The following is a 72089-nucleotide window of genomic DNA, read 5'->3' as shown; positions in this document are numbered from 1 at the left end:
AATTATATGAACAGCAATTTACTGTTTTGATTTTGAAGGCGAATTTTATTTCGAAAGAAAATGAACAAAAGCTGTTAATATCGTGAGCTAACACGGATAAGCTGTAGAAAAATGGCGTTATTCCCTTATAGGTTTTTTTCCCGGTTTATGGAGGATTTAATCGAACTGCATTCTCTGTATGTGAATGCCCCAAGTCTGTGGGTATGTCTCTGATAATTTTTTTTCGTAAATGGTTTTGTTTTATTAATCAGGTTGTCAATCTTCTTTTTGAAGTGCTTCATATTTTTGATGTGTGGGCAAAATAAAGCCCTATTGCCGATAATTTCTCACATCCATGTCATTTAAACATTGCTTGATAATTGTATCATTTGCAACCATACAACATCTTCTTAATACTATGTCTGTCCCAAGTTAAGAGCCTGTAAATCAGTGGTTGTCGTTTGTTGATGTGTTACATATTTGTTTTCCGTTCATTTCATGTACATAAATTAGGCCGTTATTTTTCTCATTTGAATTGTTTTGCATTGTCATTTCGGGCCTTTTATAGCTGACTATGCGGTGTGGGCTTTGGCAATTGTTGAGGGCCGTGCGTTGACCTTAGTTAAGACCTTAAATTTTTGTGTCAATTGGGGTCTTGTGAAGAATTGTCTCATTGGCAATCATACTACATCTTCATATATGTATATATATATAAGTTTTCCAGCGTCTGTGAAAGCATGGACTGAAAACCAACCGTCCATTTTTTCTTTCAGAATGATTAAAAACTCAATAATTTCTATTTGATTAAAAGTTTATGGTGAATTGAAACATTCATCTGGTTGTAAAAAAGTGTTGCATTTGGGGAGAAACCAGACCTGGAATGAGGAAAGATATCATTTTTACTGGAAGTAATCATAAAAATGTATAACAAAAAACCGGACGTAGATAAAAGTTGTTTTTACTTAAAGGTCTCATAACTTTTTATTCCTCATAGCCTGAGGTACTTTTTAAAATTTAATCATAATTTTATATTACAACATGTATGATATATACGTGGAAAAAAATCTATGTAGCATTCAATTAAAATACTGCAATCCTATCGTCACAATGCGTTCGATAAGATGTCAAGTTTCTGAAAATGAAATGAAGAAATTTTTTTTAAACATATTCAATAATTGAATATATTTTGGGTGTTCAAGTTAAAAATGACTCACGTTTCATACATTATTAGGTAAATAATTTTTTATCACTGTTAAAGTGTGTACATATCATAGAATAAAAATACAAAAGCTTAGTTATACATACATTTACATTTTCCCGTAGTCTGTTTGCAGCCTTTAGATTGACAGTCAGAAGAACATTTCAAATTGCATGTTGGACCGTAAAAACCAATTCCACATTCTCTGCACTCACCATTCTTATCACATAAAACGCAATGTATGCTGCAACTTACACCTCTCTCAATTCTGAATAAACTCAAACCATTTACACGATGTCTGTAGTCATCAGCGGGTCTTTTATTAGAAAAACCTGTATCAAGTATATCAAATTTGAAAATCAATCAAATTTATACTTTTCACCCCTGTTATCAACAATTGAAATTACTTTTGGAATACAACCACTAATGGATAACTCCATGTCATTATGTGTTTAATTATGCAACATTGTCCGTTCATAAATATCTGGCTTAAGTTTAAAAAAAAGTGACATGAAGTCATTTTATTGGAGAAATATACTTTATCATTTTTAGTGTATAAATTTTAGTTACATAGCAAGACATAATGGTACAGTACATTTTTTTGGTTTAACAACATCATAGTTTTGTTCATCAAAACAAGCTAATTTTTTTATACAAAGCAGGTGCTTTTGATATATAAAAGGTCAATTATGCTTTCTTTTCTATTTTTTTATCGTTATTCATAAAAAAAACTTTCAACGAGGTTTTCTTCATAATTCCAAAGTTCATGTTTGGTTTCACATCAAAATTACTCAAATGTTTGACTTATTAACTGAGATACAGCCGTGCATACGAACTATCTGATTTTACGTATGTAATGTATCTGATCTTGATAAAGGTAAATCCAGAAACGCGTGTTAGACGCACGAAATTTGTTTTCCATTTTGTATGTCAGTTTATATTGAGCCCGAATTAGAGATTCTTTAATTTGTAGCATTTCTTAATTATTCCACTGATTGTTATCAACATATTGACAGATGGCATGATTGCGGTATTGAAAAAACAAGTTAAACCCCTTATGTGTTCCCCTATCTCTCCCGTCAGTGATTAATATTGCTATATTGCTATAACCTAATATGCTTTGTGTCATTTTGAGCGTTTGGTTTTGAATAGGGGTCACTGATCTTTTCTATTGCAAATATATGTTAAATCGCAACGTTTTATTCTGAGATTGACGATGTACAAGGGTTAATGATCTTTAAAAATATTTCCTACTCTGTTAATCATTGCATTAATCGAGTAAACAAATGAGCCATCTACCTGAAAAGAACATTACAAAGTATTCAACCCGATTTTTTTCTCTCGGAAATATAGGTTGAAATTGATATTCACGCAGATTAACGATGCATCGTGCAACAAGACAAAGGCCGTTCAAAAAATTTGATAAATGTCCACATTTTTAAAACTATATCATTGTATATTGTACGATTTAAAAAAGGTAGTATTTTGATCTGAGATCACCCCTATTTTTTTTTTTGGGGGGGGGGGGGTCGTGTTGTTTATTGTTTATTCTTTAGTTTTCTATGTTGTGTCATGTGACTGTGCTGTTTTTTGTTTGTTTTTTTTTTCATTTTTAGCCATGGCGTTGTCAGTTTGTTTTACATTTACGAGTTTGACTGTCCCTTTGGTATCTTTCGTCTCTCTTTTAACATAATTGCTGCCAATTTGTCTTCAAATTTCTAAATATTATCATTACATATTTATGTTGAGAGGATTATTTAACTTATTGAAAATATCAACTATATAAGCAGATAAACTTTTGTATTGTTTTAATGTTCTCTTATAGTTCACAGGTAGAATAAATAACATATCTAAATGTACAATACATATTTTATATATATATATATATAAAGGCAACATTCATATGCACTATTACATAACAAGATATTGTTATAAATACCTTCGATCGATATAGAATTTACCAAAAAGCATACTAGGATGGTGAAAAGAGCAATCATTCTGTATAAAGAATATAACAGATATAATCCTTAATGTACAATTACTTGTCTTGACTATATACACTATGCAGTATGTGATAAACGAACTTAAGATAAATGAAATATGTACTCTATATCTTTTACATTCATTTATAAAGATTGATCCTTGAATGTTGTCGTCTAGATAAAAAGCTTTATAGTGTACATATAAGATACACGATGAAGATGTCTGATTGCCCATGTTACATTAATTGACTTTGGGATGTTTTGATGATGGGTGGCTGTTAAACATCCAGCCTCAAATTAATTGTATATTCAGGAATAGAACATAGTAATACGATTTGAATTGTTTTCATGCAAATTAAGCTTACTAATTGTGTCATATATGTGCATATGAATGTAATCAGAATCTTTCAGAGATTATATATCCAGTAGTTAAAATGGTAAAATATAATTTCTTTTTGGTGAATCCATGGCAACAATCTGCATTTATTTGTTATAAAATATTGCAAAATAAAGGCAACAGTAGTATTCCGCTTTCGAAACTCATAAACCGATAAAAAAAACAAATCCGGGTTACAAACTATAACTGAGGGAAACGCATCAAATAAAAGAGGAGGACAACGACCCAACAGAAACACAATATTAAAATATAACACACACAGAAACGAACTAAGCATTAGACAAAATCCGATGAGAGTAACAAATATAACATCAAAACTAAATACATGAAAAAAGGTAGGAAAACCAATGCCAAGATCCCCCAAAATTTGGCCATAAATAGAATTTCATTTGATTGGAGTAGTACCTTTCCTAAACTGTTTACATATTTCTATCAAGAAATCTAATAAAAATCATATGTCTTTCATCTCTTTTTTTGGTAAAATTGCGGGAACAACTTGTGTAGAAAAAAAGTGTTTGTAAACATTACATTAGGGTTTGGACCTATGGCCGGTCAAGCTACGACAATATGGAGAGTCAAACAAAATATAGACCATAAAACATGAAAAAAATAATCTTTATGTTCTTATAAACCATCTTTGAAGGCTACATGTAGTACTCAGCTGTTAAAAAATGAATTTAACTGCACAATAACTTTCATATTTGAAATATCCACCAAGGTCAAAATGCGAAACCAAACTCCTAACTGTGTATTGCTACCTTATAAAAAAAGGTCCCGATAAGGTGATAACGATTTGCAACTTAACACAAACCAAATCACCTTAACCGGATACATTTATACTAGAACAGAATTTTACAGTCCTATCCTGTGATACCTCAATACAGATCTACCTGAGAACAATTTCTAACATTTCAAATTAAAAACAGATTGTACCATAAAACACATTATGGCAGTCCTTCTGTGGTACACTGACAATTCCTCCCTAGGTAGCTTATATATGTTCCGGACAATATGATTATTAGGACCATACGCGTATGGTCATGACCATATGGGTATATACTGATCTATACTCATATGGTCCAACCATACACGTATGGTCCGACCGTACGTGTATGGTCGGGGTAATTAACACTCTGTTACAGTTTACTTTTAATACTTCTAAATTCTTCATATATGGTATGACCGTTCATCAAAAAGACGCTATCATGTCATGCATGTAGGTAATTTTATTATGATATAATAATAAAAAGATAAGCTGAATAAAAATTAGAAGTTTCACCTAGTAAATTTTACTGACTAACTATAATAAACACATTTTATACTTATGGTCATGACTGATGGTCGTTACCGATGGTCAATATCGATTTGTTATTACGAGTGAATGGCAATATTTCGACTTAAAAAAAAACAAACTTTTAAAAATGTCTTAATGAACTGAACAACATTTCACAACTAAGAAGTAACTGGAAAGTAACATAGTTTATTTAAGTGGTTTGTGAATATGATGTATTGCAGTCATGTTACGATATTTGAGATCTAGAGCTTCTTTTAAAAAAAACCGTAGACATATCGGAATGGCCTAAGACCTCGGTGTCACTGTACGCAGAGCTATAAAAAGGCTAGCTTTTCACTCGCAAACAAAAGGTGTAAATGAAAAGGATCGTGCACAACCAAGACTTGCAAATGCAAAAATCTATCATCGGATACCGTATGGAAGTAAATGTCACTCAGGCCTACATTTAAGAATTAATTCACGATGAAAACTAACTATGGCATCAATATTTAATTTTTACGTAGTATTATAAAAATAATACATTGTCATGTAACTATCATTTTTTTAAATAAAGTTTTTGAGTTATTGAAACTTTTATAATGTAATTTAAAAAAAATATACCTATATGGTCCAAATACTCATATGGTCCGGCCCGTTAATAACCAAACGAGTATTATACTCATATGGTCCGACCATACGCGTACGGTCGGACCATACGCGTATGGTCGGACCATATGAGTATACGCATATGGTCCAAATACTCACATGGTCCGGAACATACATATATATATGCAGTGCAGGCGATTTGGTGTCACGATATCGCAGTAGCATGGGTTCGAATCCCGACGAGGGAAGAACCAAAAGTTTGCGAAAGCAAATTTACAGATCTAACATTGTTGGGTTGATGTTTAGACGAGTTGTATATATAGATTACGATATTACTAAAAAAAAAAGCAGAGTATTCATCTTCTGGCAAAGCATTAGTTCTTTTTAAGAGTCAAACCTGCCCTAAAATGCTTATATTTCCAATATTTTGCAACTTTTTTTATAAGATTTGTTTATAGAATGAGACAAATTAACCGTAAAATGTTTTAATTCGAAAAGAGTAGGCAAATGGATTTTGATTAGCTTATAATGTACATGTTTTGTCATATTGACCGAGCTTATTGTTTAAAACACCATGCATTGCTGTCGACGAAGTAAATCTTTTGCACATCTAAACAAAATAGGTAATTGATCGAATAATTTATTATGGGCTTTCCTATCGTACATAAAAATAGTACCTTCTATACTTATTAATAATCTTATTTCTGGTAAAGGTAAAAAAAAAAACAAGTACAGATTGAATTTAAACTTTAAATGTTGCTGATAAATACTTAGTCAGAGAGAGATTTGTAAAATTCAGATAATGACTACATGTATATAGCATCAAAGTGGTTTCTGATGATCTCTAGTAAGAGTGGTAATATTTCATGAACTTAAAGAATCTTATGAATAATAAGTATATATCTCAAATTCCTTTCTCTTGTGAGGATAAAGAGGGTAGCTGTGACAGGTTTAAGTTGTAAAGGATGTTTAACCATATCCCTCAGTTACATTAACACACCTGTAACGGCACTGGTGCTAACCTGTATCAAAATTTACATAGAGTAATATTCTAAATTGGCTGAATATTAAAAAAAATATTGGCGAAAATGATTTTTTTTTTGCGTAAAAGAAATATAGAAAACGCAGGAAGCAAGTATCTATATATGCCTACCGTATATTGTTCTTCTGTACTATATCTACATATGATAACCCTAACGACGTCAAACGATAGCGAAACTCATATATAGTTATTTAATAAAATTGTCAATCTTTGTAAGAAAAGTCCCTAGTAATGTTTATATGAATTACTGTAAATCCATATCCAAATAATTTTACTTATGGATATTGATGTTCGTATCTATATAGACATTGTTTTAATAATACAGTACAATGCAATTAAAGTTCAGTATAAATGCATTAAGTAATGATTTTGAATTTGATTCACACACTGCTACAAAACATTTGAAAAGATCTAATGTGTATATCTTTGTATATGTCGTCTTTGTTTTAATTATCTACTTTAGCAAGTTAAACCGAATAATACTTTTAAAAAAGGATTATTATAATTCATCATAATTCAAGTGGAAAATAAATATCGACAGAAATAACCAGACTTTTATATGACGTAAACATAATATTGCATCATATTATCGATTGATTTTTTAAATGGTAAATTAGGTAGAACGACTAGGTAGAATGATTAGGTAGAATGATTAAATTTAAATATTCCAACCTTAAATTTGACCCGAATCACATTTCTTTTGTTCCGAGTGTTTAAATTTTACACTAAAATGGTGTGTACTAATAGTATGTAAGAATTTTAAATTGTCTACCTCGCTCTTTGATATATAAACATACACAGCCTCAAAGGTAAGAACACGATTTCGGGAATTTGTTCTTAGTTGGGTTTTTTTAAACTAATACTGATATACACTAAAAGGAAGGAATTAACAACAATAAACTTATCATTATAAGATAAGACCACACAAACTATCATATGCGCAAAACAAGTTATTTAATTCAGGTGTAATTTGAATAACTGTGTACTAGTATTTGTAATCTTTTCATTCTGTGGCATATTTTTTTTATTATAAGTATATCAATATTTTAATAAATAATTATATAGTAAGCGCTATTTGTACTGTATTGATCTATACGTTCATGGGAGTTTGTTTTATTTCAAATATTTATATTGTGATTCAAGGATGTGGCTGTTCAATTCCACGATCTTAAAACAAAAAAGTGTGTCTTTCATTTGAATAGTAAAACATCAGTTGGAATCCCCTTTATAAACCCCTCCAAAAAAAAAAAAAAAAAAAAAAAACAAACAAGCAAAGAAATTGAATAAAAAAAACAATCAAACAACAAAAAATGTATTCTACCTGCATCATATGTTCAATAAGCGTGCACAACTTAACTTTGGATATTAATAAAGTATAGGAACTAGTTAAAATCTGGAGCACTTGAATTCAACCGATATTTTAAAAACGTGATTTATATTGTGCAATATCGCATTCTTGGAGCAAAGATGCTATGATCGTTAGTGTAATAACGTGAAAGTCTATGTCAACGAAAAAATTGTTATTTCGATATAAAAATGGTGCCCTTTATTTGATCGAATTTAAATGTACGTACCTTCACTGTGTATCATCACCGCCGGATCAACCCACCATTTTTTCTTAAAATGTCCTTTACCAAGTCAGGAAAATGGCCATTCGTATGTTATAGTTCATTTCTATGTGTGTTGCAATTTAGTGTTGTGTCGTTGTTCTCCTCTTATATTAGATGAGTTTCCCTCTTTTTTAGTGTGTAACGCGGATTTTTTTTTTTTTTTTTTTGTCCAAATCAATTTATGAAATTCGAATAGCGGTATCCCACTGTTGCTATTATTTATAGGGACCATTGGTCTTGTTCACTTTTCATTGTCGACGAAAACAGCATTACCGTACAAATACCAGCGTATAGCTTGCTACCTGGATACATTTATGTTTGTATATGTGCCGTATTGTAGTTTTTCGCAGAGTATTAATAGAGAACCAGGTCAATGGTACCTATATCTGGTGATGAACACAATGAACTAATACTGACAAAAAATAAACACTGTTTCAGAGATTCAATGGAGACTGAATCGTCGGATAAATCAAACAAAATGGCGTTTGTAATAGGATATACAGGAGAGACGGGTAAATCCTTGATCCAAGAACTCAACAGGAGAAAACTGTTTAGAAAGATAGTTCTAATAGGAAGAAGGGAAGTTCAGATGGACAAGGATTTAGGTCCAGAATTCGTAAGTTCAGCTAGCTACAGATGATAATGAAAAGTACAACATTCAACATGCTAGATACAAAAGAACAGACAAAAATTGTATATGCGTACACTAAACTCATAAATCTGTCTTAAGTGCACCTCGTATAGAATAATTGAGACATAAACGAATGAAATTGCGTTTTGCTATATTAATTTAGATGCTGGAATATAAAATTCAAAAAAAGCATCAGTGAACATATTAAGTACAGCAAAATAAGCAAACGTTTATTGAATTCCAAAAATGTCAATGTATAAATACGACAAAAATGCAGTATGCTATCAGTTGGTTTAATTTTGAAAATTGTATAAAATATTGCTGATAGATAATTTACTTGCAAGACAATAATTCGACATCATAGGTTTGAAAAGAAAAATAGGAACTAATGAACCGATCCAGTTTACTAATTCGGCGTGCAAAACTTTTCTATACAGCGATGCTTTACTTGATTATTGTATTTTAAAATCAAAAGGAGCAAACACAGTAATCATTTTTCAATTGCATTTGCTAATTATATTTATTTGTCATAATATTTAGTCTATTCCGAGACCAATTGGAAATGTTTACTACTAACTTATCTATTCAACAGGAACAAAAAGTTGTTGATTTTGAAAGACTGACTGAACATAAAGATACTTTTCAAGATCTGGATATAGGGTTCTGTTGCCTAGGAACAACAAAAGGAAAGGCAGGAAAAGTATGTCTGCTTTCGATATGTAATTGATTAATTTAATATTATACCTACGGAATAGATTACCTGACCTGTTTGGAGTTGGCCTCGACCATTTTGACTTGAACGAATCAAAGGACCGTTAGTTATACATTAATGAAAGAGCAAAGCAACGACACACAACACCCCAAAAGGTTTACAATCTTTATAGGAGAGTTCCTAGTCTTTGGCATATTCTTAGAGTCTTATGAAAATGTATGACCTCGCCAATTGTTCAGTCTATATAGATAGTTTAACCAAAGTATTTTAAACAGTCAATTGGATTTTTGAACAGATATTAAATAGTACAATTTATTCTCTTTTTTAACAGGCTGGATTCATAAAAGTAGATCATGATTATGTAGTTAATTCTGCAGAGGTGGCAAAATCTGTAGGATGCAAACACTTTTTGTTAGTGTCTTCATATGGCGCAAAAAAGGACAGTTTTTTCCTATATCCTAAAACAAAGGTAATATTGAATTACATGCAAAATGTAATGATTTAGTTGTGTACACAGTGACTTAAAATCTTTAAGGATACAAGAATATATGTTTTCTTATTTGTAACAAAGTGATGTTAAGATTTAGTTTCGTATCTAAGAAACACGTTTAAACTGGAATAATATGACTAATTCGTTGCCTGATAAACCTATAAAGCATACATTTTCCTGATCCTGATCTTACCGTTATCTGTGTGTTTTTCCAATTAACCTATTACCGTACCCGCGTCGTGCATTGTCATATTGATATCAATAAGACCACTAAATCGAACGTGACAAAAAAATAATAAATGAAAATATAAGTAACAGTCAACAAAACTCTACTCATGACAAAACTATAGATTGATTAACACGAAGTTCATTAAAAATTTATGATTTTTTTTTTTTCAGAAGGGTACGAATTTTAAAGTTTCAACACCTATGTATCACATTGACATACGAAAAGCTTCTTCAATGATTATGTAGAATGGCCTTTCATTATTCCAAAATATGTCGATAATATCACTATACTGTAAATCAACTAATTTTCGCATATTATTCGTTTCATGTTTATCCCATTCTTGTCCACTTCGCGGCGATTTGATTTCGCCATTTTCCTATTTTCATCATTCAGTAAGAAAAATGAAAATCAAAGTTTTACATATTCGCGACGATTTATATCAGCGTTAATTTTGTATTCTCAAAAGTCGCGAAACAAACCGCTAGCTAACATTATTTTGTTAAGACGACACTCGCGTCTGATGCAAATATAAAATTTCAATCCAGGTATCTTTGATGAGTTTATTTACAGTATGCATTTGTGGAATATTGACAACTATATTGCCTACTACTGTTTAAATCCAACGCCACAATTAAGAAGATAAAACAAGGTTACAAACAAAACTATTAGAATTGCGCAATGAGCTCCAAAAGGAGCGAGATTAACAGGTCGTCTATAACGCAAGGATCACTTACATTAACCAAAACCAAACATACTTCTATGCTTGTGGAATTTGTTCCGCGTGGTATGAATTATTTTGAATAACACTATCAATATGAATTAAAAAAAAATATATAATGTTACTGTAGAAAAGAATGACAGCTTTCACAATATTTGAATTTAGACCTAAAAAAATGTCTTGATGTCCGGTCCGAATGTACTCAATATTCATTCATATAATAATTTTGTGTTTGATAAAATCTGTTCACAGGGTGAAGTCGAAGATGAACTAAAGGCAATAAATTTCGACAATTTATCAATATTCAGACCGGGGTATGCAGTTTATCAGTTTTTTTAAGTAACTGTATTTCTAACTTTCATAACGAAATTGTTTACCAAATCCAAGATGACCTTCCTGTAATCTGCAAAACACAACAAGTCGTACACGATTAAAATTTTACATCATTCAAACTTTAGGAAAAAGTAAAATCACAAAAATACTGAACTCAGAGGAAAATCCAATCGGAAAGTCCATAATCACATGGCACAATCAAATGACAAAACACATCAAAAACGAATGGACAAAAACTGTCATATTCCTGACTTGGTACAGGCATTTTCAAATGTAGAAAATGGTGGATTAAACCTGGTTTTATAGCGCTAAACATCTCCCTTTGATGACAGTCTCATCAAATTCCGTTATATTTACAATGATGCGTGAACTAAACATACATAATAATAAAAAAGTCAAAATACGGGTACAGCAGTCATCATCGTGTAACAATTTTAAAAGGAACAATTTAACAGAACACAAAAAATATCTATCTATAAACACATTCATTGATTCGTTTGTCTGACGTCAGAAAATTTTATATATACGAATAAGAGTTTAACGCATCATGTTTATGCGTGTGACGAATAACAAAAAACTTATTAGCTTATAGAAAATCACAAAATCTATCAAATCAATACGAGGAAAAAAGAATAAAATCTTGCAATAAAAAACACATAGTCGTAAACAAGTCCACAAACGCCACAATTAATACTAGATATTAAACTCAATAAAGGTTTTTGAATGATCTCCAATAGCAACGGCTGTCGTGTAACAAGGGTTTAAATCGGCATCAATTTTAATATTTCATTATAAGTGAGAGAGATATGATGTCATTTTATAGTTGTTAAATGATTTTTTGTTTCAATGTGTTCTCCAAGTATATGTTGTTACAATTTACCTTTGAGAGCACGTTTGTTTACATTCTTTCATCACGTTTTTCTCCTCGCACTTGCGCTATGCAGTGATCTAAGTTCAATGAATACGGGACCACATCAGCAAATTAGTGTCTGGGAATACAATAGTTCAATATCGGAACATTTATGACGATTTTGATAATATCAACGATTTTCTATTTATATAGTAAAAATTAGCCATCAAAGTATATAAAATATTAAAGATGTGTTCTTCATATTTGAAGTTTCATTTGACGTTAAATAAAGACATGATAATATTATGATAAATACCATGCTTAATGGAAAACAGAATTTTTGTTCATCATGGTCCTTTGTTACAAACTGCCTTTTTTATAGACTGTTGTTGTGTGATAGAGAAGAAAGTAGACCAGGAGAGTCATGTTTCAGATGTTGTTGGAAACCGATGCCACAGTGTATTGTGAAAGCAAGTGCAATAAGCACAGACAATTTGGCCATAGGAATGGTGTACAAGGCTACTCATCCATCTAAAAAAGTTGAAATAATTGAAAATAAACAGATATATGACTTGATCTAAATGAGATCTGAAAACAAAAACAAAAATTTTACGATGTTAATATTGATACTAAAAACTTGTGGTTTTATCTAACTTACAACATGTACAAACAAGCATAAACATATTAGCAAAGACAAGACAAGAAATGTAGTTCAGTTAGAAACAGAGTTAAAGTTATCGTTTACGCTTGATATTACATTCTATATTATGAAAAAAAGTTGTTTGATACCAGACAAGACTATGTATCGTTATTAAGAAATTGTATGATGATCATTGCTGTACACTGTAACTGCCAGATAATCATTTTAAATTTGGATGTTGTTGAATGGTGTAATTGAAAAACTTATTTACTGTCCAACTGTAAAATTCTTGATATTACAATCAGAAGCAACTTCTTTTCAATAAATACTATTTTCATTACGAATAAAAATGTCTAAGCCACTATGCACAACATGTAATTGGCTAACTGTTTTGTTACCGTGTTCAGAATATTTTGTCTGCAGTTCCAAATGGATTAAAACACATATCTTCACTTCCGCAAAAGTATGCATTGTTTACTAACTATTTCCCATTCCTTTCGATGTCACAATGTAAATTGTCCTTAAGTTTTCGTTGACAAACTGTTAAGTTTTACTTTTGTTAGTACATTTTTTCTTCTTCTTTCATTTAAGACGTCATTTTTGTGAAGTACTAACTAGGGTTGAAATATTAAAAAATCAAGTATACCTGGCTGACGCGTTTCGTCTACACAATACTAGTCGAACAAAAGTAATGCAAAAGACTAACCATTTAGTACTGAGTTGAGAGGCATTGGGAAATAAAATTTAACTATAACTATGACCATCTGTGCCTGGATGTTGAAACCTGTAGTGATTTAAATTATGTTATAACATTTGGTGATTTGTAAGTTTTCAGAAAATGACCGCAACAATGATTTGTTACGCAACTTTTTGGCTTGTGAAACCCTTACAGGCGATACATCCATCAACAGTAATATTGACCAAGCGGATGCATGGAAAATGTATTTATAAGTGAAATAATATGTCGATTACGTAATAAGCCAAGTGCAAAATTGACCAAATTTATATATTCGGAAGGCTACTTGTCCAATTATATTGTACATTTAAACAAAATCATACGTGAGTCGCGGTTAAAGAAGATTTTATAGAATTTTGGTATCTTTGTCATAGATATTTCATAACGATTAACGATAGGATCTGTAAAACGTTAAATGGACAGGTTTCAACTTTATCACTTAAAATACTTAATTTAAAGCCTTATTATTGTTAGACACTCTCTATTTTGGAAATACTGATAGAAAACGCTAGCAACAACTGAGAAATATTTGATTCGTTTGAAAGCGCGGCTGGAATGTTGCTACATACATGACAAAAGTTACTTCTACTAGTATAGAAAAAACAAATAGTATGTAAGCACGTAAGCTTATGAAAGTTTGGTTCGCAAAAAAGCAAAGAGCAGAAGAATTGTTATGTTATACAGTGGGGATCACTTCTAACCTCTCATAAAATCTGTCAGAATCTGTCAAGAGAACTGTTCTATGACAGTATGTAGAACTGTAAATATGAAAAAGAAGATGTGGTATGATTGCCAATGAGACAACTATCCACAAGAGACCAAAATGATACAAACATTAACAACTATAGGTCACCGTACGGCCTTCAACAATGGGCAAAGTCAATACCGTATAGTCAGCTGTAAAAGGCCCCGATAAGAAACAATTCAAACGAGAAAACTAGCGGCCTTATTTATATAAAAAAAATGAACGAAAAACAAATATGTAACACATAAACAAGCGACAACCATTGAGTTACAGGCTCATGACTTCGGACAGGCACATACATAAGCCTGACACCTTTTAGTCAGTTCTAGCTAGAACAGTTTTAACCTAGATCCTGACAGTTCTACCTAGAACTGACCAAATCTTTGGTCAGTTCTACTTCCAGAACAGTTTCTACGACTAGTACAGTTATACGGTTAGAATTGATTTATAAATTCTACAGCTAGAATTGATTGATAAATTTTACAGCTAGAATTGATTTATATATTCTACGGCTAGAATTGATTTATATATTCTACGGCTAGAATTGATTTATATATTCTACGGCTAGAATTGATTTATAAGTTTTAGAACTCTTTGTCTTAGATATAAGGCTTCGTCGAAATAGTGATTTATATTATATAAAGTTTTGCTATTGTGCCGGTCTTATTTCAGATTTTTTATCAAGAGATCATGTTAAACCCCGCCAAATTCTGCATGTTTATGCCTGTTCCAAGTCAGGGGCCTGTAATTCAGTGATTTTCTTTTGTTGATGTGTTACATAAATTATTTGTTTTTCGTTCATTTTTTGTACATAAATTAGGCCGTTAGTATTATTATTTAGCTTGTTTTACATTTGTCATTCCGGGAGTCAGGATGACTCGTATAACAAAATTATCTGAAAAAAAGTAAAATCACAAAAATACTGAACTTAGACATGTTAGAGGAAAATCAATTCGGAAAGTCCATAATCACATGGCAAATCAAATAACAAAACGCATCAAAAACGAATGGACAAGAACTGTCATATTCCTAACTTGGTACAGGCATTTTGAAATGTAGAAAATGGTGGATTAAACCTGGTATTATAGCGCTAACCCTCTCATTTTGATGACAGTCTCATCAAATTCCGTTATATTTACATTGATGCATTAACTAAACAGACACAACAAATAAAATAGTCAAAACATGGGTACAGCAGTCATCATCGTATAACAATTTTAAAAGGAACAATTTAACAGAACACAAAAACATCTATCTACAAACACATAATATTATAATATGTCATAATATCTGTTAACAAATAGTTTGCATACCTCGCACGGACCTGTTTAACAAAAAATCTTTTGATCGTATCAATCTAAACTGACATTATTTGCTCTTTTTTTGTTCTGCAAATCTATAAAGCTGCACAGTAATTTCGTTATAAGTTTAGGTCAAGTGGGACTGTAATATACAAGTAACAGCAATATAAGAAAACAATGACCAGAAAATTTTCCGCCATTTCAGCTTTGCACGTGTAATTGATGTTTTACCTTCTGTACCTGTACTTTTAAAACGAAATTTAAATTTTGTTTGCACTAACGTTCAGAAACACACCATTGGCAACAAAAACACATAAAAGTTTGAACAAATTGCATGGGACGTCAACCAGGCCTCTCCGAAAATGACCGTCAGATGGCTCTTGGAATGGTTGATGCTGGCATTAGTGTTGCTGACGTCGTGGCTGGATTTAATGTGCATAAGTCAACATTTAGGGACTAACAAACAGATATCAACAAATTGCAACAGCACAGGATAGGTCGATATGTCTTAGACCAAAAACAACCATCGTCAAGGGAGGAGCGCTATCTCTGCTTTACGTCAACACGTGACAAGTTTTTTTTATGGCTACACGAGTAGTGCATTGACTAAGGGCAGCTGCTGGTGTGCCTGCCAATCCTTCATTGATGCACTTAGAACATGGCCGCGAAATTGATTTTGAATAACACTATACTCATTTCCGCTTTTGGGCACTCCCGCGCTCCATACAAAAAATATCCTAATGAATATGAGTGTTAAACATTCAAGTTGCTTCTGACATGTCATAATTCCATTTTTTGAGGTCAAGAGGGACTAGTTTACAAATAACTGCAATATTGGAAATCAATGACCACAAATTTTTTTTTCGCATCAATTGAGAGTGTCAGCATTTCCTATTTTTATTCAAAATAATTTATCAGAAACAAATATCAGTAGTTTTCATATCTCAGACTGACTCATGTAACAATATTATTTGTCTGCATCAATCAAAATGACCATATTTGACAGCATTAACTAAAACTGTCCATTTGACTGCATCAACCAAAACTGACCATATTTGCTTTTTTTTATGTAAATCTTAATTCTTATACAGTTATAGTCGCATAGTAAATCTGTAATATTTTTATGTAAGGATGAATTGTATAATACTGACTCTTACTTTTTTCTCTCTCTCACACACGCTGTTGCTCACTCTCTTGCTCTCTCTCACTCACGCTCTTGCTCCCTCTCTCTCACGCTCTTGCTCCCTCTCACGCTGTCTCTTCCTCAAGCTCTTGCTCTCATTCGCAAGCTCTTTCACTCTCTTACTCTGTCTCATATTCACGCTCTCTCTCACACACAGTTTCTCTCAAACTCTGTCTCTCACACTCTGTCTCAATCGCTGGATCTCGTACTCTCACACACTTTCTCTATCACGCTCTTACTCTCGCTCACACGTGGTTACTGTACCTCTCTCTCACATTATAACATGCCCTTTTCCATATTGACCCTGGTATCATCCCGAGACTCCCATATCGGCCTCGAGGCTTTAAGACATGTTATAATCTATTTATCACATATCTAAGTTCTGCAGAATAGAGACACAAAGTTCAATTATTACAATTTAATGAAACATAACAGGTAAAATTTTAAATTTTGTATCACAAAAGTGTCTTAAGGACGCAATGACGTGACGTCATTTGGAATCAGGGCACAATATCAATATCGTCTTTTTTGCCCCGGGCAATTTTGAGGTAATTGCATATGCATATGCACAACCCAACGTATTCGTAACAAATATGTGATAACCGCTTTTATTGAACACCTATTATAAAACATCTCATCAACCTACTTTTCCAAAAGAAAGCAACCATAATTGCAACAATGGATGTTAAGCAACAGCAAAACAAAACAAGAACATAACTGTCTTTGCTTGGTTTAATTTGGCTTCTTTTTAATTAATTATATACTATAATAACACACCCGCCCATTTGTCAACGTGAAGTTAATCACTAATACCGAATGTAGAAGATCTGGTGCCGGTTTCACGAAGCTATCCTAAGACATGTCATAAGACATATCTTAGGACATGTCTTATGATCTTCTTATGACTATCCTAGGACATATCTCAGACCTTGTCTCGAAGCTGTCTTAGGATCATCTTAGCTAAGACATTCTAAACCTGTCGCAAGTTCTTTAAATTTTCAAATAAAAATATGATCTACGGAAAAAAATCATGTAAATGTAGTATGTAGTATAAAGACATAATTTGCAAAATAAATATTAAAAAAAATAAAAGTAATTTATATATAAATTATCTTTCAACAATACATCAATATAAATATGAAATTTTCAATGCAAAATTAAGAAAAAAGAATATAAAATTATGACATTGTTTTGGTACAAGTGAGTTGAATTCAATTTCGACTTTATTGGTTATAAAAGGTTAAGAGATAAAATCGTGCAATTTTTATATCAACTAGAACACACCCGTGATATCGCGGGTCTGTGGCTGAATTAAAGAATATAATTATGCGTAAGCCTTATTTTAGTATTGGTATTGTCATCTGATAAAGTCATGCCGATTATAAGATGCACAGTTTTCTCTGCTTTCAACATCTTTCTGTTTGAACCCGTCGACCTGGAACTTATCAATTATTGGTATTATTAATTTTATTTGGAAAACAAAAGTCCCTGGAAAGGAGTATTTTTTATCAACAGCATTGTCCTTAATGAGTTATAATTAAAGTTGAATTCTTTGATTCGCTGTTTTACGTCATTCCGGCTTACAAATTGAAAACTGTACATGCTGTACCTATACGCCTTATTTTAAGTCCAGAATTATATTATTCGTATTGTCATCTTAAAAAGTCATACTGATTAAAATACTACAATCGGGAACAATGTGACAATGATTGAATTTAGTAGTGTCAACCCTGTGATTACGACCCGTGTATAGCAAAATCCTAAATACAGTGTTTGGTGGTGTGCCTGTCAGATGCGGAACATACAGATAAGGTAAACAGGTAACAGGTGAATATACTATTGGTATCGGTATCGGATTCGACCCGGAACTTCTTAATTACTGGCAATATTAATTATGTGGGAAACAAAGGGGACTGGAGTGGTGTAATTTTTAATCAACAGCATTGTACTATATTAGTTAGATATAAAGTTGAATTCTTTGATTCATCGTTTTTACGTGATGACGGCTGATAAATTGGACCTCGTAATTTTAGTATTATAGATACATCTACATCGAATTTCATTGTTGACAAATCCTGATAATCCGTCAATGTATATATGTTTTAAGCAGGAACAGGAGAATAGATAATTAGATAATAATAAGATATTTTTTTTTCAAAATTAATATAAAAAATGAGTGTAATTTATATAAATAAACGTATAACTATCCTAAGACCCTCATAAGACACCTCTCGCGTTGTCCTAACTTTATGACCAACTTTAAGAGATGTCCTAATTTAGGACCGCTTTGTGAAACCCACTTAGGACTAAGATATGTCGTAAGACCATCCAAAAACATGTCTTAGTCCTAAGACAGCTTCGTGAAACTGGGCCCTGTTTCGTATCCTGTTATTTTCCTGGATATTGACAGAGAGGGCGACTTCAATGTAGAATCTATGACAAACGTGATAATTTCAACTTTCCAATTGTCTACTGTTTCCTATTTCTAAGCAGTAACATACCATCTACCTCGTCATATGATGCTAACATATCTCAACTGATACGCTACGCTTGTGCATGTTTACACTGTACGGATTGCATTAGCAGGGGTGTGCCTCTTACACAAAAACTGCTCCTAAAGAGTTGTGAGGAGAACACTTTATACGTTTTACGGTCACCATCATGAATTGGTTGACCAATCCGATATGTCTCAACTAACTAGCGCCATCCTGTTTATTTTTCAATCTTTGCTTAGAATTTTGTGGATCTTTGTCCTCCCTTCTTATTTACTCGTGTTGATGTTTCCTTTAAAAATGTCCTGTACCAAGTCAGGAATATGGCCATTGTTATATTATAGTTCGTTTCTGTGTGTGTTACAATTTAACGTTGCGTCGTTTGTTTTCTCTTATTTTTGAGTGTAAATTGACATTGCGCTAAGACGTGTCACGGTACTTGTCTATCCCAAATTCATGTATTTGGTTTTGATGTTATATTTGTTATTCTCGTGGGATTTTGTCTGATGCTTGGTCCGTTTCTGTGTGTGTTAGTTACATTGTAGTGTTGTGTCGTTGTTCTCCTCTTATATTTATGCGTTTCCGTCAGTTTTAGTTTGTTACCCCGATTTTGTTTTTTGTCCATGGATTTATGAGTTTGAACAGCGGTATACTACTGTTGCCTTTATTTGATGTCTTTTTTTATTCATCTTATCGTTTTCAATTGCCTGTTTGGTATCATCTCACCACTTTTATCAAAGAATTTGAAACCGTTTAACCAGAAAATGGACAGTAATCTGTCTCTAATTGCTGTTTATAAATGATATGAAGAAAAACATTTGTAAAAGTCAGTTTGCATCTGATTAGAGGGTTACAGACAAAAGCACAGACGAACTGAGAAAATACAAAACTGAGCCATAAAACCACTTGGTTTTTTATTTATTAACTTTTAAAAATAAAAATGCCACTATTATATAGAAACATATTAAAGAAGGAATATATACTACAAGCCTGAGAAATTTAATAACTGCAACAGTTGTTGCTATAGTTTATCGGCTCTTCCCCTTAGAAGCATAAACGGAAGCAATTATATAAAACTATAGATTTTGTTTGAATTCGTAAAAAATAATTACAGCCGCAAAACACTCGACTGTCTCTTATCCTAATTAAATTGGTTTGTTGGTGTTCTATGTTTTGCTTACTTCTCATAGAAGAAGCATATTTCCTGTTTTAATTTGTATCGAATGTCTTTCGCAAAGACTAATCGCATCGCGTCTTGATTTATTTACATCAATTTGGCATTTCATTTCTGAGTAGTAAAGTTTGAACATTTTCCTGAAGATCGCAAAAACGTTAAGGTTATTATGCATATATGGTATCATTGCATGGTATGTCACGTCTGACACCTTGATTTTGACGTTTTGATAACTTGAAGTTATGTATGCTATGTTTGATATGTATATTTACCAAATTAGGGCCCCAGGAGGGCATATCATACAGACAATATTATTATAAACAATAACATATGCAATACACAAACTATAAAAGATATGTAACAAGTGTTATAAAAATAATAAAATAAAATAATATACCACAGAAAACACACTCAACAAAATAGTAGCAATGTATTATTATTCAATGAATACTATGTTGACATTGACTCAAGTGCACCCGGTAAGTGTATTTTCACTTTGAAAAGACAAACATGAGGCATTATTAGTTTGTGCGGAGAAATCTCAATATAAAAAATACAAAAAAAAACACCAAAAAAACAATTAAGCACTCGAACATTTGACTATGAGGTATACTACAAATAACAAGTATATTTAATAAAGGATATTTAATATGACTCATCTGCAGAAAGCATCAAGAGTCGGTGCTTAAAGTGAAGTCCATACTTGTACTTAATACAGATGAGTCAAACTCCTAAATTATTTAAAATAATATATTTTAAAAACATATTTTTAAGATTATAGATAGCCAATGATATAATACTATATAGATCTGGGGTGGTGTTCTCGAAGCTATCTTAGGACTAGGACGTGTCCTAAGTCTATCTTATGACAAGTCTTTGTCCTAAGTCGTGTTCTCGAAGCTCTCTTAACTTATGATATATCCTATTTTTCGTCCTAACATTAGGACACCCAATAAGGTGTCTTAAGAGCATCATATCTTCATCCTAGCATAATAAAGTTTGGATTTCGCTTTTTGCTCATTATTTTACGTGAAAGTGAACATGAAATGAAACGCACCATCGGTTATCAACTCGTATATAAAGAAATATTGTGCATGATTTTAAACTTTGAACTTCGTGTTTCACGATACGACTACAATACAAATTTAATTCTTATTTCAAAACAAATTGTTTTCTAGTTTAAATAACAATCTTTTTTTTATATAATTACATTGGTAATGATGCATTAAATTCTGTACATGTTATTATAAAATTCGTAAACAATTTTATTAAATAACTTCGTCATTATTAGATGTTTTATAAAAAAATATCTTTAACGATTTAAAATTACGACTTAGGATATGTTTAGGACGTCCTAACATAAGATTCGTCTAAGATAGCTTCGAGACACAACTTAAGAGTGTCCTAAGTTGATCTTAAGTCCATCCTAAAATTGGTCTAAGATGTGTCTTAGGACGAATCTTAGGATACTTTCGAGAACACCAGCCCTGGTTTGATAAATTTTTGAAACAGTAATATCTACTAAGACAACAAATAAAAAAATATAATATACATGTTACACAGTGGTTGGAAGGGTTTTGTAAAAAAGAATAATAGGTTAAATAGGCATAAAAAGGGTAACAAATAAAGAAGAGAAAAGAATGGCTGTACAGATAAAATAAAGAGAAAATAACATATCAATTTACAGAATATCGCATCCAGACCCTCACAATCGCAGTGGTTTTATTCGATAAAATGTCATTTATTGGTTTGATTAATCGATTCAAAGAAATAAATAAACATATATAAGAAAACCAAAAATATTTGATTGTTTTTTGTTTTTGTTTTTGATTGTTTTTGTTTTTCTTTCTTTTCTTTTTTGATTGTTTCGATAAATTTTAATTTAAACCGAAAACAAACAAGAATTGAAATTTAGGAAACAACGGACTACTCAATTCAATAACATTGAAATATTCGGAAACACTCTATATTTAAAGATCAATTGATTATTTAAAGGTTTATTATGTGTAGAATTATAAGTAGAACGACAAAGTATAACGATCTCTATCAAAATGTTCTAATCTTTGAACCGGATGACATAGATATTTGGTGGTTTTGTTTACACGCTACAATTAAAATGGTGTAACATAAAATGTAAGATAGACGTTTAAATTGAAGCCAATTGAGGTAAGGGATAAACTTTGTTTAAAGCTAACGAAAACTGATTGGAACAATTCCTGAATTTATTTCTAAACGGAAAAATTTACTGGCATAGAATGAATGGTATAAATGTATGTTTACGATGATAGGCGTGTCCATATACAGATTTTAAATTGTTTATCTTATAAGATTTACTATTCAGTTGTATACATAATTATGATACTATCCTTTGATTGATTTTGAATAATAAACTAAATCAGATACGAAGGTAAATGTGAATATATATGTACCCAAATTTCGATAGACTAGCTATTATATAAATACACAAAGGAATGACCATTTAACTTCAAGAAGGGTGATGGGTTTTTTTTCCTAAATAAAATTTTCTGATTCCCACATTCACATTGATGAAAAAAATATTCTGTTCAAGATTTTCCTAAATATCTTATAGTGTTAATTAAAAAAATATTCTGTTCAAGATTTTCCTAAATATCTTATAGTGTTAATTAAAAAAATATTCTGTTCAAGATTTTCCTAAATATCTTATAGTGTTAATTAAAAAAATATTCTGTTCAAGATTTTACCAAATACTTTATAGTGTTAATTTTATGGTTGCTTCATAAGCACACTTCCTGTTTTCTCTTATAAAGGAATAATGTTTATACGAACAATTCCATCTTCATTAATTTTATTATTTGTCTACCACCAGCTATAGGTTTATACCTCTAGTAAGTGGCTGCTAGGCCCCGAGGGTATCATCAGCTCAGTATACAATGTTGCGACACTGCATTGAAAACAATTTACCTATCTGAATTCTCTAGATGTTCAATTTTTGAAGTATTAAACACTGAATTTCCATCTCCCTAATGCATTGTCTTTCGAAGTTATGTGTCACAGCGTTTCTTGTGAAAGTAAATAAAAAAAAAAGCGCCAGACCCACAAGTTTTTTTAGAGTGTTTTAATGTCAATTTGAAGATCACAATTCAATATAATACAATTTGGGAAACCGAAAGGTAAAACCAGGAACAAAACAAGAAATAAAAAGGATATTCGTAGATGCCTGTTGGAGAAGACAGTGAATGAAATAAATAATGCGTTTTTTTTTTAATATATAAAATTATATCCGGAGGATAGTAACAGAGAAAGTTAATTGAAAAACAAAGACATGTGTAAGGACAATTATATGATAGATATCTAAACCCGTGAACATCGGTATAACTCCGTGAATTCGGCACGGGTTACATTAAAGTCTGTAGGTCCATAATCGACACTGTGTCTGCTTTAAACGTAAAACCGTATACAACTTATATACAAATTTATTCACAAGTGTACAGTTTGAAAGCTAAGGGGAAGACTGTCCAAGCAATAGTTTAGAAAACATAAATTAATTCATTAATCCCAAGTTACGGATTTTAAAAACATTATAAAAGGTTCTAATGAAATATATTTATCATTGTAAAATCTTAGTAATCATAAACGGATTATTGTCCTCCGGCTAAACTTAGCAAAATAGCGATACTTGCTTCTTTCAAAGTTGAGTGTAAGTTTCGGGCAGCAGTCCTTTTGCGCCAATTACTGTTTTTCAGGGGTATTATTTTCGCCAAATTTTGTTTTCCAAATGTATCAATTGCGCCAATATTCGGAACTCATTTGCGCCAATTTACCTGTACATATGATAATAAATATTAATGATTACTATTCACTCTTATTTTTGGCTTAAAAAGTATCATATATTTGGAGAAATTTCGTCATGAAGATGAGCGTCTGGAGAGAAATGACTTAAATACCCAAAGAGATTATATATTTACTATTTTACAACTAAATCCGATGGCTTTTCTCTCTGTACATGGACTGACTAATGCATTTATTTGAAATAAAGAAGCATTGTATTTAGGAATAAAGAAACATTTAAAACAAGGAATATTCAACTTAAAACTAAAATGAGAAAAATTCAACTTAAAACTGAAATGAGAAATATTCAACTTGATAAAATGAAATTCAACTTAAAACTGAAATGAGAAATATTTAACTTGATAAAACTAAAATGAGAAATATTCAACTTAAAATTAAAATGAGAAATATTCAACTTAAAACTAAAATGAGAAATATTAAATTTAAAACAAGAGTTCATATGAATGTTCAATTCAAAATGAGAGTTCATATAAATATTCAATTTAAAACGAGAGTGCATATATAAATATTCAATTCGCAACGAGAGTGTAATTATTCAATCTAAAACGAGAGTTCATATATATATATATAGCACTTTGCGAATTATTGTAAAAGTCCCTAGTCTCTTTTCTTCCGGTTATATATTCTAAACGAGAGTACATATAAATATTCAATTCATAACGAGAATTCATATATAGCACTTTGCGAATTATTGTAAAAAATCCAAAAGTCTCTTTTCTTCCGGTTAAATTTACGCTCATTTCCTTATTTCTACTGTCCATACAATGTTAAAATTATCAAAACACCAGTAGTTTTCATACCCTCGGAGGCCTAATATCGTAAGCAGTTTCAACGCTCCTTTTATAATTCTATGATTTCAATGGTCCTCTGGCCATTTTTTTTCTGGGGGGGGGGGGGGTCAGCTTTTTATTTTATTCGGGCCTGATGTAGACGAAACGCAAGGGTAATATCTATGATAAACCCTTTTTTATCACTTTCAGAAGCAGCATAATTAAAAGAGGGACTAAAGATACCAGAGGGACGGTCAAATTCATAAATCGAAACAAACTGACAACGCCATGGCTAAGAATGAAAAGACAAACAGACAAATAATAGTACACATGAAAAAAACCTGGAAAATGAAAGACTAGAAGAAACAAGAACACCACCAAAATGCTCATAGTATAAGCTTGATACCAGACATAAAAAAAACAATAGCTATTGCGTATGTGATCTTCAATCAAAGAGCTCATCAGAAAAAGAAAAAATAAAAGCATTCAGAATATCACATCGGGGTGTTTCTTGTGTTACAAAATATAATGTATTTAATACCCAAATATAGAGTTGTGTGTATTTACTTTCAGGACGTCAGGGTAGATTTCAATTCAAAAAAAGTAAAACATGGCTTTTGTATTAGGATATACAGGAGAGACAGGTAAAGCGCTAGTAAAGGAGTTGAGCAGGAGGTCACTGTTTAAAAAGATCGTTCTTATAGGAAGGAGAGAAGTTCAGCTGGACAAGAATTTGGGTCCGGAATTTGTAAGTAATACAAAGAGATTGATGGAATAGTGAATGGTCTGAAATTTATCAGTAAACTTAACTTAAATGCAAAAAAATTGGAACATCTAACAAGGATAATGTTATTAAAACAATGTGACTTTCATATAACAAGCTACTGTTCATTAGACAATGTATAATGTCTAAGTTAGCAGTCTGACCCATGGACTGCAATATACATTGTACAAGATCATGCAAGAGCAGGCAAATCGGTTTTAATATGAATAATAATAATAATCTTTATTTGTCATATAAGTAACATTATACTTGTGACATAAACAAAAGTAACAACAACAATAAAATAACTGCATGAGTTAAACACACACATATCTATATATATACAAGTAAAAGTAACTAAGAGTCCCCTGTCCTCAGCTCTAAAGACTGTTTTATAAAGGAACCTGTTTTTTTCACTTGGTTTATATTAGAAGGATTTAGTAGGACTACTAGTTTTTCAGTATCAGATAGATTTGGAAACATAGGATTATCTATTGCCATGTCATTAAAAAGTTTTATACGTAAAACATTATTAATTTGACAGTGGAGAAGAAAGTGATTTTCATCTTCTAAGATTTAATTACCTCGTTCAACACACTATCTGGACCGCTTGCTTTTCCATTTTTTAAGTTTTTTAAAATACATTTAATTTCAGAGCAAGTAATAGGCCTGTCTGTCTCCGGGTTAAAAGGAATAGTATCTTCAATATTTTTCAGCTTTTGCTCATTTTTGGTTTGAAAATCATTATTTATTTTTGAAAACTTTCTTTGATTTTGAAAATGTTTAATTGTGCTTTCACTGTCCTTTTACATTTCTTTTAAATCATCCTCTCCATCTATATTTTTGTTTTCTAGTGATTTAAGTATTTTCCAGTATTCCTGAGGATTTTTATTCATCGAATCTGAAAGTTTATCAAAGATTTTCTTTTTATATTCTATTTTTTTCTGTTTTGTTAACTTTCTAAATGATTTGAGTAAACAAAAATATTTATGTTTCAGTGAACAGTTAAAGGGATTTTGTCTTAATTCTTTTCCAACTGCATTTATTGACTTTTTATATTCATATACTTCATTATCTGACCATTTTTGTTTCTTTTTTTTTTTGTTTCTTTTAAAGTTTGGTATACTTCTTACATGTCTTAGTGTACAAGTTTTTTCTGTTAAGTTGCATAAAATTAAATCAAGCTCACTAGCTGCCTGATCTATCCCATTTTGATTTTCACTATATTTCTTTGATTCAAAGTTTATAATTTCGTTTATAAAATTTTCAGAAGATAGGGTTTGAATTAATATATTTTTGGAGTTATCGTTCCACTTATAAGATTTCATTGTTTTCCATTTGTCTTCTGGAAACAGAGACTGTTTTTCACTTATATTACATTTAAGAAATATTTCAATTTGTGCATGATCTGAAAGGTAGTTGATTTCATTAGTTTTAAAGTATATTACTGAGGTCAGGAGACTCTTACTTACAATAGCATAATCTACTGTACTCAAGCCATTGGGCGTGAAACATGTAAAATATCCCAAAGAATCACCAATGTATCTGCCGTTAAGTATACGTAGTCTTGATGACAAGCATAATTCTAAAAGATTATTACCCTGTGCATTTAGTATTTTATCTTGGTTATTTCTTTTTAAAAATTGATCCACATCATAATTATGAGGTAATATATTTTGAGAATGTATATTAAATAGATCTGGGTCATCATTTTCTATAAAATCTGGGTGACTGCTAGTGCGGGAGTTAAAATCTCCTATTAAGGCAATTTGTCCTTTGTTTGAATATGTACTTATTTCCTTTTCTAGCTGAGTATAGTCGTTTTCATAATGAGTGGAATTACAGGGGGGATATAAACAGCACACAAGTATAAGTCATATGCAAGGCCAAAGAAATTTTTGTCTAATTTAAGCCATAGCCTGTTTTGTGAATTAGTACCTTCTTGAATATGGGAAATCCCTTTGGAGTATATTTTTTTTTATAGTATACTAGTATCCCACCACTATGTCTTTTTGCTTTCTTCTTCTTTTTTCTTATTTTAGAAAAGGTATTAAAGCCAGGGATATTATATTCTTTACATTCTCCTTTCCAGGTTTCTAATAAGATATTTATGTCACTTTTTATACTGTTAAGAAAAAAATCATCATTTGATTTGTCACCAAGACCATGTATATTCCATGCAGATATAGTTAGTTGCTTAATTAATGAGTTCTAATTCATTATAAATACAATATGAAATATATGGCTGAAAACCAGCTTTAGAGCATAGTGATATATCTATAACATTATTACAATAATGTGTAAGTTTACATTTATAAACATATAGTAGTATCATACATCTGTTTGAAAGTATGCATTAAAAATAAAAAGGCCTTTAACTTATTTAAGCTAAGTACCATAAAAAGAGGGATAACTCTATCTAAATTTTCTTTACTCCAGATCTTTGAGAGAGATAATATTGTGTTACAGAACAACCCTTTTTACTAACAGTTGCAGTGTAAATGTTTGCCACCCAAGATGTACATATCATCAATAAAAGATACGAAAATATCGTCAGTGATTCTCGAAATTACAAGGAGGTGAAAAGTCAAAAAAATTAGCTGTAAATTTCGCCTTTCAATTTAATCATGTAGAAAGTAGGAATTGCAGATAAAGTTGTCCGTCTCATTATTGAGTATGAATATTAAGTTTGTGTTTTAGTACAAATAAAACAAATACAGAGAGTGACATAATTTTTTTATGTCATCTGGTAAAACCCACGCATCTTAAACTCCATATTTGCAAACTTTATAATGTCTTACAAGAGTTTATTATTTTATTGAGTAGTAAATCTAATGAGTAAATGTTATGATATTTACGTGTAACAATCTTTTCTTACTGTGTGAATACAATCTTTCAAGCTACTCTTACACTAATGCCCTAAATATGTACCAATACTCCTCCTACGCAGACCAATCTCCCATGCAAAATATAACTACATGTAAAACAAATGTCGACGTACGGGAATCTCAAGTGTAAAACAAATATCTGTGTTTTTCTAGGAACAAAGAGTTGTCGATTTTGACCGTTTGAACGACCACAAAGATACGTTTGAAGGTCTAGATACAGGATTTTGTTGTATTGGAACAACCAGAGGAAAGGCAGGAAAAGTAAGAATAATCTTTTGTTCGTTTATTTATTTTCAAGAGTGTTTATTTTCGTGTTCGTGCTGATTTTAAAAATTGCCGTCACATTCTACGTTCTTACTTGTATAGCTCAATCAATTTTTTTAAATAAAAAAATCACAGGTGGTTGAGGCAAGGAAACTAGCACTTTTTATTAATGTTCATGTTTCATGAAAGAGTTATACACACATATGAGTTGAAATACATACAATAAGTAAAATTTTAAAGTATTCAAATATAAAAATACAGCTGCGGTAGATAAGGTAAGTTATATACTAGTAGTTCCCAAAAGTTTGGAAATGCCAAAATTAAAAACGTTTGGGAACATACAAAACGTTTGTAAAATATTAAAAAAAAATGTCTGAAATGTACTGTACTCTTTTTAAATCACGGGCGGTTGAGACAAGGAACCAAGCACTTTTTATTAATATTCATGTTTCGTGAAAAAGCTATATACACCAATATCAGTTGAAATACATACAATTAGAAAAAAAGCCAATATATAAAACTTTGAGAATAAACAAAACGTTTTTGAGATACTAAAAATGTTTCTGACTAAAATGTACTGTACCCTTTTTAATTGTATGTTTATTTATTCATGTATTCGCTTGCTTTCAACAGGATGGATTTATAAAAGTTGACCATGATTACGTAGTTAATTCAGCAGAGGTAGCAAAATCTGTAGGATGCAAACATTTCTTATTGGTGACTGCTTATGGAGCTAATAAGGACAGCTCATTTCTGTATCCTAAAACAAAGGTAAACATTTCTATGAAAGACAGATAGGAACATGCTGTTGTCATTTTATCACTTTCAAGTTGACATTTTTCAGCTATGCATTGATCGGCCAAAAAAGGGGGGTTCCAACCCCCGGACACCCCCCCCCCCCTCCCTGGATCCGCCAATGGGCTGTTTTGGGAAGTATTCTGATCTTTTGTCCACTAGTTGTCTCTTTGACAATTTCCCCGTTACCATTCCCTATGTTATGGAACTAGGAAATGTCAACGCTCCGTGTTGAGGGTCGTACTTTGACCTATGATATGATTGTTTACTTTTGTAAATTGTGACTTTGATTGACAGTTGTCTCATTGGCACTTCAGTCACATCTTCTTATGACTATTGGAAGTGAATAATGTCAGGCGGAACTGAGAAATGTCAAATTTGAAGTAATATTTATCATAACGGAAATGACACATTTTAAAGATACTACGTCCTTACGATCTTTTTTTTTCGCTTTTTATTTTATGATGTGAAAATTTGTGTTTCTCTTTTATCGAGAAATACGTCTAGTAACTCTGTACCTGGTTTTGTAAAAAAAAAAAAACTGTATTTGGACTTGTCAACTGTGTATCAGAACCAGCTAGTTGTTTTATAACTTACCTTTATAAATATTAGGACGGAGCTATCATGTTTAAACAGAAATGATAATCCACGCATAAAAAAAACTGGCTTGTGCACAAGAACGATAGAATTAAATTCAAAACAGTGTGGCTGTGGCCATTGATTGACACATTAAATTCCTCCTTTGACTGGGACAATTTACGTGAACGTTTGTCTGTAACGACCACTGTTCACGACGTACCTGTCTACGATAAACATTTAAACTGTGGGGTCACCAAGGTTTCTTAACGCCTTTAATTATAAAATAATTCGAAAAATTAATCAGAAATAACCTTTATGTTTTGATTTATATAATTGATATAAATCAAAACATCGTGTTATTTCTGATTATATTAGGGTGTTGAGAACCTTTGGTGACCCCATAGTTTAAGTGTCTTTAAAAAGTACACAGTGAGCAATGGACGTTACATACAAACGTTCACCTAAATTGTCCCAGTCAATGGATGAATTTAATGTGTCAATCAATGGCCACAGCCACACTGTTTTGAATTTCATTCTATATATTGTATTTATAAAAATGGAGATTTTTTCTTCAGGGAAAAGTAGAAGAAGAATTAAAAGCCTTGGATTTTGACAGATTATCAATTTGTAGACCAGGGTATGTATATAATTATTTTTATCTTCCAATATTTTCGGCCATCGGGAAACCAATGACAAATCATTATTCATATAAAAGCTCTTCGAAAAATTAACACGTTATTTCTCGAAGAGAAAAGGTTCTGTTTAAAGGACAAAAATATGATAGAAAAAAATATTGCAAACATGTAGATATACATGTAGGAAGATGTGGTATGAGTGCCAATGAGACAACTCTCCATATAAGTAACAATTTATAAAAGTAAACCATTAGATATGTTTATTGTATTATATATTGAATAAAAGAAGATATGGTACACGTAGATAAAACAGCAACCAAACAACTAAAATAACAAACAAAAAAAACAACGACACCTATAGGACAACATACATTCTTCAACAACAAACTACACAGTCTGGTGCGTACATAATTTGTCAAACTGTAAATTGACCAGATTCTATAAAATATATCAAAAAAGGTAAGGAACCAATTAATTCATATCATGTAGGTAATATTGCTATGCGAACATTTCTTTCTGTACCAATCTAACTGAATTTCCTGCTGACTGTAAATGTATTGTATTATATTTTGAAGAAACATACATAAGTAAGATAAATATTTTTTCACCGAGAAAGTTTTAGAAAACAAAATATAAAACCGAATCGATTCATTTGGGTGGAGTGACACATTTAAAAATTAAGGGAATATTTTGGAAATTTCCATACATTATTTTATAGTGCCCCTTAATTTTTAAACATTGTATTTATTCCAGAATGCTGTTATGTGACAGACAAGAGAGTAGACTAGGTGAATCTGTCTTACGATTCTGTTTTAAAGCGATGCCGAATTTTGTGGTAAAGGCGACGGCTATTAGTACTGACAATTTAGCTAAAGCTATGGTGAACAGAGTTTCTGAACAGTCATCTGAAAAAATTGAAATTATTGAAAATAAACAGCTATACGATTTTTTATGAAAACCTGCAGCTAAAATGCCTTTTACTGCTGTTCAAAAGACTATTTTCATATTACCAACATTTGACACCGGAGTAAAGAATTGTCAACAGGTAACCTAATTTGTGGTTGGATATTCTAGTACTCGGTCAAGTAAGAGCACCCGATAGAAAATAAACCAAGCTTACTATCGGTGCTAAAGTCTTTTTACTATGTATTTTATATTGATATGTAAATGTTTGCTATTTTAATAAAACATGACAATTTATTTGTAGTTCAACTCAGTACACATCCTTTCTCTTAGATCTGTTTAGGATTGATATTCTTATACAACAAATTGCTGTACTTTATTCTCATCCCCATAGTGAATATGTTTTTAATATTGAAAATTGTCACATATTTACCCATTTAATCAACTTATGTTATGATATGCACAAAGATATAAATAATGGGGTATGAATGCTAATTAGAAAACCACCCACTAAAAATGTCGTAGATGTAAGAAAAAAAGAAAAAAAAACTACTGTATACGTACATGCAGCAATATATATACAAGTTTCCGACATGTAAAATGTGAAAACAAATCAAACAAGAAACCTGCATGTTGACTTATCGAATAGTCCACAATCAAGTATTAAAATGCATGACACAGTGGGAGCCCACTGACTGCCTAAGAGGGTGCCACTTCCGACATGCTTCAATGATTCCCTATATAATCAACAAAAATTTTCCCATTAAAAGGGGGCCCGGGCCCCTGGGTCTCCCCTTAATCCGCCTCTGTGACAGACAGGAACCAACGATAAGCAATAAGGTATAGGCTCTTGACTTAGAACATACATGGGATACTGAGCGTCATACCTTCCCAATTCAATTTAACTCAAATATTATATTGCTTAAATAAGTCCTGTTCAATCAAAGAATTTGGATAAAGACCCAACCTTTATAAACTCTTTCCCATGCAAGACGGATAGAATAATAATTGGTTTTTAAATGTTAACCTTAATTTAAAATTAATGCATATGCTGTCTCACTGTAGGCCAGGCGAGGCAACCCTTGCTTAACTGACAATTTATCAGGTTTAATTATACTTAAAAAACACCCAGTTTTAGTTATAGTCAACACTTCCCTCATATCTACAACAGCGTTATAACAACACAACATATATGAACAAACTGTAAAATCAGAGTAAAAGGATTGACTCATTAGATAGGTATCAAACACACACACGCACACACACACACACACACACACACACACACACACACACACACACACACACACACACACACACACACACACTCACACACACACACACACACACAAACAAAGGAAAACAAAAGACAATGAACTTTTACTTTCAACATGTGAACTATACTAACAAAATTACAAAAAAGCAAGACATATCTCTGTGTCAACAGTTTATTTTATTTACTTGTCTTGTTAACAACATCATATGATATCATGACATACCACATTCGTTATAAAATTACGAAAGGTACATGTATGGCATGTAAAGCTTACTTTATCAACTGCATTAATATATGCCATCAGAAGTTTTGGTGTCTAAACTATTGCCGTTCAACCTTTATGCCCATAGTATCACATGGATTTAACAGTATAAGACACATTTACAGTTGTAACACAGTACAACACAGACTTTGGAATAGGATATATATATATATGCAAGAAAGGTAGAAGGTAAAACTAGTTTTAGTTTCTGTGAAAAAGAGGCAAAAGATCCCAAATGAATAGTATAATAAATGAGTAGAAGACAAGCTGATACAATGCCATGGCAAAATACTACGAAAAGACAAACAACAGTACACAAAACACACACGAACCCAATCCAAAAACCCGAAGTCATCTCAGGATCTCCGGAAGGATACGCAGATATGTTTGGGATCAGAGCTTTGCATGAAGGTCCTACCGGAAGTGTTGCTGTGTAAATGCCTAGCTAAAATATGTGCTAATAGAAGTGGTATTTTTTTAACAATGGTTTGATTCTGCCAGTGTATATTATCCGGAGGATGAAATTATCTAGCGTTTTTTTTATCCACCAACAAAAATTTACTAGGTTTCACTCACCATAAGATTCTAAAGAGGGTTTTTTGAAGGGGAGAAATATACAAATTGAGCTTGGTATTTTTGGGGTATATAAATTTGGATTAACATAAACTTGCATAGTTTATTAATGTAAAAAAAAATGAATGTGAACCAGTGTTTTCATCACACTAGTGTTTTGAACCAGGAATTATTACATTAGTGACCTCATCCTGAGGTTAAGGCCAGGGCTTTCTACAATAATAATCATTATGGTGTAATTTACGATTCACTTAAAAACTATCTATAAACTATGAAATATATCTAGTTTAATATTGGCTTCAATATTTCGTTGTCGGTTTTCTATCAATGTGTTGTTTACTTTCCATGTCCGTATACAGAAAAATAAGTCACGGTCTTCTAGCAATGTGCAATTTACAATCAATGTCGGTATACAGAAGAAAAAAATCCTATTTTTCAGTATACGGATATGGATAGTAAACTGCACTTTTCTAGACAACACACAAATAGTGAGGCCAATGTTAAAACGTTAATAATGTTATACAAAATGCGGCAAATACGGAAACATTTAAAAAAAAACAAAAAAAAAACAACGATAAACAAAATTTTAATCTGCTAACCGAGTCCCTGTGATCAAGGATTAGTATATACTTTACAAATCCTTGCTGTGATTAATTGTCAAAATGGGCATTTGGTGAACTAAAATTTGATCTGTTTATTCAATTCAGAATAAAACTATATCATCACATGCATCATTGATGAAGAATCTTTTCACTACAACATAAATATGTATAAGTTGGTTCAAGACCGATTACATGAGCCAAATTATGTACTTAAAACCCAGAAAATCCTTCTGATATAACGACGTGAACATTATATTCCATGGCAGATTGTTTATGTTACTAGGTTGGTTGATCGTTATGGAATACCCATTTCACAGATGATATCGGATATGTTCCTTATGTCGTAAATACAATCCCATTGCCTTTTCACGAATATGACCTAACGAATTAAACTAATTTTTTTTCAAAAGTGATTATTTTTGAAAGGTTGTTCAATATTTCGCGGTGGTGTCTTGCCATGGCTTTGTTTGGACTTGTTTGTTTGCTTTTTGGCCTTTAATAATTTGTCCCTAATATTTTATTAACTATGCATTTGCATTCAGGTATCATAGTGTGTTAATTTACGTTTTTTGATTGAGTTAAGCCTCCCAATTGATATTTTATCATGTGTTTTTCTATGTTGTGATGTTATACTATTGTCTGAGAAAAAGGGAGAAGGTTTGGTACCATTAAAACGTTTAATCCCGCTGCAAATGTTTGCACCTGTCCTAAGTCAGGAATCTGTTGTACAGTAGTTGTCGTTTGTTTATGTAATTTATTCGTATTTCTCGTTTCTCGATTTTTATATAGATTAGACCGTTGGTTTTCCCGTTTGAATGGTTTTACACTAGTAATTTTGGGGCCCTTTATAGCTTGTTCGGTGTGAGCCAAGGCTCCGTGTTGAAGGCCGTACATTTACCTACGATGGTTTACTTTTATCAATTGTTATTTGGATGGAGAGTTGTCTCATTGGCACTCACACCACATTTTCCTATATATCTAGTTACCGGGTTTGTAACTGATAACACGAGCAACACGACCGATGCCACATGTGGAACAGGGTCTGCTTAACCGGCCTTCCTGAGCACTGGGACCACGTCCAGTATTTGTTTCGTGTTGCTAATAAGTCTTTAGTTTTCTATGTTGTGTCTTGTAATACTTGGCTGTGTTTTATGTGTAAAAGGGGGAGCTAGGATGAAATAAAAAAAGGCAGGACAGTAGTTTTGATTTAAAGAAGAAAAGGCAGGATGAGCAACTTACTAGCAAAAAAGGGAGGATGACAAATTATGAAGAATAAAATAGAATAGATTAGAATATTTGTATTCACCAAATTAAGGCCCTAGGAGAGCTTATATAGCATACAAACAATATTATTATAAACAACACCATTAGGCATATACATATGCATGTATATATGCAATTCACTAGCTGACAATAGATATGAAACATCTGTAATAAAAAAAAATACTACAGAAAACCCATCAAATAAAATTATTTTGACATAAAAGTCATTGACTTAAATGCACCAGATTAGGGTATTTTCACTAAAAAAGAAAAATCTCAATAATAAAAAAAAAACAAACGAATAAACAAATTAAAATTTATTACAACTAAAAAAAAAGCAGGACACAATTTTTTTTCCCCTCAACTCCCCCCCCCCCCCCCCCCCCTGATAATCAAATGGTAGCTTCCTTATATGACTTACACCAAGATTAAATTTATACAAAATATGTGGATGAATAATGTAATTTCGGTATTAAAACCTCGGAGAACCGACTATGTTGCTTCAGAAGTTGATTTTAAAATCTCTGAATCAGTGTTCGCAAAATACTGTAACCGGAAATGACATTTTTCACAAAATACACAAATGCAAATTCTGTGGTTCAAGTGTAACGAAATTATCCCAGGAGTTCTTATTGCACTTATCGCAATAATTCTTGCGTTAAGTGGATTCCTGATCTCCCGAGAATTACAGCCATTAAATGACACAGACTATCTTTGCAAGTAAGGCTTAACCTTCCTGTCGATACCATGCAGTACACTGGCCTACCAAAAAAATCAATATCTCCAGTGTCAGATCAATGTCTATTTTTGCCAATGAAAAAATTACACACAAGGTGCTGAGCTTATAATGATCTTTGCTGTTGCATGAGAGGAGGCCCAATGACTACCTAAGAGGAGACCTGTGCCAGTCATGATTCAGTGATTCCCTATGTAATCAATTTTGTTTTCCCACAAAAAGGGGGACCATGGTCCTGATACCCCATCCTGCACTAAACTAATTTTCTAAAAGCTAATGAGAAATTACCAGGAGAAATGGTGCATGGTATGAGGAATATTCAGCACAAGAGAGACCAGTCATGTCAATTATTGACCTTATGATCAGGGTCTGGCCCCTTCCCCACCCCACCCACCCCCTTAATTTGCCTCCAAGATTTTATGATTTGGGTCCCCTCAGATGAGTTAAACTTTGTCTTATAAAAAAGAAGATGTGGTATGATTTCCAATGAGACAACTCTCCACAAGAGACCAAATTAAATGACACAGAAATTAACAACTACATGGACATGTCATGTGTATAAAAATGTTTAAGTAACTGTACAGCCGTCAACAATGATCAAAGCCCATACCCTATAGTCAATTTGCAGTTCATCATGTTCATTAAACATGTTGCAAAGGGAATTTAAATTTTCTAACTAAAAAAAACCCATCTTGAAAACAGATTCCAGGCATGATATATCACAAATGATTAAATGCATGATACAAATACATGTAAATTCTCCTGCAATGAGATATTTCTCCCCCCTGGACAGATAGATTTAATACACATGTATTTAAAACTCTCAATATGCTCAGGACCAACAAGCCTTACCCTAAAAACTAAGATTTGATAATCAGTCAGGGGAGTTACTTGTACAAGTGATTTTTAAAATCACTTTCTCAAGTGATATTTTCAACATAATAAGAGTTAATTCCCTTTCATTACTTTTTAAAAATCACTTCTACCAGTGATTAGAAATATTTTTTAAAATCACTCATTCAAGTGATTATTATTGTTTGGAAAATCTTTAATAAGAAACCAGGATTATCCCTCTCTTTCAGAGGACAACATCACAACAGGGGTCTTCTTGACATTAAAATAACTATAAAAAAGGTAAAAATAAATAAAAAAACTAACTTGTAAAATTTATTTTCTGAGCAAAAAATAGCATTAGCAGTAGTACATGAATTACATGTTTTTCATAAAGCAGAGGTTTCAAACCACCAAAACTTAAAATATAAAAAAACAATTATTGCTGAGTTTGGCGGTAATATAAGCATTGTCTATATGTTGATAACATTTGGTTGAGGCAAATTTAAGTCAGAGAACAGAAACCAATTTTTGGACGAACAGACAGCATGGACAAGGGTGAAATTTAATGGCCCTACACTACAAATGGGCATAAAAAGGAACAGTAAGAACAATAATTATTAATAAACTTCAAATGCTTTGACCAAAAACCAACACAAACATTTTAACATACATTTGTCATGTTTGTAGAAAACTAAAGACCTGAGCAGTGATAAATAAGATTTTGCAGGTCATAATTATAATTTCTAGTGAAGTAAATTTATCATATGGAATATAATCATTCATAGTATTGATCACTCTTATAAATGAAAATAAAACACTTCAAAGGGTGTCTTTCATCACATACGTTTTGAAATAATGTATATCACTGGTACACATGATTTTAAATCACAGCACAGAGTTTTTTCATTCAATTAGAACGTAAATCACTTGTGGAAATGATTTAAAATCACTTTTGCAAATGATTTAAAATCACTTGTGCAAATGATTTAAAATCACTTAAGCAAATGATTTAAAATCACTGCACAGAGTGAATTAAAATCGGTGTTCATTTCTGATACCAGCAGTATTTTCAATTACTTTCTAGATGGTGAAAAACAGATATAAATTTTTTTTAATTCAAATTTAAAAAAAATAACTTTATATTTATCAATCATTTCAAATGTTTGTAAATCGTATAATTTCAGAGAGCTGAAACAAAATGTGTGGATTACAATAATTGAATCTTGGTAAAAAAGAGGTTCTTGACTGCTGAATCTTGTTATTTTTTGCTTAAATCTTTCTTCAATGATTATTTTTGCTTTTCTATATATATTTATAATGAGTGGCTTAAAAATACCATTTAAATGTCCTTTAATGAATTGGTAGCCATGTTTGTTGATGGATCAAAACTTCAGTCACCTAAAAAGGGGGGATGAATCGAGTGACTTTAATTTACTGTTCCTTCAGAGTGATTTCAATAGAACACTGGTTAAGAAGTGATTTCTGATTGGAAACCCCTCCCTTGTTAGACATCCAATATCAGAATATTAATCTTTTTATTTAATGACCAGGACTAATCATTGATTCAACTCCATTGCAGGTTGTCAAATTTTGCAGATCTAGATCATTTCAATCTTTTTGTCAGAATATAACTATTTCAACAAATTCAAATTCAGATAACTTTTTTGTTGTAATCTGGTTCAGCAAGGGGTCCTGCTGTCCAGCACAAGATCATTTACGAAGGAAATCAGATCAAATCTATATTTTTTATGCCCCACTTACGATATTAGAGGGGCATTATGTTTTCTGGTCTGTGCATTAATCCGTCTGTCTGTACCATGAATAAATGCATTGCATTTTTGTCAGGAACTACTTGCCAAGGATTTCAAAATTTGGTGTTAGGATTTATAGAAGTCAGCTACTTGTATACATTGTACCCAGTGATGTGTTTTCCAAATTCATCATTATGAATTCAGGGAAAGAAGAAGTCATTATCATCACTGTAAAAGTGTTTGGATTTGTTGGTATACATTTATATCACCATTATCACTGACAAGGTCAATTGGCTATAAATACCTTGTGTGCTATAAATGGTAAGGAACATGTGTACTAAGTTTTAAGTTGATTAGACTTCAGCTTCATCAAAAACTACCTTGACCAAAAACTTTAACCTGAAGTGGGATGAACGGATGCAAAGACGAATGGAGGAACAGACGGACTGACGGATGGACAGACAGAGGTAAAACAGTTTACCCCCCCCCCTCCAAGTTTTTAAAGCAAGATTCAACGCTATAGCTAGGGTTTAGAATAATAAAAATCACTTGTAATCATAATGGTTTAATCATTGCACAGTATGAGACCTTCATTATGGTCAAATCCTATGTTTTTGTACTGCTATGCATGCTTTTTCAATAAAAGTTTGACATCACAATGCATTTTTTATAGTTAGGAAAACCCATGCATGAGACCAGTATAAATAATAATGAAAATCACTTGTATAAATTATTTCAAATCATTGCATAAAAAAAATATAAATCACTTGTACAAATGATTTTAAATCATTGCACTGAGTGATTTACATGAATTAATATAAATCACTTGTACAGCTGATTTCAAATCACTGCACAGTGATTTTCAGTAATAGTTATGGTCAGATCATATATTAACAGTTTTCTTACTTATGAATTCGTACAATGCATGCTTTTGCTATGGAAATTGTGATGTCAAAATACATTCATTAAAAATAGTAAGAAAACCCATAAGACCAGGATAAATAATAGTGTTAATCACTTGTACAAATGATTTTAAATCACTGAGTGATTTCTGTGATGGTACAAATGATCTTGCTGCACAATGATTTTTAATAATTTGATATAACATGCATAAATCAGGATGTTAGATCAATTAAAACAAAAATGCAGACTCCCATTGATGTACAAGATCGTCAACAACAAAGAAGTGTACCTCCTATTAGACCAACTAGAGTATCTAGCAGGGGTGGATCTAGCCATTTTAAATTGGGGATCCAACTATGTCCCCATTCAAATGCATTGATTGGCCAAAAAGGGGGGGGGTCCCATCCCCAGAGGTTGCCACAGCACAGTCATCAGTGGAGGATCCAGAACTTTCATAAAAGGGGGGGGGGGGGCTCCAGTCATGCGTCAGTGATCCCCTATATAATCAACCAAATTCCCTATATAATCAACCAAATTTTCCCCACAAATCATTTGCAAATCAGGCCCTCCCCTGGATCCACCTATGGTCATTTGAGACATTCAAAACACAAATGAACAATCTCACAAAATATAAATAAACATTTGTTTTTATCCTGTATTAACCAAACAGAACCAAGTTGCCAGTATATATAGAAAGTTGAATGTGGACAGTATACACAGAAAAACATGTAAATTATTTGTTTACCATCTTTGATAAAAGAACATTATCTTGGCATGTAAGTTGTTATGGAGTTTGTTCATAAAGATCTGCTTTATTAAGTCTGAATTTATCAAATAAATATTTAATATTTTTGTTTGCAGTGTGAAGAAATTATGAAATTATAATAAATCAAGAAGGCACACAATGATTTCATATTTTTATTATTGTGCCAAAAATTTCTGACATTCTGATTTACATGATTTTGTTTCAAACTTTTTAAGTCGTCCGGAGTTATTCCCCTTTAAGTTAATTTCATTCCCAAAAATCACTTGCTGAAATGATCTTTTGTATCTGAATAAAAATATCACTCATTGAAGTGATTTAAAATCTTCAGAAGGTCCAATTTTCAAACCACGCAAGTACTTATATTTCTATCGAGAGTACATATTTTTTTCAACGTCAAAATGTAGTTTAAATGTTGAAGTTTATTGGAAAAATATTCACAGTACCAGCAAAAATCTTATAAAATCCCCAGACTATAAATATTTCAAGGCTATTTTTAGTCATTTTCAAGTAATTTTTGCAAATTCCTTTATTTTGTCAATGTTTACAGTGTTTCCCACCATATCTTTGGAAAACCATGTAGTTTAGGAACAATCTCACAAAATTACAACGAGCTACAAATTGGGGGAAGTTCAAATTTTCAAGTTTTTATACCTATAGCTATGTTTCTAAGCAAAAATAAAAAATCACTCAAATAAGTGATTTTAAAAATCACTTGTACAAGTAACTCCCCTGACTGATAATTGAATAATCAGAGTACTAGTGTTGAAATATTCCAACTCACAAGTGCACTTTATCCTGTTTATGCAGTGGTATAAAATTATAGTATACATGTAGGAACAGCATTTATATACAACAGAATGAAAACATAATAAATCTATACAGTTTCTGATATTTATATATATACACAATGTAGTATAAATAAGACTGCATACACATGATAATGATGATAATGTAGTTCTAGAATGGCAATATTCTTAACTTTAAAGTGGTACCCTACACATGTTATAACAGGAGATCTTAACATCGTTCAAGACCGAGAGTTAAAATCATTCCTCAGTAAAGGACCTAAATATCGTCCCCCGTCAATTATTAATTGGAATGAGTGTCGTAATATCATCAACGACTCACTCCATACTTACTGTATGAAATGGATAAAACGGGAAAAAGCTGACAAAAAATCTTTGGACTCTTTTTTTAATTCAGTAATGAAGATAGTTGATATACGTATTCAACATTTTAAAGAACATTTTACTATAAACAATAACCACAATAAACCTATTTCTCGTATCAAACATAAACTAAAAGAACTAGCCAAGGAATTTGTTTTTGTCCCGGCAGATAAAGCTGCTAATAATATTATTATCGTTTGACGTAAATTTTACATTGAGGTTCTGAAAAAGGAAATCACCAATTCACCAACATTCCAACTGACTCCATTTTCAGAAAACGAAATCTGTAACAAACATAAACTTTTAGCCACCGCTTTACAAGCAGAGCCAAATACAATGAAAGTCCCAACTATGTATTGGCTTCCGAAGCTACACAAAACCCCTTACAAATATAGATTTATTTCGTCTTCAAGCCATTGTTCAACTACTAAATTGTCTATTCTTCTTACCAGCACACTTGGTACAATTAAAAACCTGATAATAAATTGTTCAAATAAGGCCTTCGAAAATAGTGGAATAAATTACTTTTGGAGTGTCAAGAACTCGTTGGAAGTACTTGATAAATTGCATGCTTATATTGGTGATTTTGAATCTGTTCAAAGTTTTGATTTTTCTACTCTGTATACCACATTGCCTCACATTCTCATTAAGAAAAAATTCACACACCTAATTAAATGGGCATTCAAAAAATCAGAATGTGAATATATATGTTCAAACTCTTTTAGGTCATTTTTTAGTAGCAATAAACAAAAAAACTATGTTAATTGGACATGCTTTGATACTATATATGCCCTTGAATTTTTACTAGATAACATTTTTGTTCGCTTTGGGGATTCCGTATATCGTCAGATTATCGGAATTCCAATGGGGACTAACTGTGCACCACTTATTGCGGACCTGTTTTTGTATTGTTATGAGTTACAATTTATGACAAAAATAAGCAAAGACCCATCGAAACAACATCTGATAAACAAATTTAATAATACTTTTAGATATTTGGATGATATTTTGGCTCTCAATAATGACGACTTCAGTATGTATATTAATGAAATTTATCCTGTTGAACTTACTTTAAATAAAGCTAATACTAACAATGACCACTGCCCTTTTCTCGATCTTGATATCTATATCACTAATGGAAAGCTGAATACTAAAATTTATGATAAAAGGGATGATTTTTCATTTCCTATCGTTAATTATCCGTTTTTAGATGGTGACGTTCCCTTGTCACCATCCTACGGTGTTTATATATCTCAACTTGTACGATTCGCTCGTGTATGTAACAATGTTTTAGATTTTAACGAGAGAAATTTATGTATTACTGAAAAATTATTACACCAGGGTTTTCGATATCACAAACTAGTCAAAACATTTACTAAATTTTATCATCGGTATAAAGACATCATTCGTAAATATAGCTCAACATGCAGACTTCTAATACGTTCAGGTATTTCACATCCAATTTTTTATGGTAATATTCTTTATAAAGCACAAAGGTGTCAGTATTCACCTCAGAAACTTACAAAACCTTTGAATAGACTTATTAAGAAGGGATATAATTACGATACTGTTGTCAAGTCATTAAAGATTGCATATTTTGGCGTTAATATTGAGTCACTGATAAGGTCTTTGCATCGGAACTACACATTTTTTTTTTTTTTTTTTTAAACAGTTGTTGGCATGACACGGGTTATGTTCTTCTCATATATGTTATGATGGTATGATACTAAACCCCTAACGGGAAGGATTGTGCCTGATGTTCATATGATGAAATCATAATCTTTCAGTCAGTTTAATTGAAGTCTGGAGCTGGCATGTCAGTTAACTGCTAGTAGTCTGTTGTTATTTATGTATTTTTGTCATTTTGTTTATTTTCTTTGGTTACATCTTCTGACATCAGACTCGGATTTCTCTTGAACTGAATTTTAATGTGCGTATTGTTATGCGTTTACTTTACTACATTGGTTAGAGGTATAGGGGGAGGGTTGAGATCTCACAAACATGTTTAACCCCACCGCATTTTTGCGCCTGTCCCAAGTCAGGAGCCTCTGGCCTTTGTTAGTCTTGTATTATTTTAATTTTAGTTTCTTGTGTACAATTTGGAAATTAGTATGGCGTTCATTATCACTGGACTAGTATATATTTGTTTAGGGGCCAGCTGAAGGACGCCTCCGGGTGCGGGAATTTCTCGCTACATTGAAGACCTGTTGGTGACCCTCTGCTGTTGTTTTTTATTTGGTCGGGTTGTTGTCTCTTTGACACATTCCCCATTTCCATTCTCAATTTTACTTCAACTAAAATTAATTTGGCTCGTTTAATTTTCTTAAAATTTTGACAAAGTATTTACTATGACCCTTTGACAAAACTATAAAAAATTTAGAAAATTTGAACCAACTGTTTTATCAGAAAAATTACACTGGTTATCATGGTTATATAGCAGTTTGACAAACACTTATTTTGATCATTGAGAAGTTTAACATTCCCTTAACAACACAACATAATTAAAATGTTTAGCTGATTTTACAGAGTTATCTTCCTGTTGTGTTAGGTACCACTTTAATTCAAATGCAATTTTACCATCTTCTGTAGCATGGCATCGAACTCTGATACCAAGTTAGAAGAATTTAAGCACGAAGATCATACAGCTTTTGTTCTTGGCTATACTGGTGAAGTTGGCAAAGAACTTTTGAAAGAACTGAAGAGAACAAGACCTTTTAAGAAGATTGTTCTCATTGGACGTAGAATAATTGATTTGGATCCAGATTTTGGACCTGAATTTGTAAGTTGAATAAATGTGTATCTTCATTTATACATTATGTACTGTCTTCTACATACAGGTGTACATACATGTAGGATTTGTCCCTATACAATGTACTTTAAGCTTGTTTTTGATATTAAAAAAATATACTTATATTTACATGTACCGGTATGTAAAAATTGAAGAAGACAGTATGTACAAAAAAATGTAAGCATCAATGTAAAAATGAAAAAGTAATGTAAAAGATCATATAAAGAGAAACATTTAGAGTTACGTGTATACATATACTGCATATGTTTACGAATTATAGAATAATGGGTTCAACAGGTCATAAAACTATACAGTAAAATTATACAAAAAAAAAATACAAATAACAGAGTAATAAGCATGATGAGTTACAAGAACATTGAAGAATAGAAAGAATAGAGAATACTGTGCAATTACATGCTGACTTTGGCAAAATTATGTAAATATTAAAAACAAAAAACTAAACTTAGAAGTGAGAGTTATTGCATTTTGATGATGATTTTTATCATTATTTTTTTTGCATTTTTGCCTTACACATGCCTTATACATAATATATATCTTAAAATACATCCTAATTTTTTTTAAATGTATTTTGTTATTTTGATAAAAAAATCTAACAGATTAATATATTGATAGCTCGAAGTAATCAACAAAACACGATCTAAAACTAACGGTAATATATCATTATGAAGTAGCATATATATATATATATATATAACTAGTGTACATGGTGTACAATGTATGTACAAATGTACATGTATTCTTACTTATTTCAGGAACAAAAGAGGGTAGATTTTGATAACATTACTGACTATAAAGAGGTGTTTGATGGTATAGATACTGGATTCTGTTGTTTGGGAACCACCAGAGGAAAATCAGGTTCAGTATGTGTTTTATTGTCCAAGTACTAGACACAAAGAGTATTATATATATCCCCTTTATGTACATTGTGTAATACAGCACATGAAGATATAAAGACTACATAATTTCATGCAGTGGACATTAGCATTTAAGAATTGAATGCTTCTTTTTGTAACTTCATTGGGGTGTAAAAGCGTTGACCGAAGTACATTGGCGTGGAAGCGCTTTATACTAAAAATGTATGCACGGTCAACACTTTTACAATCCTATGAAGTTACAAAAAGAAGCATTCAAAACTTATAATTACATTTTTTAGCAATGATCATGAAAACACGAATTTTATTATTGTTTTATTTAATTCACCTGTGCACTTTATTTTGGGACCACATGTTATCATGAATGAAAAGTTTTATTGAGCAATGAAATTGCTTACAGAATAACACATGATGTGCAGTTAGCAAAACAGAATAAAGTATCATAATGAAACATACATTTAATGTAATTATACACGTATAAAAGGCACCTCCAGAAAAATAAAATCATGAATACAAATGAATAATGTAGCTGTGAAATTTGATCTCTTGTGGAGAATTGTCTCATTGATAATCATACTGCATCTTGTTTTTTATTTATATGGCTTATATTTTATATTTTATTTACTTTTTGTTTGGGGGGGGGGGGGGTATGGCTTACATTTAAATAAGGGAATGAACATACATACTTGAATTACAGTTGTGTGGGGATTAATCTGATGAATTGTACCATTTCACAGTGGTTTTACATTTTTTGGTAGTCTGGCACACATGCTTAATCAAAAGTTACTTTTTTAAATACATACTTCAAATATGTTTTACTATGCCTTTGGAACGACATTCTCATGACATTTACATACATCTACAACTAATATGGTCTCTGTAATCAGGGTCCAATATTACTATACATGTATATAATCATAAAATACATAAACATCTAACTAATTTGTTCATGTTGAGAACTTTATGATTTTATATAAATGTAAAATGCATTCTAAATAAATATTTTGTAGGAAGGATTTGTGAAAGTTGACCATGACTATATTTTGAACTCAGCTGAGGTTGCAAAAGAAAAGGGATGCAAACACTTCACACTAGTGTCCTCTCAGGGAGCAGATAAAAATGCTAATTTACTCTATACAAGAATAAAGGTATGTACAGGTCTGTCCAGCGAAATATAACCGCAGTGACATGATTGAATCAAGTGCAGGAGATTGTGGGTTTAAACACCAGTTATAACCAAAAACTTGAAAATAGGTAATTGACACTTCTGATCTAAGCATGTAGCATTTAGGAGTAAAACTAAAAGCAAAATTTGTCAGAATAATGCGTCTTTGAAGCATGTCATGTCCTTTTAGCATCCAATTAATAGAGAATAATACATCGTACATGGCAAAATCCGTATCATATGCCGTATCATCCCGAGGTACCAATATCAGCCAGAGGGCCTTTAGGGTCTTTTTTATAGTTGCATTCCTCGTGTCAGAAATATGAAAACCTGACGTTTGTGACGTCACATTCCAAACAATGACGTCATTCAATAAATTGCGTCACGCCCAAATGACCGTTCATTCAGGACCCATTTTGAGGGGGGAAAAAATAAATTCTGAAGAAGCTTGCATAAATTAAAACGGAGTTTATGTAAAAATGAAAAAAAATTTGTAGGGGTGTGATAAAGAGTGCAATAAAGGGTAGGGGTGTGATAAAGGATGTGATAAAGGGTATGATAAAGGGTTCGCATCAAAGTTGTGCGATATGGATTAAACAGCAGGCTATTTATCAAATATTCAAAACTACTGTATTTACTACTTAATACATGTGTATGATAAAAGTAAATACAATACACAAAACAAGATCAAATGAATATTATGCATTATCTCTTTTTTGTGCATTTTTCCAAAGATCTTTTTTGGTGATAAATTTTCATAGCATGCTATTTGCTTGAGATGGAAAATTGAAACATCATCATAGGTAAAATTGCGATTTAAACAGATTATCATTGGTCATCTCAACTTGATTGCTTTTCTTGCTTTTGCCGTACCGGCTCAAGCGAGAAAATCAATCTTGTTGAGATGATCAACGATAATCTATAAATATATGTTAATACAATACAGTATCATGTTAACAGAAGGTAATATAATGATTACACAAGGCAGTATATTGATTTAATACTGAAAAGAACAGACGACTTTTAAAGTGTAAATAAATGAAATTTTTGTACCTGGTTTTGTCTGAAAATTTAATTATATGAGGATTAATTTTCAAGACTTGACACTCTTGTTGTTAAAGGTATCATTTTTGTAGGGGTTTTCAGTGATATTGTTTGCCTTAAATTACAGCTGAAATTCAGCCTTTTCCCCTAGAGAAAATTCCCAATTACTAAAAAAAATGGCTTAAAATTCCTCCCAAAAAGGGTTACATTTTCCCCACACAGTGATGGCATTTGTAGTAATGTTTGTAATATTTATATCGTATTCATGTTATTTTTTTGATATAAAAAAGCACTTTTGAGATCTGGTTTTCTGTTCAGAATCATCATGTTGTTTGTAACACATGTAGTTTTCAATGCATAAAGTACCATCATTGCTTCTGTCTTTCCCTTCTCCGAAAAGTACCTTTCAGGTTGAAAATGTCTGACAACCAAAATATACATGAAAAAACAGTGCAAAAAAGACAGCAAAGGTCAGCAAAAAATTGGAGATGTGTTTAGAATAAAATATACAAATTTCCCAATTTCAATAAAAAATATGCATTTTCCCCAATAAAAAATGGTAGAGGTAGTTTTGAAAAAAGACAACAATATCACTGGTTTTATTTCCCAGGATAACATTTATCCTTGAAATACTGAAATTAAATATTTCAGAAAAACTTGAGCTTTTGATGATGTATCATATAATTACATTTTTTTACAGGGACAAGTTGAAGAGGAATTAAAAGTGATGCATTTTGACAGGCTTTCAGTTTTCAGACCAGGGTATGTTAAAAATAGCAATACACTATATTAAGTTTCTAATAAACAGACAATTTTTCTGGTGATATAAAAATAGTTTTAAGAAAGGCGATAGGTTTTGATAATTTGGTTGTGTAAGACCAATCAGGTATAACCTTTCTCTTAAAGTTGATGATTCTATGTGTAATGTTTTTATTTTTATGTGAAACCATTCAATCCTGGTCATTCATAAACATAGTCATTTATTTGATCCAGATTACAGGGAAATTACTCAAACTAAGTTTTACATTTGTACTACAAAAATGAGCAGTTATAAATTGTGAATTACTTCCCTTTATGGAAATTATTTTTGTTTGCTTTGTTTGCTAGAATTAAACTTGTGTAGTCAGACATTTTCTATTGTATTGTATGAAATGCAAATTAGTTGGTTTACAGTATGAAAATTTATAATACATAAAAAAAATCACATTTATTTTCTTATTTTAATTTTAGTGTATTGATGTGTGACAGAGAAGAAAGCCGGCCTGGAGAAGCCTTCTTTAGAACAGTACTTAAACCATTCTCTTATTTCTTCCCTACTGCTATAACAACACCAACAAATGTGGTTGCCAAGGCAATGGTCAGAGCCGCTGTCAGTAAATCAGAGAACACCACAGAACTCTTTGAAAATAAAGCCATACATGCTTTAGCTGGAAATGTCAAATGTAAAGTGAAAAAGAAGTCTACTAACTCAGATGCTGATGCAGATTTATAAATCGTATTTTTAATAAAAAATTTTGAAGAACACACTTTTACAGTTACCATGGTTACTGAGAACCATGAATATATATATATGATGTTTACTTTCCTAGATGCCTATGAATATCATGCAAGCATAATGATGATTCAATACAAAAAAAATATAGGGGTTTTCAAGAAAATGCTAGTAAATTTGGGTGATTCACCAGTTATCACCCTATTTTCACTTTGAATCTCCAGCCAGAGTGATTATTCACATTAACCACCTAATGTGTACTGTTATTCTTCTTAGACTCGTTACTATAAAATGAAAGATGGTATCTCAGTTTGAAATTGACCCCTTTGATAAAGATCATATTTAAAATTCAGATTTTAAGTCATTTTTTTGGATTTATATAATAATGTACAATTTTATTTTATTTGCACTTCAAAGTAATTCCTTTCTTTTTTTCAAATATTTTGGCATGGGTTTGTTGCAATTTTTTGTAAGGAACAAAACGTGTGTTGTGTATTTTGTTTTGTGTGTATTTATAGACTAAATTCTGTTATTGAGTGTGAAAAATACCAGAGTATAAAAAAGTAGTAAATTAATTTTTGATTTAAGTTTTTATATATATTATACTTATACTGCTTAAAAAAAATACTATGTGCCTTTAAGTTATTGCAAATTTTCGTATGAAATTCTTTATTGTATTTTCCTGAAGATATAGAAATGAACAAAAGTGGTTTGATTAAAATAAAAATTGCATTGGTGTAAAATCAGAATTAAACTTGCTTATTTTTTTGCAAATGTGACAAGTAAAATTTTTATATAAGCATTGAAATGTGAATTAAAGATTTTGTGTTGTTCAGTTTGTTCATTTTATTAATATTAGATACAGTAATCTTATTTAATTTGGCATTAGAAATATAGCTGCTCTCACTTTTCACTCAAATTATTGGTCTTTTTTAATTAAATGTTTGATGCATATCAGTTTGTATTTATGTTTCATTATTCCATTTTTTTAACCACTAATCATCGTGTATAAATTTTTTTATATATATAAGTATAATTTAATTTTGGATGTAACACGTCTTCTGATTGGCTGATGTTATTTTGTTATGATCCCAAAGACATAATTTAGTCATGTGACCGTGACGTCATCAACGTTTTTCATGGTTTTCTACGGTTTAAAATGGAATTTAGAATTAAATTATAAGAAATGACTGTAATATTTTTCTGTTTATTCGAAATAACATAAAAAATGTGGTGCACACTGTTAAATAACCCGCTACGAGCGTAATTCAATGTGCACCAAATTTTTTATGTTATTTCTTCAGACAGAAAAAATATTACGGTCATTCCTTAAATAGCTTAAGTTCATTTGAGTTCATAAAGTTACAAAATGAAATAATTGAAAATATTAAATTTATAATTAGTTGCTAATTTTGCTGTTTACTATTATTGCTATTGTATTTCACAATAATTTATTTCTGATTTGTTTCTTGTTTAAAAAAGATAAAGAGTACTGGATGGTTGGTCTTATAAAAACAATGACCGTCATCCGTGAAATTTTTATTTTTGAAATTCATCTTTACTATTGAAACCTACAATGTAACTTTTTTTAACTAAATGACAAATATCCTGGGGATAATTATCCAATTTTTATAACAATAAAAATTAGCTACTGCAAAGAAAATTTGCAATTTTAAATTCTGATGAAGATAAATCAAACTCAAACAAGCTAAGGGTCTGTTTTGAAGACAGTACTTTGACCTATAATAGGTTTACTTTCATAAATTGTGACTTGGATGGAGAGTTGTCTCATTGGCCCTCATTCCACATCTTCTTATATCTATTACACTATATTTTTGAATGTATGTTGAACTTTATATAATTGTGTTGTGGAATAAAGAGGGTAAATTAATCAGGGACGTGGAATAAAGGAGGAAAAGAAGGGGGAGCTTCAAAAATATTACCAATAGGCAGGACTGTGTAAATGAGCACCCTTGTGTCACCCCTCATATCAAATTGCAATTTTTGTAGTAAATCCTCTTAATATAACTATATCATAATCAGCAAACAATTTCATAATATTAAAAGTATCCGTAGAAACTAAATAAAATAGTAAATAAACACATCACTTTCAATCAGATCAAAGGGACATAATCAAAAACAATTTGCTGAAAATGAACCAATTTTTTTACGCTTTTTTTCTAATGTATTTTTTTTTATATTGCAACAAATCATAATTTGGTATTAACTACTTAATAATTCTTTATATTGTAATAACCAGTGCACTTTACTGGTTTGGAAACTCAATTGGATTTTTTTTAAATTTTCTTCATTCAAGAATTTTGTAAAAATGACTCTGTGCATTTTAAATTTAAAAATATGTATTTTCGGGTATCATTTAAAAGAAATCATGTCTACAGTACAAGATTCTTAACAAACTCTATTTTTTGCCAATCATTAAAAAAGAAAAATTCTGGTTTCCGGTTAGTTTTTAACCTTGATCCATTTGTGTATTCAAGCATCTGACATTTAACATAATGTGATACATTAGTGTGTTTTTGTGCATTATCAATGCAATCATAATCAATGTATTTAGCAATTAACATGACATCAATATTAAGACTTAAAAACTTATGTTTTTCAACTTAGTCCATGTGTCTTTATTGAATTATTAAATATGGGAATATTTTATTTTTGTTAGGAAGGAAGTAGTTTTGTCTTACCTATGACATGTGTTATTGAGGGAGATTTACACGTGTAGTTTTTCATCTTTTTTTGGTCAAAAGCTTGTGATTAGATTAGTTAAATAGGATTCGGTTTTAGTGAGTCATTGATTGATGGTTTTTGCACCTATTTCAGTAAAACATGATTTCCCCAAAGGCTATAGGTTGTTATGTGTGTGGTGAGATTAGTTTTTTAGAAATCAATTTTGGTTAGTTAACGGTTCATGGTGTGTATATATAGGGAAATTGCATAATTTTCAATAACGGTTTCCTGTTATTGGAAACAATGCTGTTATTTAAATTGGGGAGGGGGACTTAGAATTTGTTTCTGAATTTGAAATTAAAGAGGAGTTTTCATACCAAACAATTGAAGCATTGTAATGGTTATTTTCAATGTTTACTAAGCAAAGCCTATATTTATCAACTATTTTTTTGCACTTTTGTTGTTTTATAATTAGTTTATATCATTGGGCAGGGATCTCTTTGGACTATAAAAGAACTTTTACCAGGACAAAACCCTGCAAATCATAACTTCAATTATCAAAATATTTCATTTTGTAAAATATCTTGAACTGTTGTTACAGAGTGTTATTTAAGAAATCTTGGACAGTGATGTCAATAACAATTGCAGTCTTTGTGCATGTCACAACTTAAAAGAGTTAAACAGGTATAACATGATAAAGAAGTCCCATTTGAATCATATGTAATGGTATTAATAAATTAATTTCCCGCGTGAGATTAAACTTGATCAAAATCATTCCTGTTTTATGTGTATACATCTTGTAACAATGTGTTTTTGTGTCACATTGTGTGATTTTTGTTTTTGCATTTTCAAATGTATGCAAACACTTTCTATATTATTAAAAATTTATGAGAAATAATATGGAATGAGGTCACAAATTATTAGTTATTTAAAATTGTTTTATAAATCTTGATCTTTTTGTATGATAACTCTTAACGTTGTTATGCTGAAATAATTTAATTCTGGATGTAACGCGTCTTCTGATTGGCTGACGTTATTTTGTTATGAGCCCATAGACATAATTTAATCTTGTGACCGTGACGTCATCAATGTTTTTTCAAGGTTTTCTACGGTTTAAAATAGAATTTAGAATTATATTATAAGAAATGACTGTAATATTTTTTCTGTCTATTCGAAATAACATAAAAAATGTGGTGCACACTGTTAAATAACCTGCTACGCACGTTATTCAGTGTGCACTACATTTTTTATGTTATTTCTTCATAGACAGAAAAAATATTAAAGTCTTTCCTTAAAGAAAATAGTATTCCTAAATCAAACAATATTAATATTTATTTGAATAGCTACCTCTTATAAGTTTGATTTTTCTTTCCTTATTTTTCACAAAAAGCTCACATGATAAGTGGAAGGTTTAGTATTTTATACTAAATTTGAGAATTGAATGAGAGCATCTGTTCAATTCAATGCAAAAATTAACACTAATTTGTACCTGGGTGATTTCTACTCACAGTAATTTGGTGGGGTTTACACCCGGAAGCAGATACAGTAATTTAAAATTGCAATCACCTGGTGTTTGCAATGAGAGTATTCTAATACATAGAACATATTCTTGAATGTTAATGTATCAGGCAAATATATTTAACTAAATATAATCATATAAAATCTCATCTTGAGATTCAAAAATATCCATGCAACATCAAAATTAATTATCTCCCCTTAAACATCAAAGATTTTAAAATAAATTACAGTCAAGGTTTGTCAAATAAAACAATATGTTTAGCTTTTTGGTTGAACTTAGTACGCAGAAGTTCAACATCTTTGTTAGATATGTAATATAAAGCAAGATTGTGAGTTTGAAAATAAAATGTAATATGATGTTTCTCAAGGGAGATAATTATATGTATCTTTAACTGGTAATTCAGCTTGAACTAAGATTTTAACTAATCATGTCAAAATTCATTTCTATGCAATAGGGGTATTTTGTTGAGCATCATTTCATGTATTTTGTTTTGTTTTTATTAACAGATATTTATTGTCCTACATGTACACAAATTTTTTGAAAATAATTATTAAACCTGTAACCTTGCATTGTTGTTCTTTTATTGTAACACTAGTGCTGAGAACATTTAATAGTTTGTTTGCTAGGATTATTTGGACTTTCAGCTACATGGTTGTATAAAACTGAGGCCAGTTTTTATAGGTAGAAGAAGTCAGAGTACCAAGAGAGAAAAGCCAACCTATGGCAGGAAAATTGGCAAACTTAGTCAATTAAGATTTGAGTCAAACAGTTACACCTTTCGCCATGTACATGTGTAGGTTTTAAACTCAAGGCGCAAAGTTGATAGGCTAGTGGTCACTGTTGAAAGAGGACATGGACCAATAAGTCACAAGAGTCCTAAATAAATGTAAGCATAAATGTATAGATTATCTGGTTTTCTACACATTGATATTGTAAAATATCAGTTGCTTGACACAATGTGAAGCTTCTTACCTGGTTCGCTGGGCTCACTCTCCAAAAAGGTTCACATTGTGAATTAGCTTTATAAGGATAAAGTGGGTCAGTTTTTCATACAGTTCGATTACATAAAAATCATAACTGTCAGTTTCAATTCATTAATGACACAACTATCAACTAGAGAGAAAATTAAATGGATATAAACTATTATATAGGTCTGGTCATCTATGTCCTTCAACAATGGGCAAATCCCATACCACAAATCTACCTTTAAAAGGCTAAACAAAATGTAAATCATCCAAATGATTAAACCAGCGTGATTCATGAAAAAACAATAATGCATTGAACTTGCAGTGTGAAAAGAATAATTTGTAAAAAAAAGTTCATGAATTTGTTTTTATCCTGAATATATATATTTGTATATATGCTGCTTATTTACATGAACATTGTTTACACTGCTGCCAAAAAAAGGTATTGATTTTGCGAATTTGAATCAACAAGTACATGTAGCTTTAGAGTCTAGAGAATGATCTGAATAATACAGATTAGTAGTAATATGTACAGTTGTACATCTACATTCAATGGTTACATTAATTGTGTAGTTGGTTACATTACATGCCGTACATGAATGTACATACATGTATATGCATGTTGTTGGTTTGTTCTGTAGTAAAAACATTATCATGTTGAGAAATGTCATAAAAGTATATAGATCTGTAAAGTAAAACATGGTATTAAATAAGGAAAACAATTTTTTTTCAACATTTTATATCAGATTGTCTGCATATGACAACATTGGTTGGTATAATACTAACTTTTGCCTTGTTCAAGACATGCAATTAAGGATTTTGGAAGAGGTAATTGACATAAATCTTCTATCAATACTGAGTCAGCTATTACATCTAAACATGATTGTTTTAGGGTTCTTAAAGAATATGATTTTGGTTTAATTTTTTGCACATTATAAAGTTTTCCACCACAGAAGCAGTGTCGACCACTGGCAGAAATCATAGGTGTAAAGTGTTCAACACTTGTAAGAGACATGTATTTAAAGTCTCCTAAAAAGTCATAGCATTCTGGATCAAGAAAATGAGCAGTAACAAAATGGTTTCTGATTATGGTAGGCATGCAGCTGTTACTGCCCAAGACTGTCAAAAGCAATGCTGAGCCATCTCTGAAAAATTGAAGGTTCTGAAAGTTTCCTGGTAAGTCTGCTAACTCATTCTTAAATAACGCTATTTGAAATAGTACATTATCCTTTTTCATTTTGTACAAACTTATATTGCACCTGTCCGAACCCGCAATGAAGGTAAACACGGTCAAGTCACTATCTGTTCTGGGGTCAAAAGTAATTGCAAATTTATGATTTGACGGCAAAACATGCAAATTTAAATTTTCACAAGATATTGTTTCTGCAGTCATACTCTTCCAATTTAGTTTCACTAAAATAACACCTTCAATATTCTCGGTTTCATGTGCATACATTGTTGCATATATAGAATTTTGATGGAGGACCATATAATTTTCATCAGGGCTTATATAGCAGGAATAAAGTTGGAGCTTTTGTTGCTGAAGGTAGCACTTATTGTAAATAATTTTGCATTCCCCATCATTCATGCCAGTTATAATGAATTTGACAGCTCCTTGGCAAAAGATTTGAGTAACTACTAAGTCTTTGTGAAATCCAACTACGTTGCACATTTGCAATTCGGAATTACCGACTATTTTACTTGGCAGAAAATCTAGTTCTGAATCATCTTGTATCCAGGTTTTAGACGACTTTTTGTGGGTCAAATCTAGGATATGCAAACAAGATGCACGTCCGTATTTTTGAATCCATGCATGGAAATGTCTGTTGTCAATACAATGTGACTGAAGCCGATAAGAGAGGCAGCATTTTTCTGAGCAATTGTTATTTGATCCACCGAAAATTGGAACGCATGCATAGTTTTGTTTTTCATTTATTATTCCACTAGAATTTAAATGTCTCTGACTTGCCGCACCCATTGTATCACGGTCAGAATTCATATATAACTTAAACTTATAATATTGTACCGAACATAATGCATTATTTCTTTGAATTAAAGTATTGCCAACTTGCAAAAAGTATTTGTTTACATTATCGCTAAGACATCTACTTCCGGTAAGACTAATATGAAAACCAACACCTTTGTATATCCGGAATTCTCCAAGGGTGTTTTCTTAGACGTTCGCGTGATCAAGAGCAACATTAAAAGTATTCCAAAACAGTGTTGGAAATAAAAATGAATTAAAATAAACAAACTATCTAACAAATATATATACATAAAAGACAATAACTTCGAAACAGACAGATATACAAAAAATCAAAAGAAAATTGAATTCAAAATCAGATTATAAAATTGAGAACGGAATTGGGGAATGTGTTAAAGAGACAACAACCCGACCATAGAAAATGTGGTAGAGTGGAATTTAGCATATTTTTGTAAATGTAAATTTGTATATATTGATTAGATATATTGGAATAAAATGATAAGTGTGGAGGGAGAATTCTATTGTTCTGGTCACTCTTATTTCAACTGTCCTATTGAGTAGATAGATTTCACAATTTTGGAGTTTGCAAATTGTCTTATATGAATTATTGTATGGTTATTGCTGAATCTTTTGGGAATCCCTATTACTACTTTACAGGTCAGTTGTATATACTTTTCTCACATGATTTTAATAGTCCTAGAGTTTTTAACAGAGTATGCAAGATTTGGTTAGCTGATTGATTGGATTGAATGGAGAAATGGATCTGTAGTATGAATATGACCTTTATGAATGATAAATACAATTAATTAACCATAACATGCTTTAAATCATTAAAGATTGATAAATGATTAAAATATTAAATAATTTCTAAATAATAGATTACAATAGAGCATTGGAGTGAAATGATATTAAATAGAAAGAAAGAGTTTTCTTGTGTATAAATAAGAAGTATATCAAATAGTAAAATATTCATTTTAAACCTTTATTATGTTTTAGTATCTAAGGGAACAGATTTTCTTATTTTTGCTATGTGTTCATATTATAGACATGGAACACATTAGTTATAAGTTTATATTTATCTTCACTGGGTTAATATTTGATGTAGCCAATACACATATGAAGTCTTGTGACCTTCAAATAAGCACTTGAGGTAAGCAAAGAGTTGTATTATGTTGTTTTATAATTTGGTTAACTATTTGCTTATTTTGCTTACTTTGCGTTGCTGAGTTGCTGCATGTACAAATTTTAATGTTTTACTGTTTTGCTTACTAGTAGTTTATTACTATTTATGGAATTCATGTAAAATATATTATTTACATGGTAACAGAGTATTTATTGCAATTAAGTATATGAGATGCATAAATTAATACATTTAAGACTCAACTTAAACTTGTGTCTTTGAGACAGAATTATCAGTGGCGTAGCTAGGTGTTTGTTACGTTTACGCCCGAACCTCGGCAAGGGGTCTGAGGGCCTAAGTCATAGCACCTGTAGGTAGTTGGTTCAACGTGGCGAAGCCCCTGTAAGCTAACAGGTTTTCAAGAATGAGATACCGTTCCCGTTATTGAAAATTCTCACCAATAGCAACATACTACAAGAATTTAAATGGTTTATTTTTAATGTTTAGTTTATTCATCGTGTTGATTTGGAATCTAATGGTCATTGGATCTAGAGAAAAGTCTAAAACAGTTTCTTTAAAATATGTTCAAAAGGAGCCATGACGTAATTGTCGTTAATGAACATGAAATAATTAATGTTCGGAAGGTTTCTGTTGAATCCTGGTTCTCGGCTGGAATTGCTCCCCGCATAAAGTGAATGCATTTATCGATCTTTTACAGGATTTAAAAAAAAAAAATTTTTTTATATATTTTTACTTTTCTTGGAATATCGACTCAACCCAATTTTAACGAAAATCTATTAAGGTTTATAAAATCATGTGAAAAAAGTCCCAGATCGTTAAATTGAATAAAGATAAATCCTTCTGTCAGAGTAATACTGAAACATTAAACAATGGAAGAAAAAAAATACTTTCAAAATTTTGATTCAGACATGAATAAGAAAAAAACTTCTTCCATCATAAAATCCAAAAAAGGTTTGACAAAGTAATTGATCTATAACAAACTTTTATCCCAGACTGTATCTACTTGTGCAACAAGTTTTTATTTATTCTTGATATGGCAAAATTACACAGATAATTTCATCATTATGCTCTGGATACTCTTTTTATCATGCACAGTTTCTGTCCAACTTCCATACAAAGGTTTGTTAAAGTATTGATATTTAAAATAAACACTTTTTAACCACACACTTATCCTATAGAGGGGGGAGGGGGGGTCAAGAGTGACACCACCGACGAAATTTAGAATCGCATATGTCTTGCTTTTGCGACATATAGAAATGTCACAGGCTCGATAAAAATGCAAACCACATATCGAATCACAGAATATAATGAATTCATTTAAATAGAAGGAAAGTTAGTAGAATTCTCTGAAGATTCACAACTAGTAGCTTCAGACTTTGAGGAACAAATCTATACAATATGATACCTTTTGTTCGAAAAGTAAAATTCGTCACTTTTATTCGCAATTGAAAAAATATTTACAGGGCTGATGTACTATTTATAAGTAATTTGTATTTTATTTAGATTAAAATATTTTTTTTTATCAAAATTCAAGTGTACTCCCAGGCGTTTTGACGTAAACGTAGCTACGCGCATGATTATAGATTTGAAAGAGAATAATATTTTACTTAAAATGTTATACAGTGCAATGTACTTGTTCATTAACATGTCAGAGTTATCTATCTTTGCACCAGTATCTAAAGTATTTTATTATTATGTTTTGTAGGGTCTTTATACGAGACAACTGATTACTAAGACCTTTAATAAAGAATCCATACATATTCACAACCGAGTCTTTATGATGCCCATTTCCACCCGGTTTCAAAAAGACAACAGCAGAAGGTCACCAACAGGTCTTCAATGCAGCGAGAAATTCCCGCACCCGGAGGCGTCCTTCAGCTGGCCCCTAAACAAATGTATATACATGTACTAGTTCAGTGATAATGAACGCCATACTAAACTCCAAATTGTACACAAGAAACTAAAATTAAAAATAATACAAGACTAACAACTTAGGCTAACTTGTTTTAAACTCTTGTTTAAGTCGTTTAAGTCAGAGCCATTTTGAAATACTATATATGCATATCCCTGATTAAGTAGATATTCAAGCAATTCCAAAACAAATAAATAATTAAAAAGCAGAGTAGCATAAAAAGCGACACGGACATTAAGTTTTCGATGTACTAAAGTTGGTTTGTTTCATTTAAAAAAAAATAATTGTAATACGGACATATGGTGACCTATAGTTGTGAATTTATGACAAAAACTTTTCGTGTGCATGGCAATTCATGCGTGAAATTATGCGCAGTCGAATAGTCTCGATCCTCCTTAAATTGACACAATTTTCATATGTTTGCATTTATAATATATACTTAGCATACTCGTCTGTTAAATCTCCTTATCGTTTTGTTCTATTCCCCCTGTCGACACACACTCACATGAAACAGTCCTGAAATGCTTACCCTCTGGATCGAGTCAATTTTGTTTTGTTTAAGAGATGTTTTCAATTCAAGTTATGTTTTATGTGTACGTACGGTTATTACAATGTATGTACGCCTTTTAATCCAATTTTCTTTGAACAATCGGTTGTCCTATTCTTACGGTTTTTTATTCACCCAGCCCACTTTTGTGATGATCTTACTAGGCTACTAGTAAACTATCAAATGAGACAGTTAACCCTCTAGCACACACACGTGAATTACTACCATATTGGAGTAATCTATAATTGCTAATTCCTGCTACTTTGATTACATCGAATAGCAGCTTGGACTTACTGAATAAATCAACTATACCAAAGACAGGGGCAGTAATTTTTTGAAGGGTTCCCAAACCAACGTAAACAAGAGGCTGTCACAACGATAACAAACCGGATTTATTAACATTTATTTGTGTCCTGGCAATATCACAAGAACCATCCATTACTGATGAATGGTGAAAGTGAAAATCGTCAATATCAAATTTGACCTCCATTTTGTCATCAGTATCAACATATTAAAATTTGAAAAGCTTAGATTGAATGGTTCATGAGTAAATGCAACAACGTGAATGGAAACGCCATTTTGTGATCTTTCAAGAACCATAACTCCTGAACGGTAAAAGTCAAAATCGTTATTATTTAACTTGACCTCTATTTTGTCAGAAGTAACAACATATAAAAATTTCAAAAGCTTTCGTTGAATGGTTCATGAGAAAATACGCGGACACGAATGGAAACACCATTTTTCAATCTTTCAAGAACCATAACTCCTGAACGGTAAAAGTCAAAATCGTCATTATTGAACTTGACTTCCATTTTGTCATCAGTAACAACATATTAAAATTTGGGAAGCTTTGGTAGAACAGTTGATGCATAAATGCACGGACACGAGTGGAAACTCCATTTTTCAATCTTTCAAGAACCATAACTCTTGAACGGTAAAAGTCAAAATCGCCATTATTGAACTTGACCTTCATTTAGTTGTCAGGAACAACATATTAAAATTTCAAAAGTTTTGGTTGAACCGTTCATGAGGTAATGCACGGACACTTTTGATTGCCGCCCGCCCGACCGGCCGCCCGCCGTACATCCCCAAATCAATAACCGACATTTTTGTCACAAAAATCCGGTTAAAAAGAGGTTCTTACCCCGGACCCCCCTTTTGGATCTGCAACTGAAAGAGAACCATATAGATATAGGAAGATGTGGTGTGAGTGCCAATGAGACAACTCTCCATACAAATAACAATTTAAAAAGTAAACCATTATATATTGGAATAGTAAAGTATATATAAATTTCATCATAATTCCTTTTCCATATATGTTCGGGATAATATTTCTATATGGAGATCCTCCAAGTCTTCTTCAACTGCATCAATGGAGAAATATTTGTATTTATTCAGGACTGTTTGCCCATTTTTCTCTATTATGCATACTCAACCTAGACCATCATGCATCAGACAAAACAAACATTAGGAACAAACAAAAAAACAACAGAGATAGTACCAGAAAGGCTTAACACAACCAACTGAAAGTGATGTCTTATGTTCTGCTCCGTGTTGAAGGCCTCATTGTGAATTTGAGATGAAGAACAGCAAAACAGCGATGTTTTTTACATGCTTAGCTTTTTGTGTTTTTCGCTGTGCATGCACTGATTTTGTGTTTTTCGCTGTGCATGCACTGATTTTGTGTTATGGACTGATACCCCATTTTCTTTGTTTTTATATTAGGGAGCTACCATTTGATTTTTATGGGGGGGCTAGGATGAAAAATTTTGTCCTGCATTTTTTTTTAGCTGTAATCTCTGTCCTGCCTTTTTATTTTTCACTCTGTTCGGTCCTGCTTTTTTTTTTTTAGTTTATCCTGACTTTTTTTACCTAAATTGTCGTCCTGACTTTTTTTTTTTGCAACTGTCTCATCCTGCCTTTTTTTTACTCAAAACTCCTGTCCTGCCTATTTTTCATCCTAGCCCCCCCCCCCCCCCCCCCCCATAAAAATTAAATGGTAGCTCCCTTAGACAAAGTCATCGAGAAATCGAACCAATGGTGGAATGTGTCTACCAAGAAATAAATAATGCAGGTACGTTTCTACTATAAAAATATTTATAGTATAACTAATCGCCGTATTTGAATATCAAAAATAAGACAACGCGTGACCGAACGACGCATGGATTAAACGAGTGCGCAGCACGAGTTTAATCCATAGCGGCGTTCGGTCACAAGTTGTCTTATTTTTTATATTCAAATACGGCGATTAGTTATTCTTTTTATTACATTGGCAAAATTTGGCTTTTTTTATAAAATTAATGTAGAAAATGTAAGGAACTATATCTTTTTCCTACGCATTGACAATTTGTTTTGATCCGACGTTATCGACGTCTTGACAACGCCTATTGTTGTATGACGTCAGAGAGTGAAATAACCACGTTTATTTCACATGTGAAATTATCGGTTTTTATCTAACTGGGAAATCAATGTAATTCATTGCAACCAATGTAATAATATAATTTCTCCATCTTTCGTTGCACAAACATCTTGATAAATCCATGTATAGACATATATACAAATGAAATAAAATGTGAATTTTTGTTTTCGTTTTTATTTATTAATACATTAATTAATTAGCAATATCAAATAAGGTTATTAATACATTAATCAATTAGCAATATCAAATAAGAAAGCTTGACCTCCAAATTCGTTGCAAACTAATAACTGATTGGTAGTTTTATTAACATGAAGGGCATAGGGATCACACAGTCCGTGTTTACTTGTCAACAACTCTTTCGTTCGGTGACCGTCTGGTGAAATAAGAAGAACATTATTCGTTTCTCTCCCTGCTACGTAGATATTTCCATGACTATCCTCGCCAATACCAAAGGGTTTTCGGAGATTCTCATCTGCATATTTCCACAACAGGTCTCCATTCATATCATAGCAATACACGTGATGGTCTTCGCAATTTGTGCAAAATATTTTCCCGTCAAATAATGCCACGTCTTGAATGTAATACCCGGAAATGTGTAACCGACTTAAAATTTTTCCTTTTAAATTTAAAACAAGAAATTGACCGATATGGTTGAGCCTAACCACTAGTTTATCTTCAACTCGGTCAATGCCATAACAAGGTGATGTCACATTAAATGTTTTAACTATTTTACTAGCTTTTACATCGATCAGAACAACAGTTTGATCGTCCCGAAGTGTGATTGCGACAGTATTTTTATCGACAATCGCGATGTCACGTGGTGAGCTTGACAATTTCATCAGCTCGTTCGATTTACTTTGACTATCGGCTGATAACAATCGTTTGTTATCAAAGTCAACAAACAATAATTGTCCATCGTTTAAGATTTCACATCCAGTAATCCCTGTCACGTTTTCACTTTTTGGAAGCTGAATTCGTTGTTTAGGTATTAATTTAATTTTATCGATAGTATTGGACGGTCGAACGATTGTCTCTGCATGTTCTCCTTGTAATGAAAGAATATCGAGGGATATTGGATTGTGATGATATGAAATCGTTCCGAACGAAAAAGCATTCTTCATAAAAGACATTAAAGCAGGGTCTACATTTAATTGTAAATTGAGTTCATCTAAACTTCCCGCTTCATGTAGTTCTTCTAGGTACTGAACTCTTTCTGTTATGGTGTTCTCGATTTCACTGACTATCATGAAAATTTGAAAACCTGTTGCAACTTTCTTGATGATTTCTAAATCTCTTATGACACCGTTTACTGTGCCTCTCTGATTCATAATGTCAGATAATAGTGTCCCTGTTTTAGTTTTTGCTGCCACGTATTTTTCTTCCAGCTCCTCTTGTAAAGCGCCCTCTAACTTATCAAGTCTCTGATTAATCACATGTCTTATATTGACAATCTCATCACACGATGTTTTCTTATGCTTATCCAACTTTTGAAGATTTGAAGAACAATTTTCGTAAATGTCATTTAAACTTTTTTGCACACTTCTAAGCTCCTGGTCAATTTGCAACAATCCGTTTTCTGTTTTCGCGCCCTTTATCGCATCATGTAGTGGAACCAAGTTCCTACAATCAACATGAGTTTCATTTACACATTTTACACAGCACGGGTGTTTATGAAATGGGCAATAAAATTCAAACTTTTCGTTGTGATCGGAGCAGCTATATCTAATAGACAAGAAAGAAGGCGGTAACTTTTTATAGTCTGCTACTGTTATCGTTGTGTGATCACGTGATATTTTGGCCCGACTGTGGTGTTTGCTGCACTCAGGACAAAGGAATTCTTCACAATCTGGACACCAGACGACAGCCACCACGTGACTCTCTACACATATATCACAGAAATGGTTTTGCATAGATGCCATCTCAACCTTTGAAATAAAGTGAAAAAATTCAGTAATTCATGTAATTCTTAAAATAAGTTAAAATTGATAATTTTATTTAACATGCTTAATAAATCTATAAAGATGTAAAATGTGTAAAAATGCAATATCCTGGTATCTGTCTTTTGTTTTGATTGATGGAATCGTGTTAATCGTCTTATGTTATCGTTGAAAACACGTTTAGAGTTGTTTGTTATACTCTAAAGACGGCTAAAATATTAAGATTTAGTACATTCTGTTGAATAGAAGCTGTAAAGTTATAATTTTGTATCAAGTTTTATTGATATTTTTGCCTTGTTTGCAGAGTTATAGATCTCCTTTTTTCAATGCAAATCTCCATAGGATTTTAAATCGTGATTTTTTAGTCTTCCTCAAGTAAGAATTTTTGGGAATTTTTATCTGTGTATATTTGGGGTATAATGCTAAAGGTTAAGACTAAAAATTCTTCTGTAGCAATTACTTTAAGGTTAGGGTCAATTTTATGCTAGATTGACTGGACTACATTGTATTTCACGGTTAAAATGCAGATTCATCAGATTACCATCGCTATACAGCAGGAGCAGAATTGTATTCCCCTTCTGGATCATCACCCTTTTTTGTGGGTCTATGTTTCTCAGTTTAATTTAGTTTGCCTTTTCGTTTTTTTATGTTCGTCGTTTCTTTTTTTTAAGCCATGGCTTTGTCAATTTTTCTTATATGAGTTTGTATATACAGCCTTATCGCATCGCTCATACGCGGATCCAGGGGGGCCTGGGGGGCATGACTGGAGTGCCCCCCCCCCCTTTAGGTCAGTCAGTGGGCCCCCCTTATGAAAAGTTCTGGATCCGCCACTGCCGCTGGTAAAATATCACGTTGTGATTGGTTTAGCGCCGTCACGTGGTGACCCCCTATGAGACCGTAGGGGGGTAGAAGATTTCATAGGGGGTTCATGACGCGTTAATGGTGACGTCATTTACTAATGTTGTGTTTCATTGTTTATTTTTCAACAAAACGCAGCAGAAAAAGTCCAGCGTGCGATAAATTCGTTATACGGTTAACTACTGACCCCCTACGGATCCATAGAGGGTGAATAAAATCCATAGGGGATTCGGCCTCCGGCCTCCCCTATGGATTTTACTAACCCTCTATGGATCCGTAGTGGGTCAGTAACGAACCATATAACTTATATTTGGTGTCTTCCACCTCTCTTTAACAGAAGGAATGCGAAACGGGCGCCCGTAGCCAGGAAATTCCAAAGGGGGGAGGAGTCAATACAATCATACTCAACTATAACAGTTACGATTCGAACAGAAAGTCGAATTTTACAGTGCTTATTTGTTTTTAAAGGGGGGGTCGTACGGACCCCTCGAATACCCCTAGCTACGGGTGTGCAAAATATGATCTTTGATCATTATGATTATACATAATACGTACTAACAAACTTTTAAACATTTCGTGATAACACGGAGTGAAATATGTTTTGCATTTGAAATTTTTTAAGAGTTATTTGTATCTTGAATTATCAACATAAGTAAACATAAGGGGATATAATAGTTGTATCAACTTTTGTACAACCAAAGGCAAGGCCGAGCATAATTATAAACAGTATAAGTCTGGAGGAGATCCAAGATTTTGAAAATGGAAGACGGCGTAAGGAGCGAGACTAGTAAAATGTATATGTACCAACCATATATGTTGCTGCGTAAGATTCCTTAATCGGACTCTATAAGTCCTCCTACGACCTTCAACAATGAGCAAATCCCATTGCATATAATTAAAATAAACTTTAAAAAAGCCTTTGCATGCAAAAATGTGCAGCAATTGAACAGACCTGAGGCCTTTTAAACAGTAAATGAAAAACATGTACACCTCTATAGTTAATTATTGAGGACAAATTAAGCAATGTATTACGTTTTGGATTTGTTTTGACATCAATACAAACCTTTTCCCATGTCGTTTTTATATTTAACATATGTGTGGGTGTTGACCGAATTTGTCTGCCTCTTGCGTCCATATTCCACCATTCCCATATTTTTCTTTTCTTAAATTTTTTTTTTTTTTTAATTAATATAAAAAGCAAATCCAAATGATAACCAGATGCTCTGCAGGGTGCAGCTTTATACGACCACAGAGGTCGAACCCTGAATAGTTGGGGCAAATATGGACACACCATTCAAGCTTGATACAGCTCTGAATTTGGATTGTGATTAAATAGTTGACACAGCATAGGTTTCTGATACAGAATGAATGTGGTCTTATGAACTTTAAAAAGATAAATTTACCTGTTATGGTTCAAAATCCACAAATCTAAATACATGGCCATGGATTGAATCAGCATATCAAAGAATCACAAGAATTCAATTTTTGATGAAATCAAAGTTTAATTTTGGACTCTTTTTACCTTAATGTAGACCAATTTGAAAACAGGACCAAAAACTTAAAATCTAAAAACACAGTTTGATTTAGCACATCAAAGAACACCAATAAATTGATTTTGATGAAATCAAACAAAAGTTGTATTTTGGACCCTTTTGACCTCAATGTGGAGCAATTTGATAACAGGGACAAAAAAGAAATCGAAATACATGGTTAGATTTATCATATCAAAGAACCCATATGTTCAACTTTTGTTGAAATCAAACAAATAAAATTGAGAAAGGAAATGGGGAATGTGTCAAAGCGACAACAACCCGACCATAGAGCAGACAACAGCCGAAGGCCACCAATAGGTCTTCAATATAGCGAGAAAAAATTTTGATTTTGGACCCCAATGCGGACCAACTTAAAAACTGGGCCCATAATCAAAAATTTAAATACATTTTTAAGATTCAACATATCAATGAACCCCAAGATTTTTGTTGTTTTTATTAAGTTTTAATATTAAAAATCTAAATACACGGATAGATTCGGCATATCAAAGAACCTCAGTAATACTCAGTATAAAACGAAAATATGAAATGTAAAAAAAAAAAAAACACGAAGAGAAGACTATTCGGTTTATTGTGGGTGCATACCAAATTTTGAATTTATAGATGTCATCATGTACAACTTTATTTCTACAAGTTATGCAAGTATTGAGGCAGTGTAAGATTTGGTTCAGTATGATATAAACATCTATTTTGAAAATTCGTGTGTTGTTAATGATAATTATATAGAAACGTTTTTTTTTTGCACAGACCATGATTAATTACACTCATTTGCACTTTATAAATACTGAAATAAAAGAGTACAACTTTATGTTTGCAACTTTTTCTTACAATAATAACACAAAGGCCCAAATGAGGGGGTGAAACGTTTTTGGTATGTTGGATATAGGGGATAAAACAAATTGGGATAGGGATATAAGGACGGGGTTGGGGGAATGGGGGGGGGGGGGCGATTTTGTCTATGTGATTTAGATGGTAAACATAGCCGGGTTGTAGGATATAATAATTTAAAAAAAAGTAGGATCTGAGCGAGGGGGGGGGGGGGGGGGGGGGGAACTGTCTGGAAGGATGAAAAAAAGCTATAATAATTGGATGATGAAAAAAGCTATAATAATTGGATGATGAAAAAAGCTATAATAATTGGATGATGAAAAAACATGTATAAAAGCTTCCCAGAAATGTAAAAAAACGCCTTTTTTACACCATCTTTTTGTAGAATGAAATTATAGATTGAAAATAAAATTATAAATATAAGAAGAAATCGATTTGTTGATACATTACATTTATTTTGATTGAAAAGATAAAATGAGCGCAGTTTCACAAAATATTTCCTTCTTTTGTACATAAATACTATATATAAATGTATCTAAAAATATCTCACGGTTTAAGCATTTGAATATTACAGTAATTTATGAAAAGGATCATTATTTGCTGTCATAAAAAGTTAACAATTTTGAAAAGACAGCATGTACAAATAAACAATAATACAAATGGCCGGAGTGATCGCACTGACGTTTCAATGTTTGAAATCTGCCTACTACATGACTGTGTCATTTCACTGTCAGAATTTAAAAAAAAAGATTCAAATATAAAAACAGGTAAAACAGGTACTCACCTTGGTAGTAAAAGATGAACAGACTACTGAATACACAAATATCACATTACACTGACGACATGACCTAATTCTTAAACTGTTTTGCAAATCGATTTCATTCATATCAGTAGGGCAATGAACTCCCATGTTTTAAAATACGCCCTACTTAATGATTATCATGTTAATATTTTAATTACATGCATGAAGGATAAATTTATTTATAAAGTAGATTTTATTATTACATTGTATTACAAATGATAAGAATGCTTTTATAATATGTAACAGCAATATATCGTTACAAAATAACATAACGGTATTAAGAAAATTAGGGGAGGGTAAATTCATACAACATTGTTATTTTGTTCTTTCTTATTCCTATTCCTGTGTCAGGTTTATTATTGATTGGTGCGGATCACAATTTAATTGTCCTGCCGCACCAATCCCCAACAAAACATTAATATTTGATGCCTTTCACATGTTACACGAGCTATATGGTGTCTCGAGCTATGTTGTCTGTTTGTCTAGAGAATCTACATAAGCACAGTATTTATCAGGTGCATAATAAGTGCAAGACCAGAATTAATGTATAAAATAACAACAAATTGACTCGTTCTATATTGTAAATCATTTTCACCATTTCGAACAACCTTTTCTGTTTTATTTGAACCGAAAGTTTGATCACTCACAAAGTGATATTGCAGTAACCCGACCTAGCTTGTACGTGAATTTATATCACATAAATCTGATAATATATTTTACAATTTTGTTTTTACTTCTCCCACTTTTTTGTGCAAACTGTAAATGCTCAATTTTGAGTAATAAACTGCACAAGGTTGGCACTTCAAAAACTCAGTTATAACCAATGGTTAAACGTATAACAAAATCTGAATACTCACAATGTCGGTTTTATGTCAATCCGTCTTGCTTGTCGTACATATGTGTCCTGTGTATTGTTGTCGAATTTTTTTCTTGCTTTGTTGCGCCAAAAACGTCCTGACGTTTTATATGTGTGACGTTTCAAACGTGGTGCCTCTCCGTAGAACAGCGTTTCCCCGCCATCTATATAATTTCCCGCGTAAATTTAGCTGTAATTAGAAGAAAGAAAAAACAATGATATATTATCTAAAAGTAAATCTATCATAGATTATCGGTCAAAGGTTGTCGAGAACGATGTTATAATACAACTTTATCTAAGAATACAATTTAAACCATGGAAATACAAATACGAAGACGCTTGATGAACTTTTAAAATAGTACAGGGATACAAGCGGGCCCTCTATCTATTAAATGACGCCATTAAGCCGCACACGATTGACGGACATTTCCGGTTAAGGGTATTACTCGAAAGAGGCAAGAAAAACTTAATAATAAACAGAATATTATGATCGCATCATTTTCTTGGGGATCATTTTTGCTGTATACTTTTCATTCTATTTATTATCTGTTCAAGATAAAATGATAAAAACTAGAGATGGTAAAAGATTGTCATGTCTTGGTAAAATCTCCTATAATAATGATGATGACGAGAACGATATGAATGGACGTAACGTCCATTATCAAGTGAAATGCGTATATATAGTATGAGAACATGTTATTAGTTGGACATTGTAGTTGTCTTTGATCTAGTTTTAGGTAATTTTATATCTGTACTTTGTGTTTCTTGTTTTTTCTTTGTTATGCTTCGTACCGATTAATTTGATTCCGCCATTTGCAACAATGTTTATAGTTTGTTCAAGGTTAGGGAAGGGTTTTAACATTTTAACCCGGCCACATTCAGAATGTGCTTGTCTCAATTCAGAATCCTGCAATTCAGTGGCTGTCGTTGGTTCATGTCTGTCACATTTTCATTTAATTTTTTGTTGTAATCTTTGTTCTGACTTTTTATTTTTCACTCTATTCGGTCCTGCCTATTTTGTTATTTTAGTTTATCCTGACTTTTGTTTGCAAGTGTCTCATCTTGCCTTTTTGTTTTACTCAAAACTCCTGTCCTGCCTATTTTTATTTTATCAAATTTCATCTCGCGAGACGAACAGGCTACCATGAGAGCACAGAGCGGTAACTTTAGTAAAAAAGGAAGATGTGGTATGATTGCCATTGAGACAACTCTCCACAATAGACCAAAATGACACAGAAATTAACAACTATAGGTTACCGTACGGCTTTCAATTTCGTTTTTTATTATAATAATCTTTATTTGTCATATAAGTAACACTATACTTGTGACATAAACAAAAGTAACATGAGTAACAACAACAATAGAATGAGGAAGAGGTGGGTGGGGGTCGGCATTGTTTCAGTGCAACCCTCCCCTATCTGAAGTATTGAAAAATTGCATACCCCCATTTAATGTCAATCCCCCTTCAGGATACAAGGGAGATAATTGCAAAACAAAAACAAAACAACTACGAAAAAGAAAAACAAAAAATCACGGGCAATAACCAATTAAATGAGGTATTGCAACTCTTTGAAAAAATCAAAATCTTTCTTGACCTACTGAATATTATCACCTAGAAAGTTTAACTGCTGTTTTCTGTTCTTTTGTCAGGTTGTTGTCTCTTTGCCAAATTCCTCATTTCCATTCTCAATCTTACGCTTTAGAACTTCAGGATTTCACTGGCAGTTGTCCTTAAATTGTCCTGAAATAATGAGAATATTTTAAAAAAAAAACCAACCTCGAAATAAATTTAAAAATGTCCCTATTAGTAAGTTGATTTTTGAATACTTTGTTATCATACTTGTAAGCGTGTACATATTGTATTTGAATATTCCCGCGATTAATCAGTTTATCAAACAGTCATGTGATTTACTACCTTCCTGGTAAACCAAACAGGAATGAATATATCAAGCTAAAAGGTATTATTTTAGATGTTGTTTGATAATTACAAGATAAAGTCTTCTTTAACATGTTTAGTTATGTTTAATATACTTCGTAATATAATTAAGGATGGCCTAAATGCGTAAAATTTATACAACTTTATTATTTCAACTTTCGTTTTGAGATTGTGCATAATACAATCATATATTAATTTATGACCTTTTATCTTATATATATATGTTTTTGTTCTAAAGTAATATATTGTTGTCCCTCGCACAAGGCGTTTCGGGGTACATGGCAGCACCGGGTGTCCATTGGCGGATCCAGGGTGGGTTCCGGGGGTTGTAACCCCCCTTTTTTGGACGATCAATGCATTTGAATGGGAGCATATAGTTGGAACTCCCCACCCCCCTTTACTCTGGGTTGGGACCCCCCCTTTTTTAAAATGGCTGGATCCGCCCCTGGTGTCCGTTCGTCCGTCTGGCCGTCTGGCCGTCCGCTCGCGTGTACCTCAGGCGTGTACAATACTTGTCAGATCTTTATAATACTTACATCATATATTTATATTAGCAATGTTTTAAACAAATCATATGAAAATCAAAGAAGACCAATCCTTTTTAAAAGAGTTATGCTCCTTTGAAAAGCACGAAAAGCGGAGCCCCTTAGAAACATTAATTACGTTAGCGCTCTCATATGTGTTAAATTTTTGCTTCCGATATATTTAGGAAACTTATCATATCATAGGTTCTATATCACATGTATCAGTAATGTCTCTGACGAATTCAAAATTCAGTGCCGATCGATTATTTTTAAAAGAGTTAGACCCCTTTGAAATAATGAGTATATGGAAAACTGCATTGTCAGCGTTCTCATGTGAACAATTACTATCAGAATTTTATT

General features: G+C 31.9%; 5 protein-coding genes and 1 long non-coding RNA gene across 7 annotated transcripts in view; 4 read left to right on the top strand and 2 right to left on the bottom strand.

Annotated features, from left to right (window-relative positions):
- The window catches only part of LOC139481903 (uncharacterized), a 5713-nt gene extending 4208 nt beyond the window's left edge, over nucleotides 1-1505 (bottom strand). The window contains exon 1 of the long non-coding RNA XR_011654724.1: nucleotides 1285-1505. This is a non-coding gene — a long non-coding RNA (uncharacterized lncRNA). The remainder of the gene's footprint in view (nucleotides 1-1284) is intronic.
- A 5681-nt stretch (nucleotides 1506-7186) lies between these two features.
- Nucleotides 7187-13116, top strand: LOC139481902 (oxidoreductase HTATIP2-like). The gene is made up of 6 exons (XM_071265421.1): nucleotides 7187-7286; nucleotides 8526-8703; nucleotides 9311-9418; nucleotides 9762-9899; nucleotides 11120-11181; nucleotides 12433-13116. Exons 2-6 carry the CDS (start codon nucleotides 8533-8535, stop codon nucleotides 12629-12631), a joined length of 678 nt encoding a protein of 225 aa, XP_071121522.1. The 5' UTR covers nucleotides 7187-7286; nucleotides 8526-8532; the 3' UTR covers nucleotides 12632-13116.
- Nucleotides 13117-22364: 9248 nt separating this feature from the next.
- LOC139481901 (oxidoreductase HTATIP2-like) lies at nucleotides 22365-32046 on the top strand. The gene is made up of 6 exons (XM_071265420.1): nucleotides 22365-22487; nucleotides 25496-25670; nucleotides 28727-28834; nucleotides 29471-29608; nucleotides 30787-30848; nucleotides 31600-32046. Exons 2-6 carry the CDS (start codon nucleotides 25533-25535, stop codon nucleotides 31799-31801), a joined length of 648 nt encoding a protein of 215 aa, XP_071121521.1. The 5' UTR covers nucleotides 22365-22487; nucleotides 25496-25532; the 3' UTR covers nucleotides 31802-32046.
- Nucleotides 32047-36279: 4233 nt separating this feature from the next.
- Nucleotides 36280-54037, top strand: LOC139481920 (oxidoreductase HTATIP2-like). The gene is made up of 7 exons (XM_071265467.1): nucleotides 36280-36445; nucleotides 44474-44663; nucleotides 45446-45553; nucleotides 46576-46713; nucleotides 48475-48536; nucleotides 49005-52958; nucleotides 53256-54037. The coding sequence occupies exons 1-6, from the start codon at nucleotides 36309-36311 to the stop codon at nucleotides 49264-49266; spliced, it is 897 nt and encodes a 298-aa protein (XP_071121568.1). The 5' UTR covers nucleotides 36280-36308; the 3' UTR covers nucleotides 49267-52958; nucleotides 53256-54037.
- Nucleotides 54038-62592: 8555 nt separating this feature from the next.
- On the bottom strand, nucleotides 62593-69404 carry LOC139481899 (uncharacterized). 2 transcript variants are annotated; one of them, XM_071265419.1, is made up of 3 exons: nucleotides 69271-69404; nucleotides 62691-64363; nucleotides 62593-62652 (listed from the first exon to the last, which is right to left on the bottom strand). In XM_071265419.1, exons 2-3 carry the CDS (start codon nucleotides 64355-64357, stop codon nucleotides 62631-62633), a joined length of 1689 nt encoding a protein of 562 aa, XP_071121520.1. In that variant the 5' UTR covers nucleotides 64358-64363; nucleotides 69271-69404; the 3' UTR covers nucleotides 62593-62630. The 2 variants fall into 2 exon arrangements, with proteins under 2 accessions (XP_071121520.1, XP_071121519.1); XM_071265418.1 differs by having other exon boundaries at nucleotides 62593-64363.
- A 1750-nt stretch (nucleotides 69405-71154) lies between these two features.
- Nucleotides 71155-72089, top strand: part of LOC139481898 (putative autophagy-related protein 11) — a 5215-nt gene continuing 4280 nt past the window's right edge. Inside the window, exon 1 of the mRNA XM_071265417.1 lies at nucleotides 71155-71227. The gene's annotated coding sequence lies outside the window, so the exon portion shown is untranslated. The remainder of the gene's footprint in view (nucleotides 71228-72089) is intronic.

This window comes from Mytilus edulis, chromosome 7 (assembly GCF_963676685.1).
Source record: "Mytilus edulis chromosome 7, xbMytEdul2.2, whole genome shotgun sequence".
Taxonomy (NCBI): domain Eukaryota; kingdom Metazoa; phylum Mollusca; class Bivalvia; order Mytilida; family Mytilidae; genus Mytilus; species Mytilus edulis.
The sequence above is the reverse complement of the archived record's forward strand: the minus strand, read 5'-3'. Positions and strand labels throughout refer to the sequence as shown.

Bases quoted from the DNA above. Each gene is read 5' to 3' on its own strand.
- LOC139481901 (XM_071265420.1), top strand. From the start codon at position 25,533: ATGGCTTTTGTATTAGGATATACAGGAGAGACAGGTAAAGCGCTAGTA. The intron at 29,609-30,786 runs GTAAACATTTCT...TTTTTTCTTCAG, and splicing joins TTCTGTATCCTAAAACAAAG to GGAAAAGTAGAAGAAGAATT. The intron at 30,849-31,599 runs GTATGTATATAA...TATTTATTCCAG, and splicing joins TTATCAATTTGTAGACCAGG to AATGCTGTTATGTGACAGAC.
- LOC139481899 (XM_071265418.1), bottom strand. From the start codon at position 64,357: ATGGCATCTATGCAAAACCATTTCTGTGATATATGTGTAGAGAGTCAC.
- LOC139481920 (XM_071265467.1), top strand. From the start codon at position 36,309: ATGCAAATTCTGTGGTTCAAGTGTAACGAAATTATCCCAGGAGTTCTT. The intron at 45,554-46,575 runs GTATGTGTTTTA...AATATTTTGTAG, and splicing joins CCAGAGGAAAATCAGGTTCA to GAAGGATTTGTGAAAGTTGA. The intron at 48,537-49,004 runs GTATGTTAAAAA...TTTTAATTTTAG, and splicing joins CTTTCAGTTTTCAGACCAGG to TGTATTGATGTGTGACAGAG.
- LOC139481902 (XM_071265421.1), top strand. From the start codon at position 8,533: ATGGAGACTGAATCGTCGGATAAATCAAACAAAATGGCGTTTGTAATA. The intron at 9,419-9,761 runs GTATGTCTGCTT...CTTTTTTAACAG, and splicing joins CAAAAGGAAAGGCAGGAAAA to GCTGGATTCATAAAAGTAGA. The intron at 11,182-12,432 runs GTATGCAGTTTA...CCTTTTTTATAG, and splicing joins TTATCAATATTCAGACCGGG to ACTGTTGTTGTGTGATAGAG.